This window comes from Mesoplodon bidens (genome assembly GCF_964165515.1).
Source record: "Mesoplodon bidens genome assembly, chromosome: X".
Classification (NCBI taxonomy): domain Eukaryota; kingdom Metazoa; phylum Chordata; class Mammalia; order Artiodactyla; family Ziphiidae; genus Mesoplodon; species Mesoplodon bidens.
In genome coordinates, this window is record NC_138163.1 from 120435080 (window position 1) to 120504629 (window position 69550).

A 69550-nucleotide genomic window follows, 5' to 3' on the forward strand; every position below is an offset into this window, starting at 1 on the left:
TGCCTAACTAGCAAAGTGATTTACTTTCCCTTCACAATAGTATTTGTGTGGGGGATGAGGTTGTTGTGGGCAAGATGTTTTTTCCCCCAATTTCCAGTATTTCAGAATCCCATTTCCACCTCTTTTACTGGTGTAACAAATGGGCTTTTTCATTGTGGGCCTTAGTTTCTAAGCTCTTGAAAATTCTGTTGGATTAAGTGTAGTGTCATCAATATAAAGTCATATTTTTATATGTTGCTACACATAAAACCTTGGGATTCAACTGGCTTCTTTCTAGACATTGGGAATACCAGCACAACACAGCTCCTGACCATAAGACACTTTAAACTGGGTCAAAAACTCTCTTTTTAAAAAACAGTCAAGTCATCGTGTTTCTTGGGCATTTTTACTTTGCACTCAACAGCAAGAAAAATGTCTAAGAAATAAAGGATCAGTAAAAATACTTACACCAAACAATTAAATCAAAGGGTAGTTTATTAAAAAAGAATCAAAACAGAAACTCTAAGTACCAGTGTGTACATTGTACACATTGAAATGACTCACAAGAGTGGAGTTTTTTTCATAGACATTATCATACCACCTTGCTCTTCATTAAAGATGTTCAACAGAAGTCTGACTCCAACGTGCATACAAGGATTGCCATCTTAAACAGACCTTACTTCAAACATGCAACAACGCCACTGGTAATAAAGCTTTGGAATGGGTGCTCATTCTATCATTTCACTACAAATAGGATAGAAAGCAAGGTAAATTGAGAATTTATTCTAAAATAGAATGGAAGCTGTCATTGTCTACACCAGCACTCCTCACTCCTCTGCTGCCATTTTTAGCAAGTACTCCTTGTCGATCTTGAAGAGCCTCCATCCCTCTTCGCTGGACAGATCAGAAGCACCTCTTCTTTTGTAGAAGTTGATAGATGGTTCATTCCACTCTGCTACCAAGAAGTGCATGCTGCTGCAGCGACACTTCATTGCAACCTGTTACGCAGGAGAGGAAAACACAAACTCAGTGACATTTCACCTGCTTTCCAAGACCCAATTTTGATTCAGCTGTTAAAATAATCCAGTGACCCTTACAAATTTGGAAACCAAACACCAAGACATACCTGGCTTAGATTCTTCAGAATTTCTGATCCTATGCCAAAGCCTAAAAAAGAAAGAGGAGTACCATTTAAAAGGTCATTTTAAGGACTTCAAGCCCTGATTTCTCTTTAGAGCAGCCCCCCTGAACTCAACCATACCTCTATAATCACTCATCACGAAGAAGTCCTCAAGATACAACAGTTTGCCAATCCATGGGTCATAGGTAAAATAGTACATGGCAAAACCAACAATGCTGTGTCCTGTAATAAGAGTATCACATGAGTTATGGATGAAAAACAATCCGTCAAAGTTGTAGCTGCAAAATCAGAAGTCTATCATAAGTTTTTAAAAAATATACATGCACGTATTACAGAAATAAGTAGCCAGTGGGCCAGACTGTCTCCTGACTTTTATGCTAGTGCAATCCAGGCCACTGTTGGATGATCTCACTGTTCTTAGAACATGTATTTGCAAAAAGCACACATTAGAGCTAGCTGAAACCAGGCTAAAACTGTGGACTGGCCACTCTGCAATCTGCTGGATCTCACACTCAGGAAGTGAGAATGCTTTCATTACTTGCCAGAATGAAAGTGCTATGGTCTTAAAACTAAACACACACATTATTCACATCTTATTGATATACCGGTATCTTGACTTGGGAATAAGTCAGGTTTACACGGCAGTTCAGAATAGTTAAGTATTTGTAGTTTAGAAACTCTGCTTCCTTAAGGTCAGGACATCAGGCTAAAAGAGCAACGTTTAATTTCAGAACTTGCCTTCCAATTCACACATTTTCGATTTGGTCTCCCCAGTGTTTAAGCCGGAAGAAGTAGAGGTACCCAGGTGTGATGTAACATCCATATACCTCTGGAAAGTACCTCCTCCTGTTTTCTGCTCATTTTTTCTAGTATGAGGAAATGACCTCAGAAAAAACCGTAAGCACCCCCCACCGCCCCTGCCCAACAACTTCCCTCTTTAGCTCTGTCTTCTGCCCATTCAACAAGGACCAGAAAGGAAAAAACGACGAAGAAAAAACAAAGAAAAAAAGGAAAAAAGCATCTGACTCCTTCTTTACGGGTGTCTGTAATTCCAATTGGAGGCAAAGATTTCAAATTAAACTTTCTAGCCATTTTATAGTCCTTTGCAAACAGGAAGTGAGTACAATGGAGCTTCTGATCTACCGTGTTTTAAGTGTGTGATAATAGGGCCTTACCTCATTTATCATGATCATCTACTTTATTGTGTAAAGGATCTTTTAGTTACCTCCCCGCCCATCCATGTACACGGAAGGGCCATGTACATGGCGAAGCTAGAGACTGTAACCTGAAGATTGGGACAAATTAAAGAAAAAAATGTAATTTAACACAAATACAAAAACGGTTACGTTAGGGTCAAACAAGAACCATTTATGAAACTGAATTACAACAAACGACTTTATACCTAACTTTTCCGGGTCTCCACAGCACTGATACTTAAACAGCTCTTCTAACCCGCCCTATTATTAAGTGCAGCAATCTATTTTTTTTCTCAGTAGTTTGAACACCGGCTGGCTAGTATTTCTGGCCAACTTCTCAGTAAGTAACTTCAGCCTGTGTTGTTAGTGCTTCTACAGAGCAGCCACTACGTCTTCCACAACACTCGATCTCTCCGGCTTCTGGAAGGAGAGGGCGATTACCTTCTGGAGTCATGTGCTCCTTGGGCACTTCTGCAACCAGGCAGTGGTAGAAGGGGTGCTCTCCAAAACCATCCTCTAGCAGATCTGCAAGAAAAGGCAGCAGGGACAGTGTTGGCCTAGATGAAGGTGGCAGGCACCGGACGCTCGTCCCCCGCCCCGCCACTGATGCGTTACCTTTTTCAGTTAATATTACTTGCTCTTCCATGTATTCGTATTTAGCCAGTTCCTGGGTTGATGTACACAGGAGAAAGGAAGAGAAACGGAAAATTAAGTGAGACCCCGGCCCGGCCAGCTGGGGAGAATGGGGTGGGCTGGGCGGGGATTCATTCCCAGAGCCTCGCCCGGAGCGGCGCGGCCGGGCCGGGGCTGGGGGAGGCAGGCGGAGAGAGGGGGACCTACCGGGGACAAGGACCCCACCGCCCGCCGCAGGAAGAGCCCATGCCTCCCGCTACCTTGATCAGCCGCAGAATGTCACTGCAGTCGGCGGCGGTGGCCGGGCGGATCACGAATTTAGCCATTTTCTTCTTTTGCTTTTCTTCCCTTTGCGGACCAAGCCCCTGTACTTGAACAGCAAGAGGAGGTGGTTCCTCATTCGTCTCCCGGGAGCGTCCTCTTCCCAGTCAGGATGGCACCATGACCCGGCGAACCTCGGCAAACGAAGCAAGAACACCAGCTAACTAAGACAACACCCGCTCGCTTCAGCCGCCCGGCTCCGCTTTTTAGCGCGAAGAAGCCCCGCCCCGGGCCGTGAGGCGGAGGCACCTCGTCCAATGAGGCACCTCGTCCAATGAGGCCGCGGCGCCTCGTCCAATGAGACCGCGACCGTCCCCCTCTTCCGGGCACCTCCCTCTCTTCCGGCCGCCCGTGTGAACCCGGCCCGCGCGGGCGGGGGCGCGGGCGGTGAGGCGCCAGGTGCGGCTCTCTAGCGGCGCTCTCTAGCGGCGCCCTCTAGCGGCGCCTGGCGGAGCCTTCCCGAAAGCTCGACCTCGGAGCCTAAGCGTCCCCTAGTAACCTTCGCAAAAAGGAAGAGAGGGGTTCCCCTTTTGGCCCTGGACCAGTGACTTTGCTGTTTCTTCCTTGGAGAGAACTGGCTTTGGGCGATGGGGGGATAAGGGGATTAGAGCAGTGGCTCTCATCGGGTACATTTTCGCAAGTGTTTTTCTTACGTTTTATCAGGGACCCGTTTGGGGCCGTACCATCCTCTCAGGGCAGAGCGTGCGTTTTCCCGCTCGGCTGTGCACGCAGCCTGCATCCGCCTGAGCTTGCTGCGTTTAAAAACGGCCGCCTAGGGAAGAGGACGGAGCCTCCGCGGTGGCCCCTGACGGGGCTTCAGCACTGGGCGCAGCGTCTGGCTGAGAGCGAACAGGCTGTCCCCGCCCTCGGTGGGGGTCGCGGTTGAGCTGGGGTGGCACCGGGTCTAGTGGCCCAGGTGGCCTGGTGTCAGGGGAACATGACGGGTGACGAGGCCTCCAGGCCCTGTCGCAGCCCCTGCACAGACCAAATATAGAGTTAAACCTTAAAAAAAAAAAAGGGGGCCTTGTGGGTCCCTTCTTTTTGAGGGGCCCTGTGGGTCTGAAGATCCTATCAAAACTAGTTTCATAGTAGTGGTAGGATTTCGTTTCCTTTTCTTACTCTCGCTGAAATTTTCCAGAGAACTGATGTGTGATGACGTCATTGCTCTCATGACTAAAGGAATGTGTGCTTGTATTGTGTTTTCTAGAATTTCCTAAGGTAAGCTACTTCGATTCCTCAATGATTTTTCCCCCCTCTGCTGGTAATTTTTAGAGTTAACAGAATATTTTCTTTCTTACTTTTTTCCTTATTTTTTCTTAAATTTCTGACCTTCCTTGTGGAAACACTTTCCTTCTGCCTGAGGTACACTCCTTCATACTTGCATTTAGTGAAGGTCTGCTCTTGTAAAATTTTTGTTTTGCTTGTCTAAATATGTCTTTAAATTCATCTTAAAGTTCTTGAAGGATTTATTTCACTGTTAGCGAGTTTGAGGTTGGAAGTTCTTTTCTTTCAGCATGTTGATGATATCTGACTATCTCCTGGCTTGCATTGCTGTGGAAAATTGTTATATATTTACAGATGTGTGATGACATCATTGCTCTGGTGACTAAAGGAATGTGTGCTTGTGTGTTCTCATGTTTTCTAGAATTTTTGAAGGCAAGCTTTTTGGATTTTTCAATTATTTTTAAATGTCCTGAGAGTAAAATGTTTGAGAACAGCTGGATAAGAGTATAGCTCTTCCTGGATTATACCCAATGGGACAAGTACTCGGGCCTCTTGCAGATAGAGGGTTTTTCTGTTTGTTTGGGTTTTTTTTGGCTTTTTACAAACCACCTTCCCAGACAGGTCCTCTGAGGGCCCTGCTTTGGCTGCCCTGCCTGGGTTCTGGAATGAGTCAAAGAGAAAGCATAAAAGGGGCCTGCCGTGTTTTCAGTCTATAGGTTGGATTATCACGAAATGACGCCCCCAACATTCAACAAGTAATTCTCTGCCTTTGCTCGCAATATCCTGTATGTAGAAAAGAAAGCAAAAGTAGCTCCTCTGTTAGCCTTCCCACCCTCTGGGGATATCATGCATAGTGAGTCATTGGGAGAATTTATGAAATGTGTTTCTCAAAGATCTTTAAAAATAGCATTGATTCTTGTCTGCCTAAAGCCACTTCAGGTAGTGTCTTTCCTGACACCATTGCACACGGATGACCATACATAGGCCCTTCCTGCCTCTGCTTTGTTCTCTTTTGTGGGAGGACTCAGGAGAGCTTGTTACAGAGTTACTGCTAACAGTAAGTAAGAACTAGGTGACTAAGCACTAATAATAGCTGCCTCCTTGAAGCAAAAACAAGGTCGTTTTCAGTGTGGGCTGGTTAGGTTTTTAGAATAATGATTGTTTCATTAAAACACACTATACACAGGGAGATCAGCTCGGTGCTTTGTGACCACCTAGAGGGGTGGGATAGGGAGGGTGGGAGGGAGGGAGACTCAAGAGGGAAGAGATATGGGGATATATGTATATGTATAACTGATTCACTTTGTTATAAAGCAGAAACTAATGCACCATTGTAAAGCAATTACACTCCAATAAAGATGTTTAAAAAAAAACACACTATAATTGTTTTCTGTTTATTCTGTTTTTCCAGTTTAAGTTTCATGCTCTTATGCTTCACTTTGCCATTATGACAAGGAGAGCCCATTCTGAAAAACAGGTGGCTAAAAAAAGCTCATTGTGATTGTGTTTTTTGCACACGTAAAAGCTTAGAACCCTAAGAAATGTGAATTTTCTTTATGAATCAAGTTAGGTTTTTTATTGTCAGGAATAGATAGATGCCATGGAGGACCAACATTACCCCTCTTGATACTGGAATTTAAATTTAAAACTGCATAAAAAGGGGTTAACTCCCTAGCATTTGGAAAACTTTTATTTGGCTAATGAGTCAACAAATCAACAACTATTTATTGACTCTTACGCTAGGTACTTGGGGGTTATAAAGGAGGACTAAGTTTTGAAACGAGCCCTCAGAGCATACAGTTTACTTTGCAGGTATGTTTGTAGTTTACTACAACAGAATTTAATCTTTTTGAGAAAGATAATTCCTATAACTGAAGAGGTCTGAGTAGGGGGAGAGTAGGAGGAAAGGAAACAGCCAAGGGACATCGTGGGTGTTTTACATTCATTGACTTGTTTAATATCAACTGTCTTGTGAAATAGCTAATGTTAGCTCTATCTTTGCAACAGAGAGAACCAGAGGCTCAGAGGGCTACAAAATTGCAACAGCCAGGAAGTGGTAGAGCCAGGAAAGAAGGAATTCTGTTGATTTCCCTGCCAAAGTGAAGCTGTCCAACTTGCCCTATTAAACTATTATGGAAGGTGTCAGTTTTTTTTTTCTGTTTATAAAAATAATGCATATTGATTAAGAAAATATAAGTGCAGAAATACAAAAAGGGACCTTCCCTGGTGGTGCAGTGGTTAAGAATCCTCCTGCCAATGCAGGGGACGCGGGTTCGAGCCCTGGCCCGGGAAGATCCCACATGCCGCGGAGCGGCTGGGCCCATGAGCCATGGCCGCTGAGCCTGCGCGTCCGGAGCCTGTGCTCCGCAACGGGAGAGGCCACAACAGTGAGAGGCCCGCCTACCGCAAAAAAAAAAAAATAAATTTAAACATCACCTGTGTGGGTTGTGTGTATGTAATAACAAAAAATTGGTATCATGTATCTATAATGTCTATCCTGCAGCATAGTGTAGTGGCTTCTTATCTACTACAGCTTTGGACTTAGATACTCCCCATCTGTGTGACTGTGTCAATACTTAACCTTGTTAAGTCACCATTTCTTCATCTGTAATTAGTAAATAATAATAGTACCCTTCATATGGTTAATTGTTGTGAGTATTAAATGAAGTAATACATATAAAGTACCCAGTGGAAATTCCCTGGTGGTCCAGTGGTTAGGACTCTGCACTCTCACTGCTGAGGGCCTGGGTTCAATCCCTGGTTGGGGAACTAAGATCCCACAAGCCTCGCAGTGTGGCAAAAAAAAAAAAATACCCAGCATAGCACCTGGCATAATTGTTAACATTATTACTATTAATAGTATAGAGTATTTCCCCATGTCACTGGGTATATTTAAATTAAAAAATATATATAATGGCTCCTTAGAGTTCCATTGTGAAATTTATTTTACCATTCTGTCGTTGAAGATGCAGGGCTTTTTCCCAATGATAAATAATACTTTGTTTTGTTTTGTTAATAAATTTATTTATTTATTTATTTATTTATTTATGGCTGTGTTGGGTCTTCGTTGCTGCGTGCGAGCTTTCTCTAGTTGTGGCAAGCGGGGGCTACTCTTTGTTGTGGTGTGCGGGCTTCTCATTGTGGTGGCTTCTGTTGTTGTGGGGCACAGGCTCTAGGCACGTGGGCTTCGGTAGTTATGGCTCGCGGGCTCAGTAGTTGTGGTGCACGGACTTAGTTGCTCCACAGCATGTGGGATCTTCCCGGTCCAGGGATTGAACCCGTGTACCCTGCATTGGCAGGTGGATTCTTAACCACTGCACCACCAGGGAAGTCCCTAATACTTTGATAACCATCTTTTAACTCAAATTTTAGCCCAGGTTTCTGATTGTTTCCTTAGGTAGATTCCTAGAAGTGAAATTACTAGGTGAGCAGAGATGTAATTTTGTTGATCTGGAGCTAAAGAAACACTCTAAAACTTCAGGTCCTCACTACATGAAAGTGTAATTTGAGATGACTCTCTAGATGTGCTTGCTCTAGCTTGAATTATCTAAATTTTGATAACATCTGGGTTCCACAGTTGTAATAGAAGTTGAGTCTTTCTCAGAGGATGGTTTTCTTGCTACATATCACAGATGGGTGATAACCTGTGAGAATGATCAATAAATAAATACAACCACCCCCAAGAAAACACCTTATTTTGGGCCAAGATTTCCTTTTTTTTAAATTTATTGTTTATTGAAGTATAGTTGAATTATGGGCCAAGATATTCTTTTCTTTTCTTTTCTTCTCTTTTCCTTACCTTACCTTACTTTACCTTACCTTACCTTACATTTCTTTTTGAGAAATTATAATTTAGGACATGGAAAGCTGTTTCATATTTGGGGTAGACCATCAAAAGTGTAAGACTTCTGGGGCTTCCCTGGTGGCGCAGTGGTTGGGAGTCCGCCTGCCGATGCAGGGGACATGGGTTCGTGCCCCGGTCCGGGAGGATCCCACATGCCGCGGAGCGGCTGGGCCCGTGAGCCATGACCGCTGAGCCTACGCGTCCGGAGCCTGTGCTCCGCAACGGGAGAGGCCACGGCAGCGAGAGGCCTGCGTACCACAAAAAAAAAAAAAAAAAAAAAAAGTGTAAGACTTCTGTTTATAAATGTAAAGTATTACATGACTTTAGGCCACAGTTAAAAGAGCCGGGTCAGCAATAAGAGGTGTTAATCAGGCCTCTTGTTTGCAAATGATTGCCACATCTTACTCTTCCACCATCTTGAAGGTCTCCATAGTCTTTATTTTAAAGTCTATTTTGTCTGATATGAGAATTGCTACTCCAGCTTTCTTTTGATTTCCATTTGTGTGGAATATCTTTTTCTATCCCCTCACTTTCAGTCTGTATGTGTCCCTAGGTCTGAAGTGGGTCTCTTGTAGACAACATATATACAGGTCTTCTTTTTGTATCCATTCAGCCAGTCTGTGTCTTTTGGATGGGGCATTTAATCCATTGACATTCAAGGTAATTATTGATATGTATGTTCCTATTACCATTTTCTTAATTGTTTTGGGTTTGTTATTGTAGGTCTTTTCCTTCTCTTGTATTTCCTGCCTAGAGAAGTTCCTTTAGCATTTGTTGTAAAGCTGGTTTGGTGGTGCTGAATTCTCTTAGCTTTTGCTTGTCTGTAAAGGTTTTAATTTCTCCATCGAATCTGAATGAGATCCTTGCTGGGTACAGTAATCTTTGCTGTAGGTTTTTCCCTTTCATCACTTTAAATGTGTCCTGCCACTCCCTTCTGGCTTGCAGAGTTTCTGCTGAAAGATCAGCTGTTTCCCTTATGGGGATTCCCTTGTATCTTAATTGTTGCTTTTCTCTTGCTGCTTTTAATATGTTTTCTTTGTGTTTAATTTTTGACAGTTTGATTAATATGTGTCTTGGCATATTTCTCCTTGGATTTATTCTGTATGGGACTCTCTGTGCCTCCTGGACTTGATTAGCTATTTCCTTTCCCATATTAGGGAAGTTTTCTTTCTTTCTTTCTTTTTTTTTTTTTTGCGGTACGCGGGGCTCTCACTGTTGTGGCCTCTCCCGTTGCGGAGCACAGGCTCTGGACACACAGGCTCAGCGACCATGGCTCACAGGCCTAGCCGCTCCGCAGCATGTGGGATCTTCCCGGACCGGGGCATGAACCCGTGTCCCCTGCATCAGCAGGCGGACTCTCAACCACTGCGCCACCAGGGAAGCCCGGGAAGTTTTCAACTATAATCTCTTCAAATATTTTCTCAGTCCCTTTCTTTTTCTCTTCTTCTTCTGGGACCCCTATAATTCGAATGTTGGTGCGTTAAATGTTGTCCCAGAGGTCTCTGAGACTGTCCTCAATTCCTTTCATTCTTTTTTCTTATTCTGCTCTGCCGTAGTTATTTCCAATATTTTATCTTCCAGGTCACTTATCTGTTCTTCTGCCTCAGTTGTTCTGCTATTGATTCCTTCTAGAGAATTTTTAATTTCATTTATTGTGTTGTTCATCATTGCTTGTTTGCTCTTTAGTTCTTCTAGGTCCTTGTTAAACATTTCTTATATCTCCTCCATTCTACTTCCAAGATTTTGGATCATTTTTACTATCATTACTCTGAATCCTTTTTTAAGTAGACTGCCTATTTCCTCTTCATTTGTTTGGTCTGGTGGGTTTTTACGTTGATTCTTCATCTGCTGTGTGTTTGTGTGTCTTCTCATTTTGCTTAACCTGTTGTGTTTGGGGTCTCCTTTTCGCAGGCTGCAGGTTGGTAGTTCCCGTTGTTTTTAGTGTCTGCCCCCAGTGGCTAAGGTTGGTTCAGTGGGTTGTGTAGGCTTTCTGGTGGAGGGGACTAGTGCCTGTGTTCTGGTGGATGAGGCTTGATTTTGTCTCTCTGGTGGGCAGGTCCACGTCTGGTGGTGTGTTTTGGGGTGTCTGTGGCCTTATTATGGTTTTAGGCAGCCTCTCTGCTAATGGGTGGGGTTGTGTTCCTGTCTTGCTAGTTGTTTGGCATGGGGTGTACAGCACTGTAGCTTGATGGCCGTTGAGTGGAGCTGGGTCTTAACATTGAGACAGAGGTCTCTGGGAGAGCTCTCGCTGCTTGATATTACGTGGAGCTGGGAGGTCTCTGGTGGACCAGTGTCCTGAACTCAGCTCTCCCACCTCAGAGGCACAGGCCTGGCACCCGGCCGGAGCACCAAGACCCTGTCAGCCACACGGCTGCTAGTGTTGGAGGGTCTCCTGTGGAGGCAGGGGGTGGCTGTGGCTCACCGTGGGGACAAGGTCACTGGCAGCAGAAGTTCTGGGAAGTGCTGATTGGCGTGAGCCTTCCCAGAGTCTGCCATTAGCCCCACCAAAGAGCAGGGTCGGCTCCAGCTGTGTGATTTTGGACAAGGTTCTTGCATCTCAGTGTGCTTACCTGTCAAATGGAGTTAATAAGAATAATTTCCTCCTCCTAAGGTTGTGAATATTAAATGCTGCTGTAAAGCCCTTTGTAAAGTACTTAGAATACAACACTTACCCTCTAAATGTTTATTCCTTTCTGTCTACTTGGTAAAATAAAGACTGTAACAATTTTTGGATTAGGAAGAATAATTGTGAATGGTCCAATGCAGAGAGAGAAGGATTTGTCCCTAAATCGGTTTTCTTCCTGCCTTTACACAGGGATCATTCTCTTATTCATTGACCTCTGTCATGAAGCTTCACCCTCCTCATGAATAATAAATGTGCAATGATTCTGTTAACATTTGCCAACCAATGAGGGAATATTGCTCCAATGATCATAGAATCAGGAATCATCACAGAGGCTGGTAATCACAGAGGCTGGGTAATCAGTATTGTAATCCCTATTGTACTCTTCCTGGAGTTTTTCATCTGCCTAGCCAGACAGCATGTGGACAAGGTCAAATCCAGAACACATTATGCAGGATAAATTATTTACAATCCTGTCTCTAAAAGTGGACCTCATCTGTGACCTAATTAACACTCCAACTCTAAACCACATGTGGAGATCTTTTTTAAAGAGGTAGGCTTAGTGAAAATAGGAGAAAATATTGAAAAAGCATTAGGCAGAACATACTGATTCATACAACTTTTTTTTTCGCTTCTCCTTTTTACAGATATTTTAAGGTTATACCAAACAGAGGGAAGTTATGCAGTTACAATGCTTAGAATCTGGGCAAGACAGCAGATAGAGCAATGTCCCAAACTTTCTTTCAGTATCTAGTCTCTGAATCCATGGTTAAAAACAAAAAGCTGTTAAAGAGCTGTGAATAGTGGTTAAGTACTCTTCATTTACCTTCAGCATTCTATAACAATGAAACTCAATTTACAATTTTATAATTCTCTTACTCAGCTTCCAGAATGTTCCACATTTGTTGAAAACTACAAACAAACATATCCAAGAATCCCAGTGAATGCGAAGCAGCATAAACACAGAGAAAACCACATCAAGGCACTGCAGAATCAAATTTCTCAAAACTAGTGATACAGAGAAAATCTTAAGTTAAGACTAATCACTGGTTTCTCATCAAAAACAATGCAAACCAGAAGATGGTGGAACAACATCTTTAAAGCATTGGAAGAATGCTTTCAACCCAGAATTTTATATCCAGTGAAAATGTCCTTCAAAGGTGAAGGCAAAATAAAGACATTTCAGATAAGCTAAAGCCAAGAGCATTCATCACTAGTGAACTTGTACCACAAGGAGTGCTAAAAGTTCTTCAGGTTAAAGGAAAATGATACCAGATGGACACAAGAATCTATGCGAAGGAATGAAGAGTACCAGAAATGGTAAATGTGTGCGTCGTATAAAAGACATTTTTCTTGTTTTTAATGTCTTTATTTTATTTTTATTTTTTTAAACATCTTCATTGGAGTGTAATTGCTTTACAATGGTGTGTTAGTTTCTGCTTTATAACAAAGTGAATCAGTTATACATATACATATGTTCCCATATCTCTTCCCTCTTGCATCTCCCTCCCTCCTACCCTCCCTATCCCACCCCCTAGGTGGTCACAAACCACCGAGCTGATCTCCCTGTGCTTTGTGGCTGCTTCCGACTAGCTATCTATTTTACATTTGGAAGTGTATATATGTCCATGCCACTCTCTCACTTTGTCACAGCTTACCCTTCCCCCCACCCATATCCTCAAGTCCATTCTCTAGTAGGTCTGTGTCTTTGTTCCTGTCTTTACCCTAGGTTCTTCAGGACCTTTTTTTTTTTTTTTTTTTTTTTAGATTCCATATATATGTGTTAGGATACGGTATTTGTTTTTCTCTTTCTGACTTAACTTCACTCTGTATGACAGACTCTAGGTCCATCCACCTCATTACAAATAACTCAATTTTGTTCCTTTTTATGGCTGAATAATATTCCATTGTATATATGTGCCACATCTTCTTTATCCATTCATCTGTCGATGGACACTTAGGTTGCTTCCATGTCCTGGCTATTGTAAATAGAGCTGCAATGAACATTTTGGTACATGACTCTTTTTGAATTATGGTTTTCTCAGGGTACATGCCCAGTAGTGGGATTGCTGGGTCGTATGGTAGTTCTATTTGTAGTTTTTTAAGGAACCTCCATACTGTTCTCCATATGGCCCTCTCCAGCATTTATTGTTTGTAGATTTTTTGATGATGGCCATTCTGCCTGGGGTGAGATGATACCTCATTGTAGTTTTGATTTGCATTTCTCTAATGATTAATGATGTTGAGCATTCTTTCATGTGTTTGTTGGCAGTCTGTATATCTTCTTTGGAGAAATGTCTATTTAGGTCTTCTCCCCATTTTTAGATTGGGTTGTTTGTTTTTTTGCTATTGAGCTGCATGAGCTGCTTGTGAATTTTGGAGATTAATCCTTTGTCAGTTGCTTCATTTGCAAATACTTTCTCCCATTCTGAGGGTTGTCTTTTGGTCTTGTTTTTGGTTTCCTTTGCTGTGCAAAAGCTTTGAAGTTTCATTAGGTCCCATTTGTTTATTTTTGTTTTTATTTCCATTACTCTAGGAGGTGGGTCAGAAAGGATCTTGCTGTGGTGTATGTCATAGAGTGTTCTGCCAATGTTTTCCTCTCAGAGTTTGTTAGTGTCTGGCCTTACATTTAGGTCTTTAATCCATTTTGAGTTTATTTTTGTGTATGGTGTTAGGGAGTGTTCTAAGTTCATACTTTTATTTGTAGCTGTCCAGTTTTCCCAGCATCACTTATTGAAGAGGCTGTCTTTTCTCCATTGTATATTCTTGCCTCCTTTATCAAAGATAAGGTGACCATATGTGTGTGGGTTTATCTCTGGGCTTTCTATCCTGTTCCATTGATCTATATTTCTGTTTTTGTGCCAGTACCATACTGTCTTGATTACTGTAGCTTTGTAGTATACTTTGAAGTCAAGGAGCCTGATTCCTCCAGCTCCGTTTTTCTTTCTCAAGATTGCTTTGGCTATTCGGGGTCTTTTGTGTTTCCATACAAATTGTGAAATTTTTTGTTCTAGTTCTGTGAAAAATGCCAGTGGTAGTTTGATAGTAGGGTAGTAGAGTCATTTTCACAATGTTGATTCTTCCAATCCAAGAACATGGTATATCTCTCCATCTATTTGTATCATCTTTTAATGTCTTTAAAAGATCCTTAACTACTTAAAGTAAGAATAACAACAGTATATTATGGGATTTATAACATTTGTAGAAGTAGAATGTATGAGCACAAGAGCACAAAGAATGGGGGAGATGGGATGGACGTATATTGTTATATGATTCTTACATTATATGTTAAATGCTATAACCTATAAAGTAAACTGTGATAAGTTAAAGTTGTATATTGTAAAGCTCAGAGCAACGACTAAATTTCTTAAAAAGGTATAACTAATAAGTCAATAGAGGAGATAAAATGGGTTCATAAAAAATAATGCAAGGGAAGACAGGAAAAGAGGAAAAAAGGAATAAAGAACAGACGGGACAAACAGGAAGTGTGGGACTGCTGTTGTTTCTGATATCTTATACCTATCAGGTAAGAAATCACCAAAGGAGTAGGGAGGGGAATTAAAGCAATTTATTCAAATTGTATATTTGAACACTAAGAACTTTTTTTTTTCTCCTAAAGGTAACTTAAGTTTGGAATCCTTTAAAAATATGAACGATAGGTCTTCACTTGCTTTTAAGGACAAGGAGTATATTTGTTAAGTTGAAGGAGAGTGAAAATGAAAATGGGAAAGAATATTAATAAACCACTTAAGTAAGAAATGAAAAAAAAAAGAAATCACCAAAGGAAACACCTAAAACATCTTATATTTACCTCTCAAAAATGGAATGAAATAAAGAATAAGTAAGTAAGCATGATATCCAGATTCCCACAAATGGAATTCAGTAGCTTTTGTTGATAACATCAACTATATTCTGATTCATTCAGCACTGAAATCAGTTTCTGTTTATCATGATAAAAGAGATTATTTTGGTTCAGAAGTGCCAGAAACCTTGCACAACTTGGATAGATTTGAAAGAAGGAACAGATCAGGCAAAGGAGTGTTGGGAAAAGGAGACCTGAGGTGCTCAGTGCTGTCACATTGGGTAGTGGCATTAGAAATCAGTGAGATTAGGATAGGCTCTGAAAGTGAAATTTAAAATCGAGCAGAGATATTCAAATTGTATCCTAGGCCAGTTAATATTTGACTATAAACTGACTGACTGTATTAACATACCGAAAGAGAAAAGGTATATCTTATAACAGCCTTAATCATTGTATCAGTTAGGAATGCTTTTGACTACAACTAACAGAATAACCTACTTACAGTAGCTTAAGCCATGAAAACTTAAAAAACTCAATTAGAAGACTGGAGGTAGCCAGTTTCAGGGCTAGTTCAGCAATTAACCATGTTACAGAGCAACTGGGCTTTTAAAACCCTTCCACTCTGCCAATTATTCTCGATTCATCTCTTGAACATAAAAGGGCTGCAGTAGCTCCAAGCATCATTTCCTCACATCTGCATCCTAAACAGGGAGGAAGGGTCAGGAGCTAAAATCTTTCTCTGGCTGAGGCTCTGTCTTTTTATCTGGAAAGCAACATCTTTACTAGAATACTCCAGAAGTCTTCCCTTTATGTCTTATTGGACAGTACTGGGTAATATGGCTACCCATGGCTGCAAGGGAGGCTGGGACAGTGAGTATTTGGCACAGGGGAAGAGAGATGCTATGTTTGGCCAAGATGACTTGTGATTCGTTCTTTGAGGTTGAGCACGTTGGTGCCCCAAACAAAATTGGGATGCTCTTAGCAAGGAATTAGAAGGGAATGGCTGTAGTCTAGGCAACTAAATGTATCTACTAGGATCAGTCCTGGAAGCGTAGGAAAAGAATCTCAGATGCCAAAATTGGTGCCTCCTGCTCTGGCACTGTACTGGAACCGGAATACCCTGATGCAAGAACTCCAGTAGCTGAATCTTGAGATCAGTCTTTGCATATTGTGGAGATGGATACTTAAGTTTCTCCTTATTCATTCATTTAATAGATTTTTATTGAATCAGATGTTGTTATAGACGCTGGAATTTTAGTAGTGGAAAAATCAGACAAAAATGTCCTTATGGCGTTTACATTCTAGTGAATGTGTCTTAGCTGAATGCAACTGATTCCTTGCTTATCAGTAAATTTTCTGATTACAACCGGTTTCTCATGGCCCCCAAGCAGTCTCACATTTCATTATGAATTAAGAAATTGATATTCTTATTTCATTTATCAGTCTCTTGGTTGATGTGAGTCTTCCTAAGGACATAGATTCACCTTTAGTGAAGTGACAACTCAAGTTTCTGACTTGCACAACTCAGGGCTAGTACCTGAACCATGGTAAATTCAGCAAGGCATTTCAACCCTGTGAGCCATTGTGGAAGACAGAGAGCTACACAGCTTTCTCCAGTTAATAATCCAATAGTGCATGTTTTCCCTATTTGGAATGTTTAGGCTTATTCATATGTGTGAAAGGGATACAAGAAGGAAATATTAAATTATAAACATTGAAATCTATCAAAAAAAAAAAGAAGTCCTGACCTTGAAACTGTGATTTGTGCAATGTATTATGAATGAATTGGATTCAGATTCATCCTCAGGGGCTTCCCTAGTGGCGCAGTGGTTGAGAATCCGCCTGCCAATGCAGGGGATACCAGTTCGAGCCCTGGTCCGGGAAGATCCCATATGCCGCGGAGCAACTAGGCCTGTGTGCCACAACTACTGAGCCTGTGTTCTAGAGCCCGCGAGCCACAACTACTGAGCCCATGTGCCATAACCACTGAAGCCTGCGTGCTTAAAGCCCATGCTCTGTAACAAGAGAAGCCACTGCAATGAGAAGCCCGTGTGCAGCTACGAAGACCCAACACAGACAAAAAAAAAAAAAAATCATCCTCAGAGGATTCAAGGTTAAAAAAATTTCCTATTCATGGACATTTAGATTGTTTCCTTTTTTCCCTCCCTGCCATTTCAAACAATGCTATTGTGAACATTCTTTTTTTTTTTTTTTTAATTTTATTTATTTATTTATTTATGGCTGTGTTGGCTCTTCGTTTCTGTGCGAGGGCTTTCTCTAGTTGCGGCAAATGGGGGCCACTCCTCATCGCGGTGCACGGGCCTCTCACTATCGCGGCCTCTCGTTGCGGAGCACAGGCTCCAGACGCACAGGCTCAGTATTTGTGGCTCACGGGGCTAGTTGCTCCGCGGCATGTGGGATCTTCCCAGACCAGGGCTCGAACCCCTGTCCCCTGCATTGGCAGGCAGATTCTCAACCACTGCGCCACCAGGGAAGCCCCTGTTGTGAACATTCTTGTATATGTCCTTGAGTACAGGAGCAGTAATTTATAGGGTACTTGCCAAGGACTGGAATGCTGGGTCAAAGCATGTAATATTTGGGTTCAACTTTATGAAATAGAGCCAAATTGTTCTCCAAAGTGATTCTGCCATTCACAACTTCTACTAGCAGTGAATGAGAGTTCTTAGCGCTCTCCATCCTCACCAACAGTTGGTAATTTCACTTCATGGTTTTTGCTTATCTGATGGGTATAAAATGGTATCTTATTGTGGTTTGAATTTTATTAATGTGATATTGATCTTTTCATATGTTTATTGGCCATATATTTTTTTCTTCTATTGAATTGCCAATTCAAGCAAGTTCAGAATTTTTATATTTTCATGGTGAATTTTTCCTATTCTCACATTTGTGCCTCTTTATTTTTATAGTGGTTTTTTATTTAAAGTACATTTTTATGAAATAAATACAGCTAATACAGCTTTTTTTTTGGTATTTACCTGATATGTCTTTTCTCCCAATCTTGACTTTAACGTTACTGTATTATACCAAGAACAGGCAAGTAGGAATGGTCCACCCCAGTTACAGAAAATAAGGGCCCTGAGCCCCAGTACCAGGTTGCATCTGGTTTTGAATTTCATGCTTGTTTCTGTCCCCTTATCACTTACTGTTTCCATGGTGGACAGGACCAAGGGGTGGGTAAGAATGATATGTATGTAAGGATCTAGCCAATAAATGAGACAGACTCAGATCCACCTGAAAGGATCAAATTAAGTAGTAATAAGTTCTGAATCTATTTTTGCCAAAACACAGTGGAAAGGAAAGAAGTAGAAATAGAGTTTCCTTATTTACTGGCTTGAGATAGAAGAGAGTCCTAGATTAGGAAAATTAACATTCAGATATAGGATTCTGAAATGACAAATTTTCAAAACATTTTGTTTACAGTATGTTGGGGAGCCATTTGATGATAACACATCCATTAAGTTAGAACCATGTGTCATTACTTTATAATTTACTAAAGTAAAAATTAGATGTAGAATACATTTGTCCACATGGGGAAACAAACCAGAAAGGGAGAAATATTGACTGAAGGCTTAGAAAATGCTGAATATGTACATGAGAGGGGAACTTGAGGATTATGATTTGAGGCCTTGTGATCATCTCGTTTTCGAGATGCCTTCTCATTTCCCAGTTTGGTTCCTCTGACTGTGCAGAATCCCCTGATTCCAGCAGCGATTGGTGTTATACATGGCTGGGATCATGAGTCTACTTCCCCAGATCTACCGCATCATCAATTTTTCAGGGCAAGTCTGAGGTATAAGACTGTGCCCTCTGGTGAAGGACACCATTCACTGCACTTCTGGTAATAGCTATTTGGGAAGTCCTTGCTAGCCCTTTTGATTTTTGGGAAAGGTACTGAATGCCTGTAAACCCTGATTTTTCCTTATCTGTAAAATGGGAATAATGGGGATACTGATCTCCTATGGTTGTTGTGAGGATTAAACAAGATAATTGAGCAATAAGTTCTCAATAAATAATATTATCCTTACTGCTATTCCCTCTTTGTTCAACTAATATTTATTATAGATTTTCAACATGTTAGGCACTGAGGTAAGTACTCAATACCTGGTAGCTATCATACTGCTATTTAGCCATTTCATCAATCCATATTATTATATAATTACAGGGTATCAGGCACCGTGCCAAGTTTAGGAGCCAGTAAATAAAGACAGAACCTTCAAGACTCTGGATAAGCTTTTCTGGTTCTACCAATGGGAATCCTCTTCTCCCTTATGAGTTCTTTGGAATTCTTCAATGATATCTTCTCTTCAGTGAAAGAGATCACTGTCAGATGCCTTCCTACAATGTGCCAGGTTCTGGCTGACTATAGGATGGAAGAGGGGTATAAAGGATGTGAAAAGCCTTTGCTCCACATAGACAGGTGGCAGATAACCTGCTCCTGATGGGGCTTTTGCTTTTGCTTCTCCTTTCCTTTCCTTTTCCTATCCCTATCTCTTTCCTTTTCCCTTTCCTCTCCCAGAACCTAGTGTACTAGGGAAAAAGTTCTGCCGAAGTACCAGGGGAAAAACTCTACTGTAACAGGAGAAAAGAATATAGACACAGAGCAACACAGACCAGAAGAAAGTAGTGGACTTGCCTTTTTACAGCCCACAGGGGAAACGCAGCCCTTCAGACTTCTTCCACTCCATAGCCTTCAGCTGGGTGTCAGTCATCCAGTTCCTTCTGGATGAGACAGGCCAGGGGTTAGAAAAGGATTGAGGACTTCCTTGGGCTTGAATCCTGCAAGTAAGTAGAAGAGGGGAGAAAAGAAAGAGGCCCTTACCATGGTTACAAAAAATCAGACCTTTCCCACTGCCAACATTCATGTGCTTTCATGTTGTAATGTTACAAAGAGTTGCTGTTTCTTTCCCTACTAAATGCCTACTTCTGTTAATCAAGCTTTCCTAGAAGGTGCCAGACCCCAAGAATAGGGATGAGAGAGGGAGGAAAAAACAATCCTTTATGGCAATAAGAAAAAAAGTTATTTTTAATTTAAAAACATCTCAAAGGGTTTAGATTAATGCATGGATAATAGATTGGTTAAATTAAATTTAGGATGCTGGGAGGCTAGCTTTTGAGGTTGACATTTACATGGTTCTCCCATATAATAAATCATCCCTTTTTTTTTAACTCTGATGGACTCAGTCTTTAATTGGATGGATTGTGAATATGATCTGTAATGTGGACCCTTTTGTTTTGATGTTATGCTCTTATGGAAGGTTCTTTAAACGCAGTGCAGCTGGTTTTTGAAGGCTGGGTTAGGACTAAACCAGCCTTTGAAGGTGGGAGCATTGCTTACCATTCCTCTCCTTCCATTACTGCTTGAGAGCTGCTTTCCATCATCCAATCAGTTAAATCTTAACTAAATATTGAGAATTAACTTTGTGCCCAGACTCGAAATTTAAAAGATGACTCCTGCCTTCAAGAAGCTTACAATATCATTGGAGTTCCGTGATGGACACTTTAAATAATTAAAGAAATAATACAAAGCAAAGTATAATTAAGTGATAAATTGTCAGATTACAGACTTAGTGAAATAGAAATGTAGAGAAAGTAAAAGTTAATGATTACAGGAGTCAGAAAATCCTCTTAGAAGAAGTTGGACTTCAGTTGGGCTCTGCGAATCTAGGAAGGGAGGAAAGTACTCAATGAAGAGAGTACGACATGAACAGACCAGAGAAAGAAACCAGAAAGTTCAGAGCCTCAGCTTCCTCATCTGGAAAATGAGTCAGGAAGCCAGACATGAGCCCCTCTGTGGCAGACTATCGTTTTCAGTCTCGTGGCTCCAGCATCAAAGCAGAGTTTCTCTCATAGAGTAGGCACTTGATAGGTGTGTCTTGACTTGAACAAACATGACATATGACGGGGATGGTTTGGAGATTTGTCTACCCAGGGCCAAAGTTCATGTTAGCAAGCAATGAATCTCCCTCAGGAATCTGGGGCTTGCCTCTGAACCATCCTGAGAGAGTCACATTACTTCTCCCTGGGCGTGGAACTAAGTCCTCTGAGAATGCAGCGAAAGGATGTCTTGCTTATGCAACTCATTTCCTCTGAGGACACATAGCCCTGGTTGCCTCCAGCATAAGTTTCATCTGGGTTGGGGATGATAGTGACATTGGTAGGTTACTCAGGGAACTTGCTTGCCAGGAAATGAGCAGCTGGGCCATCGGTACATTGATACCTGGCCACCTTCCATGGATGCCTTTAATTAAAATGACATTTTATTTTTTTTAATGACTTATTTATTATTATTATTATTATTTTACGATTTTATTTTATTTTTGGCTGCGTTGGGTCTTAGTTGTGACATGCGGGCTCTTCGTTGCGGCATGTGGGCTTCTCTCTAGTTGCAGCATGCAGGTTTTCTCTCTCCAGTTGTGGCGTGGGCTCCAGGGCGAGTGGGCTCTGTAGTTTGTGGCACACGGGCTCTCTCGTTGAGGTGCGCGAGCTCAGTAGTTGTGGTGCATGGGCTTAGTTGCCCCGTGGCATGTGGGATCTTAGTTCACTTAAGATCCAGGGATCGAGTCCACGTCCCCTGCATTGGAAGGCGGACTCTTTACCACTGGACCACCAGGAAGTCCCTAAAATGACATATTTTAATTAGCCAGGTATGTGTGATAATGTGAGACAGAAGAACGAACAAACACGTTCCCATTTAATTATTTGGGAAGCGTTCTTAGCCTCTTTATAAAAAGTGTATTTATGAAACTGGAGAATTCAATTTAGGTTATTTAGTCTCTTTTTCTCTAAGGGAAGAACTCTGAAGTGTCACCTTCTCTTGTGGCTCTACAGGTCACTATCCTGTCTCCTCACCAAGACTCCTCCAACACTGCATACCAGCAGAATGCATTACTTATATTGCTTCCTCTGAGATCTTATGGCACATTATTCACTGAAGCAGTTATCACAGTGCATTTGATCACATTTCTGTTTTTTCCTCTCTGGGTGGTGGATTCCTGGAGGTCAGGAACTCTCTCTGTTTGATCTTTGTAGCCTTAGCACCCAGCAAAGCATGTGCCATATAGTAGGTGCTTAATAAATGGATTAAATTAATATATTGGCTCTATTGATTTTTAAAATTTATTTATTTATTATATTTATTTTTGCCTGGGTTGGGTCTTCATTGCTGTGTGCGGGCTTTCTCTAGTTGCGGTGAGTGGGGGCTACACTTCGTTGTGGCGCGCGGGCTTCTCATTGCGGTGGCCTCTTGCTGCAGAGCACAGGCTCTAGGCGCGTGGGCTTCAGTAGTTGTGGCACGCAGGCTTAGTTGCTCCATGGCATGTGGGATCTTCCTGGACCAGGGCTCAAACCTGTGTCTCCTGCATTGGCTGGCAGATTCTTAACCACTGCGCCAGCAGGGAAGCCCTCTATTGATTATTTTTTAAGAATTTAAGGTAGAATTCATCAGAAAAATTCCTCCTATTCATTATCTTGACTTTCTCTGAGACTGTAAGAGCCTCTTGGCCAAGTAAAAGCCATGCCCAGAACTGGTTTGCAGGGGATTCTGAAATGATTTCTCTCCAAGAGCCTCCAGGAAAGAAAACAGCCCTGCCAACACACGTTGATTGTAGCCCACTGAGTCATGTGTCAGACATTTGACCTCCAGGACTGTAAGATAATCAATCTGTGCTGTTTTAACCCACTAAGTTTGTGGTAATTTGTTACAGCAGCAATAGGAAGCTAATATAGTGGGTGAGGAAAATACTGTCCAAATCACATTGTTCAGGAATAATTCACTATTGCTGTATCAGGAGTATTTTGCATATTCCTCAGTTAATGTCATATTATATTGATTTGTTTCCGTGTTCTCGCTCTCGTAGGCTGTGTGCCTCTCCTGGTGCAAGACTGTGCTTTTTTCATCTCTGTATTCTTAGTCCCTCAAACGTCATTGAATCTCTGTGTGTTTCTATGGTGACAAAGGATGAAGTGGGGAGGCACATGGGGCGGAGACCTGTTGATGGTGGCGCCAGCATTAGGGAGGGGAAGTGCGAGAACTGGCGGGGACCGGATTGGCTGACGTTAGTTCTCAGTGGTGTGGGCTGGCGGGGCTGGAAGGCAGAGAATCTGCAGGTTCACTGCGTGCATGACGTGCATGACGGCGCATGACGAGGAAGTGGTCAAAGCAGCTTGATTTCCCTGGGGCTCTCAGTCCCGGAATGATTGAACAGACTTCTGAGTCTCCCGCATATGCCTCATCAGTAGTGAACCCCTCTCTGATTCCCTCCCACCCACTCCCTCACCCAGAGTGTTTCTCAACACTTATAGTCCTAGACAGGAAGGCACAGCACAGACTTCAGTTAGAATTGGAGCAGCTCCAATCACTAAAGTATTCAATTTGGGCTTCCTGCGAGTGACACTGTTTCCCTAGTTTCCCAACACTAGATTTCAGTACCTTGAGGGGCCCTGAATGTGCCCTTTAATAGCAAAACCAAACTCTGGCAGGCTTGGCCTGAGACATTTATTCTAGTACATTAAAGCAAATTGCTCTTTGTGTGTGTGTGTGTGTGTGTGTGTGTGTGTGTGTGTGTGTGTGTGGTTAAAATTAAATACAAAATGGAGACTGGACTTGAGAATTCCCTGAGCAGACAAAACCATTTAAGCCAGTAAGCTCAACTAAATCTAGCTTATTTCATGAACATAAATGAAACTTAACCCAGGTTATTTCTTGTAAATGCCTCTGACAGTCATTAAAAAAAAAAACAACCTTAAGTCATGGTCTTTAAAATGGTATGAGATAATCACTTTTAACCAATCCCCTGCCATCTGGAACCCCCCATTGTAATAACCAGTCATTGTAAACGTTAATAACTTTCTCATTTTCACTTTATAAGCCTTGCTGTAATTTAATGCCTGTGACCTTCATATCCATCTTTGACTCTGGAAGCTCTCAGTTCCTGTTTTTATATACACAACAAACTCTTACTAAATACTATTTATTGATTTGGTGGTTTTGATTGTGTTATTTCTGGATTTTTGACAGTTTTCTGACATCAGAAGTGGGATCCAAAGAAGACCCTCAACAACTCTGAGGCCAGTGAGCAACCACGTGCTGGTACCCACTGGGCCCATTGAGCTCACCACTTTCTTGCCAACCTTGCAGTCAGCCTGAATGCTGCTCTCTTTGCATGTTGAGCTCTCGGAATTTATTGTGCATACCTGTATTTTGTTTGTTGAAGCTTCTTGGTAAGTCACCCTTCTGTCTGAAAGGGGAGAAACTTGTGATTCCCTGGGATTTAGGCAATGGTAGGATTACTGAGCTCCTCACAGATTGTTTCAGGGAATCTAGAGGAAGAGATAGGTTCCACCTCATCTAAATCTCATTCTCCTCCTCCCTTAAAAACTCTTGCTTCTTGTATGTATACCTACTATGGACCAGGATCCTGTGCCTTTCTGGCAAAGTGGGTGAACTTTACAAAGGATAATTTGGAATTGTAGTGGCCACTTCGGGGAAACTTTAACGTAGATAAGATAGTCCACTTTACGGGGTGCCCTTGAAAAGAGGATTGCAAACCTCTCAGAGACGATGGAAGATACTCTTTGATTGGTATGCAGAAGTTTCTAAGAGACACAATGACTCTAAAAATAGCTTTTCTAAAAGAATCCTTACAGTGCATGTGTGCGTGTGTGCACATGCACACATGCACACACACACACAAAATCTTCATTAAAAAACTTTGGCCATCTGAGCAGGTAACCTTAACTTAGTCTGTCGGCCAGAAACACAATTTGGATCCAGATTCTTTTGAGTTTTGTATTATTATACTTGAGATATGGCTAAAATTAAAAAATGAAAACTATAAGACCTTTGTGTCTGTCTACATGTTTATGTATATCCATGTATGTATGTATATTATATATATACCTATATGATATTTTTTTTGGCCGCCCCGTGCAGCCTGTGGGATCTTAGTTCCCCAACCAGGGGTTGGACCTGGGCCCTCGGCAGTAAAAGCCCCGAGTCCTAACCACTGGACTGCCAGGGAATTCCCATATATATATATAATATATATATATATATATATTTTTTGTGGTACGTGGGCCTCTCACTGTTGTGGCCTCTCCCGATGTGGAGCACAGACTCTGGACGCGCAGGCTCAGCAGCCATGGCTCACGGACCCAGCTGCTTCATGGCATGTGGGATCTTCCTGGACCGGGGCACGAACCCGTGTCCCCTGCATCAGCAGGCGGACTCTCAACCACTGCGCCACCAGGGAAGCCCCTTTTCTAAATGTTTGATAGAATTTGCCTGTGAAGCCATCTAGTCCTGGACTTTTGTTTGTTGGAAGATTTTTAATTACGGTTTCAATTTCATTACTTGTGATAGGCCTGTTTATATTTTCTAATTCTTCCCGATTCAGTCTTGGAAAATTGTACCTTTCCAAGAATTTGTCCATTTCTTCGTGGTTGTCCACTTTACTGGCATATAGTTGCTTGTGGTAGTATCTTACAATCCTTCGTATTTCTGCAGTGTCGGTTGTGATTTCTCCTTTTTCATTTCTAATTTTATTGATTTGCGTCCTCTCCCTCTTTTTCTTGATGAGTCTGGCTAAGGGTTTATCGATTTTGTTTATCTGCTCAAAGAACCAGCTTTTAGTTTTATTGATCTTTCCTGTTGTTTTATTTGTTTCTATTTCATTTATTTCTGCTCTGATCTTTATGATTTCTTTCCTTCTACTGACTTTGGGTTTTCTTTGTTCTTCTTTCTCTAGTTGTTTTAAGTGTAGGGTTAGATTGTTTATTTGAGATTTTTCTTGTTTCTTGAGGTGAGATTGTATTGCTATAAACTTCCCTCTTAGGACTGCTTTTGCTGCATCACATAGGTTTTGGGTCATTGTGTTTTCATTGTCATTTGTTTCTGTGTATTTTTTTATTCTTTGATTTCTTCAGTGATCTCTTGGTTATTTAGTAGTGCACTGTTTAGCCTCTGTGTATTTGTGTTTTTTACAGTTTTTTTCCTGTAATTGATTTCCAATCTAATAGTGTTGTGGTCAGAAAAGATGCTTGATATGATTTCAATATTCTTAAATTTTCCAAGACTTGATTTGTGACCCAAGATGTGATCTATCCTGGAGAATGTTCTGTGTGCACTTGAGAGGAAAGTGTATTCTGCCACTTTTGGGTGGAATGTTCTATAAATATCAGTTAGATCTATCTGGTCTATTGTATCATTTAAAGCTTGTGTTTCCTTATTTATTTTCTGTTTGGATGATCTGTCCATTGGTGTAAGTGGGTTGTTAAAGTACCCTACTATTACTGTGTTACTGTTGATTTCTCCTTTCATGGTTGTTAGCACTTGCCTTATGTATTGAGGTGCTCCTATGTTGGGTGCATAAACATTTATAATTGTTATATCTTCTTCTTGGATTGATCTTTTGATCATTAGGTAGTGTCCCTCCTTGTCTCTTGTAGCAGACTTTATTTTAAAAATTTATTTTTTATTTTTTATTTTTTTGCAGTACGCGGGCCTCTCACTGCTGTGGCCTCTCCCGTTGCAGAGCACAGGCTCCGGATGCGCAGGCTCAGCGGCCATGGCCCACGGGCCCAGACACTCCGTGGCACGTGGGATCTTCCCGGACCGGGGCACGAACCCGCGTCCCCTGCGTCGGCAGGCGGACTCTCAACCACTGCGCCACCAGGGAAGCCCAGTCTTGTAGGTTTTTACCTTGCTCCTTCATCTGTGATATATTTTTTTGCCGTCTCTCTCTTTTTTTTTTTTTATGAGTGGGATTGTGTTCCTGTCTTACTGGTTGTTTGGCCTGAGGTTTCCAACTCTGGGGTTTGTAGGCTATTGGGTAGAGATGGGTCTTGGTGCTGAGATGAGGAACTCCGTGAGACCTCACTCTGATGAATATTCCCTAGGGTCTGAGGTTCTCTGTTAGTCCAGTGGTTTGGACTCGGAGCTCCCACCGCAGGAGCTTAGGCCCAACTCTGGGCTCATGAACCAAGATCCCACAAGCCACCTGGGGCGGCAAAAAAAAAAAAAACCCCAAAAACCAATAACAAAGTAAAATATAAAATTAGACTAGGAAACTAACAGATATGTTATGAAGAATATAAAAATAAAAATATAGATGAATCAACAACCGGAAAGTACTACAGTACCACAATAGTAAAAAAGAGGAGGAGGGGAAAAAAAAAGTGGGGGGAGGCCTTGGCTGTGGAGGGCAGGGCCTAAGCAAGGGTGAGGTTTGGGTCGTGGGCAGGGCCAATGCTCAGGACCCACAGGGCTGGAAAAGGCCCTGGGGGCTGTGGGGATTGGGGCTTAGGATCAAGGAACAGAAGGGGCCCAGGTGTGCCCCCCACCCCTGGTCTCAGAGGGCAGGGGACCTCACCTCGGAGCCCAGCAGGCTTCCTGGGCTCGAGTGGGTGGGGTAAACACCCTCCTCTCCTGCTTCTCCAGTCTGGGATGGCCCCTACCGCCTGCTTCTCCTGATCTCCCTGGCCTCCCTCCTATGCCCTCAAGAACCCACGTGGTCTGGAGGGGGCTTTGGAGGGCAGGGGATCGGCCTGGGAGCTCAGCAGGCTCCCTGGCCTGAGTGGATGGGGCAGTCGCCCTCTGCTCCTCTCCCGCTCTTCCTGGAGAGTCCCTCCCACCTGCCTCTCCTGATCTCCCTGGCCTCAGGGGCACTGATCCTTTCTGGCCTCCACTTTCCCTCCCCCCTCAGTACCCCTACGTCCTACTGGTTCACTTTGGGGTTCCTCCTGTCTCCTTGGGGGTCTCCCCACCAGTGGCGGGCAGGCGCCCTAGTCGTGGGGAGACACTAATGCTACATCTTCCCACACTGCCGTCTTGACTCTGCCCCTGATATTTTTAAAAGAATTTTACTTAGTTGGCTTAAAGAGAAATAAGTGCATGTATAAATTAAATATTCCTAAAACTCTCAGAAATGGAAACTCTAATCCAACTGTTTTCAATTTCACATGATCAGGATAATCTTTGTTAAATAAAAGTTAGTTTAAGTTTGTTGGTTTAATAAAAACAGACTTGTCTTTGGAATTGTCAATATTAAATGTAATGCAAACATATAACTTTTTCTACCTTGTTTTATTTGTCGAATAAGCTCATGCTATTTCTATGTTACAAAATAACTTAAGGGCTTCCCTGGTGGCGCAGTGGTTGAGAGTCCGCCTGCCGATGCAGGGGACATGGGTTCGTGCCCCGGTCTGGGATGATCCCACACGCCGTGGAGCAGCTGGGCCCGTGAGCCATGGCCGCTGAGCCTGCGCGTCCGGAGCCTGTGCTCCGCAACGGGAGAGGCCACAACAGTGAGAGGCCCGCGTACCGCAAAACAAAAACAAACAGACAAACAAACAAAACTTAAGATGATGGCTAGCTGTTTGATGGCTAATCTAAGCATAATTGTTAAAAACAAGTAATTTAAATAAATGTAAATAAAATAAAAGTTTATACTAAGCTAAACTAAATAATGAACATTTATTATCTAGATCATTTCCAAATAAGATAATTTACTGAGACATTGATCACTAAACATAAATTTAAATTTATTTTTCTTAATTTTTACAGAGACAAAGATATTTGGGTCTATTAATAAATATGTCTTTTGCCACATTAAAACCACATTAAATATTGTACTATGAAAAATGTGTTTCTAAAAAGTATAAGTTTTTATAATTATATATTTATAAATTTGCTAATTTACTATGGGGTGCTAATATATGATAGATAGTTCACTATTGCCTGCTTTGTAACTTTCACTGGAAAATAAAGATTACTCATAGTTAAAATTTATAATCAATGTGTAAAAATAGAGCTACTAGAGGGCCTCCCTGGTGGCGCAGTGGTTGAGAGTCCGCCTGCCGATGCAGGGGATGCGGGTTCGTGCCCCGGTCTGGGGGGATCCCATGTGCCGCGGAGCGGCTGGGCCCGTGGGCCATGGCCGCTGGGCCTGCGCGTCCGGAGCCTGTGCTCCGCAACGGGAGAGGCCACAACAGTGAGAGGCCCGCATACCGCAAAAAGAAAAAAAAAAAAAAAAAAAATAGAGCTACTAGAAACAATAAAGAGTGAAGGAAAACAACTTTGTATACAAAGAAAGGGAAGAAAATTGAATTTAAAAATATCAGTACAGATTTATTTCATTTCTTCATAATAAACAACTCCATAAAATATTTGAATAAAAAAAGAACAAACAGTTTTCAGTAAGTGTTTGCATATTTTTTCTACATACTTTCTTCTCCCTTCAGATTCCAAAAACAGAGTAGAACTGAGACATTCTTAATTTTGTCACAGCTACATAGCCTTTAATTCTGTCAACAGAACTTGTATCCATTCTCCATAAAGCCCCTGAATATCTAGCATTAGGAAATTAATAAACTCATTGGTCTAAACCCGAGGATACAAACCCCTAACAAGTGCCAAAGCACTCATTCATTATGAAACTGGGTCTTCCGTTTCCTTGCTAAGGATGTAGAGGTGTGTTCTACATCCTGAAAATAATAGACTGAGTTTACATGGCATGGATATGAGCAATAGTTACTGCACAAGTGAATAGGACACAAAACCACCTGAACTGGTTGTTTAGTGTACTGTAGGGAGAGGAGCTGATGTCTGGTTTTCTCTTTCCCTCTAACTCTTCTCTTTGACAACCAACAGCACATGAACATTATTTGTTAGACTATTCTGCCGTGCAGTTTTTCACTTTGATTCAAAGAAATGAAAACTGACATTGCTCTCCCTCACATTGATTGGAAGAAATCAATATAATAGTGAAAATACTGCTGATTCTAGGGATATGGAACATCAAAGTGATCCTTATTATGAGGTTTGAACTTGTAATTTTAAAAAATTGAAGTATAGTTGATTTACAATAAAATGTATTTTCATATGAGGAGTATGCAAGGAATATAGGATGTGTTAAGGAGAAAGAGAATAATGTGTAAAATAAAATGACTTTTTTTTTCAGAAGAAGAAAGGAAAAAGAAGAAGGCAAAACCTAAATGGATATAGAAAGATGCAAAAGGTTTGTGGAAGAGAAATTTTATGTTGTGAGGTCACAGCTGGCTAAAATTGAATAGATTTATTTACAAGAATTTTTAAGATGAGCTCAGTAATGTACTGATACAAAACTAGAGTTTAATTTTCTCTCTGTTAAAATCACAAAATTTCTTAGATTATTGGTCTGTTCTTAATAAAATATTATAAAAGGTTTTTCTTTACCTTTAATGTAATCTGCCTAGGAAACAAGGATTCCGTGTCATGGGAAGTATTTCCTGTGTTCCACATTGTCTTTATCAGATCTTTAATTAGGAAAACTGAGTTTTTTCAATTTTAAGAGCTAAGGTTTTTTACAACTATATAACTTTCTATATTTGCCTTTGAAATCTTTCAGTTATCACTTTGGTGAACAGATAACTAAGTATTATGTCATAGTGACTTACACTCCTAATTGATCAAGGGTTTCAAATCTTTTGACTTTTTTTTTGTTTTGTTTTTGTTTTTGTTTTTGTTTTTGTTTTTTGCGGTACGCGGGCCTCTCACTGCCGTGGCCTCTCCCGTTGCGGAGCATAGGCTCCGGACGCGCAGGCCCAGCGGCCACGGCTCACGGGCCCAGCCGCTCCTCAGTATGTGGGATCCTCCCGGACCTGGGCACGAACCCACGTCCCCTGCATCGACACGCGGACTCTCAACCATTGCGCCACCAGGGAAGCCCTCTTTTGACATTTTTAACAAACTTCCCCAAATCAAATTCTGAATGAAGTCTTTTTGACCTCAAACTAACTTTGGAATTTTCCAGAGGGCCCCTGGAAGTTCTGAAAAAAATTTGCTCTTTCTCCTTATAAAAGAGAAATCTCAGTTTATTTAGGCTTATTTGATATTAAATTGCATGGCAAACATTGTCAAATAAAAAGTAATGTTTGGGGGCTTCCCTGGTGGCGCAGTGGTTGAGAGTCCGCCTGCCAATGCAGAGGACACGGGTTCGTGCCCCGTCTGGGAAGATCCCACATGCTGCGGAGCGGCTGGGCCCGTGAGCCATGGCCGCTGAGCCTGCGCGTCCAGAGCCTGTGTGCCGCAACGGGAGAGGCCACAACAAGTGAGAGGCCTGCGTACCGCAAAAAAAAAAAAAAAAAAAAAAAAAAAAAAAGTAATGTTTGGGGTTTCCCTGGTGGCGCAGTGGTTGACAGTCCGCCTGCCGATGCAGGGGAGACGGGTTTTGTGCCCTGGTCCGGGAAGATCCCACATGCCACAGAGCGGCTGGGCCCGTGAGCCATGGCCGCTGAGCCTGCGCGTCCGGAGCCTGTGCTCCGCAACGGGAGAGGCCACAACAGTGACAGGCCCGTGTACCGCAAAAAAAAAAAAAAAAGTAATGTTTGACCTTCTTAGATTATATTTACATAGTATATATTATTAATATGCGTTCTAGAAATTATATGAAATTCCTAAAAACCTGATATGTCCTTGTATAATGTTATCAGTCAAGATTCCAGTTATTATTTTATAATATTGTATGTCACAAAATAATAATTTGGGCATCATTTTTTGGTGAATTCTCACTAGATCTTTAACCATGGATGTTTTTAAGTCTTTTGTCACAGTTATTGTTTTACTCTTGATTCCTCTCTGAAAGCATTTGTAATCATCTACAGGCAAAATGCTTCATCTTCAACGAGATTTATGGAAAAGCTATTAACAAGTACTCTAGAATACAAGTTTCGGATAACTTTAAGATCATAACACTGAACTGGGTAAGAATTTCTAAGACTCTACTGGAAAAGTGATTGATTCATAAAGCTACTAACCCAAGATGAAGCAAAAGAAAAATTAATTACAGGGGACTGAATGAACTGATGAAGATGATTATAACTTTTATGACTTCATTTTAAATATTGCTGGTTGTTTAATGTTTTGTTTTCCAGATTTAAAAGACTCCTTTTGCCCCTCTCTTTTTTTTTTTTTGCGGTACGCAGGCCTCTCACTGTTGTGGCCTCTCCCACTGCAGAGCACAGGCTCCGGACGCACAGGCTCAGCGGCCATGGCTCACGGGCCCAGCCGCTCCGCGGCCTGTGGGATCTTCCCGGACCGGGGCACGAACCCGTGTCCCCTGCATCGGCAGGTGGACTCTCAACCACTGTGCCACCAGGGAAGCCCGGACCCCCCCCCCATTGAAAGAGACATCTTTATTGAAGAGGACACCCTGATATGAAGATGTCCTATCCTAAAGAGACATCTATATTGAAGAGAACACCCTGAAATGAAGATGTCCTATCCTAAAGAGACCCTCTGATCCCATGTCACTAATAGTGTGACATGTTTTACATGTTTGCCATTTTTAAGCAAGAGGAAATTGTTAGAGGAAAAAGAGCATTGCTAAAGATATAAAACCTTTCAACACTCGGATTTGATGAGCAGTCATAAAGGTGGAGCTGAGGAAAGGTAAGGAAAGTGATAAAAAATTACCACTGTTTTGAAATTTCCTAGCCTGGGTTTTACTTCTGTTGGAACAAGTGGGTATAATACTAAGCAGTTTCATGTAACAGCTCACTAGTCTTTCAGGTTTAGGGGGAAAATCACCTTTCCATTGTTTCCTCCTCCCCCTCACAACTTTATTCTAGATCCTTTTGTATAATCTCTAGTCTGGGAAATAAGCTATTTTTTAAAAAGTGGTTTCTCTATCCTAATGAAATAATAGCATGAATCAATTTGTTTGAAAGTTGATGACAGTTTTCCAACAACATTTTCTACCTGAATTTGATATCCAAAAATATCTATGGTTTAGCATCCCAAGGATGCTTACTAGATACTTTTCACTCTTAATACTAGGTTGAACTGATACTGTATTGTTAGGTTTTGTTATTTGATATTATTCTTCTACTTGTAATAATAATGACATTGATAATGTCTTATATATCTGTCAGTGTATGATGAGGTGTCTTTCATTTTAATGATACATTTGATACCATTTCTGTTACCCTGAGACCATTTCAGAATAGAACTAACGGAGAATAACAACAAACAGGTGGGGTGGACAATCTATTATTCAGGACAGTGATTCTCACCACCATACAACTGTGGCATGTTTCTTGGCCTGATTTTGTGACCACTTTCCTTTCTATCCCTGCTGTCCAAAATTTGGTATAGCATATACCACACTTACAACCCCACTACCACCACACACACAGAAATCAGGGTTGCTAAGCTGTTTTAAGAATTTTATTCATGCTGCCAATTGAGATAATTGTAGACATGTGGTTGAATGCTGGGCTGGCTGGGTTTTAGCAGGGATTCCCTGAGGTTAGAACTAAGGTAAGTGGGCTAAGTGATGAGATCATTTTTTTTCTCTTTAAATAACATCTGGGACTTCCCTGGTGGTGCAGTGGTTAAGAATCGCCCGCCAATGCAGGGTACACGGGTTCGAGCCCTGGTCTGGGAAGATCCCACGTGCCGCAGAGCAACTAAGCCCGTGCATCACAACTACTGAACCTGCGCTCTAGAGCCCGCGTGCCACAACTGCTGAAGCCCGTGCACCTAGAGCCCGTGCTCCGCAACAAGAGAAGCCACCGCAATGAGAAGTCTGCGCACCGCAATGACGAAGAGTAGCCCCTGCTCGCCACAACTAGAGAAAGCCCGCGTGCAGCAACGAAGACCCAACAAAGCCAATAACATCTGCACTGGGACATCTGTGGGGTTGGTTGCTCTGTACTCCTTTTCTAAGGAGTGCTCCATATCCCCCTCTGAGAGGCTACTTATGGAAATAGCCATACCAGTAGATCGTGACCTGTCCATGGCCCTGGGTAAGGAGGTTCCTGATAAGTCAAATGGGCCAATCACATCACCTTGCCCTGCTGCCACAGTTGACCAGTCCAGGGGTGTGTACCCGATCCCACCTGGGCCAATGAACCTCTTTTCAGGACTTTTTGTATTTGGGATACAGATTTTTGGGTCAGTCTCCAAGCATGTGGATGTGTCCGTGATTGTAAAATATAAAGTTCAGGAGCTGCTTTGGCCACGTGGAGGAAGCCATTATTCACAGAAAAAAGAATGAAGCCAGTATGCAAAGTAAAGCAAAGATAAGTGATGGAGAAGAGGCATCTTCATGGCATTGAGTCCCTGGTTCTAGCTGTTCCAGCCCACATTGACACTGTTTATACCCTGATTATACACTGATGAGAATGTGTCTGGCTGGAAGGTGACTTCATTGCACAAAATTACAAGCTACCCCTACCTATCATTACACCAGCTATGTAACCTAAAAAATTCTCTTGAACTTAATTTTTTTCCCTGAACCTACTATTGGCTCAACCGAAAGTTCAAGTAAAAACCAACCAAAAAGTATAATTCGATAAAATATTTATTGCACTGTGTTAGGTGTGGTAGAGTATAAGGAAGTATTGTTACCAAACCAAACCTGGGTCTGCTCACCTGACTCATGGTAAAGCCAATCTAATGACACCGGGTTGTGGTGAAGGAAAGTATAATGTTTATTGCAAGGCACCCAAAGTGGGGTCAAGCAACGAGATAGGGCAGCTCATGCTCAAAAGGCCCAAACTCCCTGACGGCTTTCAGGGAAGGGCTTTTAAAGGCCACATTACAGGTGAGGATTGTAGGGGGCCTGATCAGCTTGGGGACATTCTTCTGATTGGTTGGCGGTGAGGTAACAGGGTGGTATTTTGGGAGTTAAACGTCATCAACCTTCTGGTTCTAGCTGGTCTGGGGTCTATGTGCTTATGGGCAGCATGCAGTAAACTTCTTCCACCTGGTGTGAGTTTCAATATCTGCCAAACAAATCAAGGACGTGGCTCAGGATATTATCTATAGCTCTTGAGGAGGAGCTAAAGGTCCTTGACTTTGCTTTATGGCTAAATTATTATTATTTTGTCTTGCTTGACTGTTTTTCCTTTGTTTCTGTATCTTCTCACTTCTCTGATTAAATTTGCTTCATAGAACTTGGGGAAGGCCTAGGAGGTTAAAGCTTTCCTATAAACGAGAGGCAGGAGATATGGTGGGGGAGGGGGGAATCTGTACCTGGGAAGGCCCTGTGGGGTCCTGCTCGGTTTCAGTATAGCTGCCACAAAACAAAACAAAACCGTCACTTATAAGGTATGGACAACATGAATAAAAAGGAAGGCGAGATCCCTGCAGGCCAAAAGGAGACTCTTCTGGATGTGGGACTGATAAAAGCAGGGAAAGTTAGGTGGAGAGGAAAGAGGAAGCCAAAGACCGTGGTCCATTTGTAATTCATAAAGTGATTTTTTAGAAAAGCCAGCTTAATTAAAATTGACAAATTTTTAGTAAGCATGGGGTATCAGAAAAAACATACAATATCAACCCTGCCTTTTAGGAAATAACCATCTTCAAGGACAAAGCAAAACGGGCATGTATTCTGGAAAGATCCCCCCCTCATTACCTTATTTTATTTCCTCCTTAGACCGCTTTATCACGTTTGAAACGATATAATTTTCTAACTTGCTTGGTGACTTGTTTTCCTTCCCTATAAGGTAAGCCCCCTAAGGGCAGGGAGTTTTGTCTGTTTTGTTGCATCTCCAGAATCTACAGCGTCTTGCGCACTGCAAACAGCTGAATAAGAATTCGTTGAATGAAATGGAGAATCAGATCCTAGGGTAAAAATGATCTTAACTTTTTGGCCTTGAATCTCTCTGGGCGGGCCAAGAACTCCAACTGTCAAACACTAGGGGGCAGACCGAGATTAGGAGAGGAACAATTTTCCCCCCTTCGGGTAAAGGTTTTCAACCTTTGCTTACGTTAGCATCATCTGGGGCGCCTTTAGACATCCTGAAGACCAGGCTGCACCCCTAATTTAGAATCTCCATAGGGTGGGGCCCAGGCATCGGTATTTTGGAAAGCTGCCCAGAAGATTCCAACGTGCAGCTAAAGGCCGACCGGGAGCCGGAGCTTGGGGGTGAAGGTCGCGCAGCCTTCAGCGAAGCGGGATAACGGAGACAAGCTCCAAGGACGCGGCTACCTAGCCTCTATCACACCCCAGCGGTGCCGCCTGATGCATTTAATCAACAATGGAGGAGAGAGACTAACTCCAGCTTCTCGCCAAAGAGTGGGCCTTCAAGCGCAGCGTGGCCCCGCCCCCGGGCAACGAGGCCCCGCCCCCGCCCACGGCCGTGCTGCCAGGGTGCGGTCCTGGGGAGCAAGGTCTAGTCCGGCATCCGCGATCGCTCTCCCTCTCCCGCCTTCCATTGCCTCAACTTCCCTCCGCCTACCGGCGCGCCGGGCCCGGGTCTGTGGTCACGTGCACGGCGGCGGGCAAGCGCCATGAGGCGGGCGGCGCTGCGGTAGGTAGCCGGGGGCCTGGCGGGGCGCGGACCGGGGGGCGCCCACGCCCGCCCTCCGCGCCGCTTGCTGGTCCGGGCGGAAGGAGCGGGCTGCGGAGGGCGGAACTAGTGCCGGGGCTTTTGGGCAGAAAATAGGGCCGGGTGGGGAAGGGCGGCCGCCTACCGCGACCCCGCCGGCCTAGGGTGGGGCCCCGCGCCCCCCACCCCTCACCTTCGCGTATTCCGGCCCGGAGTTTGATGTTAAAAGCGAAGCGGCACTTTAAGGGAGGAAGTTGGGCGTTCCCTGAAATTCCTATCTCTTTGCTCATCAGGGGGGTGGTTTGGAGTTAGCCCCTTGTCAGAAAGCTAGTACTTAGGGTTGCACGTTCCTTTTCCGGTCCTCTGCCCTCCTTTGCAGAGCGTTTTAAAGGTTGAGTGCTTGACTGACTTGGACTCTGACTTAAGTGTGGGTAGAGATTGCAGGGCACCTTTTGGGCTTGCTGGACCTCAGGACTGTGTGACCAGGGCCCCTGGTGCTGATTGCACTTTACTTTTACTGAGCGGCAAGGCCGGTAAGGCTAGGAGGGGGAGTGGCTTTGATTGGGCCCCTTTGACAAGGAGGATGCCTTTTTGTGTAAGTCATCATCCCAGCTTGTCCAGTTAAGGCGTAGGGCTTTAGACTCCAGGGCATGTCTGGCTCTCCCCCAACCTCCTTCACCGGAGCACTCCGGCTGTTCCAAGTTCTTTCTGCCTGGTTGGGTCCCAGGGGGCTCACCCCTGTTGCAGCTTCTGAATTCATCCCGCTATAGGTATGCCAGCCCCCCCTGGTGTGGCCCACAGTGGTTCCGAGTGACAGTGATCCCCAGCAGTTCTCTTGGGGGCCCTGGATCTCTCTCATTGTCCCTGTGGACCTTGCTCTCAGTTGAAAAAGGTTCTCTGCGTCTCTCTGTCTCTCTTATTGTCTTATTTACTTCGTTATACTGTTTGAAGATGGGTTGAAGGTCATTACAAGAAGAGCCACAGTTGGCTTTAGCTTGCATTGGACATGATGTGACAGGCCTTCTACAAGCTCCAGGGTTTGGTTCATGTGTCTTCTCCCAGGAAACCTTCCTTGGTCTCTCCTCCCCCCCAGTTTGGAAGTCCTCTGTCTTTGCCCTGAACTCCTTATAAACCTGTGGCTCATTTCCTTTGAGTCCTGTTGAATCTTAAGCAGGTACTCCATTAGTGTCTAGAGAGAGAAAGAGTACATAAATGAATACAGACTGTCTGACATGATTAGGTTATTTGACTGGTGGGCAATCTTTGTACTTCTTTTTTCCCCCAACTCACAAAAGAGTCATCTGAATTTGTTTAGTCTCTAAATTGAGGCATTTCCCCAGAGTGGAGGGCATATGAGTGGCACTGCCTGTTTTTGTACTGAAAACTCTTCCCGGACACCCACCCTAAGCTTGGAACCCAGAACAGCCAAGACACTTACGTTCACACCTTCGTGCGACTTTTGTGACTCCCTTGGCTAGCCATGGAGAGGTTGGGCTCCGTGGTCTCCTTTTACTGGAAAGGTTGAAAATCATGGAGTCCTAGGGCCTGACTGTAGAGGCCTCTTGACAGTTTCTTCTAAAGGCCTAGGGATTTGCTGTAGGTAAAACTCCTGAGGGCTTCTCAGGGAATAAGCCATTAACCCTGAGGTACTGAGGTGTTAAGCAGTGATTGAACCATTCCCCTGCTCCCTCCACCTCAGTGTTGCATACATAAAGGGAAGTAGCCTGAGATTGTGAGAAGAGCAGTTTCCTTACATGTATGGTGTGTATGAGGTGGGGACGGATTAGAAGAGCTGGGCTCTATCCAGTGTGCCAGTTGACTGGCAGGGGAAAAGTCATCTAATTCCTTTCGGCCTCAAGTTTTTTCAGGAGGTTGGTCTGAATCACAATGTTTTAAGTCTAGGGGCCCATGGGGGTGTCAAAAGGGAGTGGTCTGTGAACCATCTGAAATAGTATATACCATTTTGTGTATCAATAAAAATGTATTCCCCCCCAACAACTACTGGGCACGAGGGTCCACAGGTTTCATTTGATTATCAGTAGGGATTATATCAAATTGTAGTGAAAAGTTACAATCAGCCGAATGTTCACAAGAGAATAGAAATTTATATACCAGTAATATATATATATTTTAAATAAATTTATGTATTTATTTTTGGCTGCATTGGGGCTTCGTTGCTGTGCGCGGGTTTTCTCTAGTTGCAGCGAGCAGGGGCTACTCTTCGTTGCGGTGCGCGGGCTTCTCATTGCGGTGGCTTCTCTTGTTGCGGAGCACTGGCTTTAGGCGTGCGGGCTTCAGTAGTTGTGGCTCGCGGGCCCAGTAGTTGCGGCTCACGGGCTTCAGTAGTTGTGGCATGCAGGCTCTAGAGCACAGGCTCAGTAGTTGTGGCGCACGGGCTTAGTTGCTCCGTGGCATTTGGGATCTTCCCGGACCAGGGCTCGAACCCGTGTCCCCTGCATTGGCAGGCGGATTCCCAACCACTGTGCCACCAGGGAAGCCCTAATCAATGATTTTTTTTTTTTTTTTTTTTTTTTTGCGGTACGTGGGGCTCTCACTGTTGTGGCCTCTCCCATTGCGGAGCACAGGCTCCGGACGCGCAGGCTCAGCGGCCATGGCTCACAGGCCCAACCGCTCCGCGGCATGTGGGATCTTCCCGGACCGGGGCACGAACCCGCGTCCCCTGCATTGGCAGGCGGACTCTCAACCACTGCGCCACCAGGGAAGCCCTAATCAATGATTTTTTAAAAAGCACTCACATTAGGCCTTTGCTGTGTTACAGGGATATGTTTTCAAATTTATTATGGCAGTACGCAACCAACAGGGCTGCAGGACCACAGTTTTCCAAATAATTTGGCCGAAGTGTTTCTCTGTATTCAGCAACTCCCTCTTTACTATCTCCGTTTGAGTCTCCATTCAGAGATGGTCCATTATAGTGCCTGGCTTATTTCCAAATTTCTGGTCATTTTTGACTTTTAGGGGAGGCTTTGGAGAAGCATGCCTTTCTGGAATAGAGTTTTTTAAGTATTTTTTTTTGGCTGCGTTGGGTCTTCATTGCTGCACACAGGCTTTCTTTAGTTGCTGTGAGAGGGGGCTACTCTTTGTTGCGGTGGGATCTTCCCGGACCAGGGCTCAAACCTGTGTGCCCTGCATTGGCAGGTGGATTCTTAACCACTGTGCCACCAGGGGAGTCCCCATGGTCAGGCTCTTAACCTCTGTATACTACACTGTTTTTCACTCAGGCAGGATGGGATGGTTTTCATCACTTTTCAGAAAATGCTGCTTCTTGAGGAACAAAACAGAAATGCTTGTATATATGTGTATTTACCCAAATAGGTGAGATCAGTTTTACAGCTCCTATTAGTTTGTGATGAGTATTCACAGTATTTAGCCATTCAGAGTCAGATCTCATTTCTTATATTGGGATCATCTACTGCAACTATTATTATTGCTAATTAATGTATCGAGGGCATGATTTTTTTGCTCTTTCAGCTAATAGTAGCAATGGAAGATTTTAGCTTTTTCCAGTGTGCTTTTTAAAACCTGATATATTCAGTTACACAACGATAGTTTCTGAGAAGGCAGAAGGAAGGACCACATGCTCTTGTTTCCTTCAGTGAGGGATTTGAACCTACAGAAAATACATAAAATGAAATAGTGAAAAAGAAAAAAGTTTAACTCATGTTCTGAGAAAATGCAAATTAGAAGGTCAAGAACAAGAAGACTGAAATATTAATTCACATATAAAAGTACATAAATGGAAAATTTATTGTGAAAAAATAAACCACAACTATGTAAGATAGAGGCTTGTTAGCTGTGTGATTGGAGAATAAACACAAAACCAAAACCCCAAACGCTTTAGGAAGCATTCCAGTCTAGTGAACCAGCAGGGATTGTATCAGGGCCAGTGTGATGAGTGGCTGGCTAAGGAGTTGAATTAGCCAGTGAGCATGTGCTGCTATTTTTGTGTTCTTTGCAGTTAGAGTAGTTGACTTGGTGAAAGGACCAGGATTTGTTCTAGTAGGACAAGTATCAAAACTACATGGAGATTTTACCAAATATTTTTACTCAGAGACTCTTCCTGTATGCTGTAATTCAGAAGAGAAATCTATAGTAAATTTGGGCTCTAAAGAAAATTTAAAATATGCTTTTTAAAAATAGGTTAGTCATCATTGGACCTGGCATTAGGTAGTAAGAATTTACTAGTCACTTGAGCTAGAATGAGTAAGAGTATCTGGGGTTCTCAACCTTTTCAATGCCTTGCCTTCTTCCACTGTGCTCTCAACAGATCAGTTTGTCAGTCCCTGATACTACACGTGTGTTATCCCTGATAGGATAGTGTGTGGTTAGGAGTCAACAGTTAAGCAATAGTGAGCCAGAATCAAGTTAAACAACTTATTTTGGGAGAACAGTTTTGGCACATTGGGGTAAATAGCTTTGACTTTATTCCATTGGGGAGTAGGAAATTTCTGCCTAGGTCCAATAAATACTCTCTGAGTAATCCTGGAAAGGGTTAATTCTGTTTTCAAAGTTGATTGACTTATAATTGGGTTTAGCTTATTTATTGAGGAAGTATGGTATGACAATAACAAAATAAATGTTCATAATTCGTTTACTCAGCTGTTTACCAACTTGATTCTGGCCTTCTGAACCTAATAAGAATAAATCCATTAAACCTGGTTGATATCTTTTATTTATTTTGTAGATCATTACCTAATTGGTCTCTGCTCTCAAGAAATGTTTACTATGATTGGAGAGATGATTTACGGAGTAGCCTCGTACGCAAATATACATACACTTGCGAAACATGTAAAGACCCTATAAGACAGTATTTACTAAGGGTGAGGGATGGCTGAGTGCTCTGGAGGAGGCACAGGTCTTTGGGGTTGCCAGGGAAGAAGTCATGGAACCTTCTTGAAGCGTGTTTCATCTTGTTTTGTAGGCTTTGTACCCTGAGCAAAGGGCTGCTTGCTCCCAGCAGAGGACTGACTCAAGGATCTCAGAATCCCGAGAAACAGAGAGTCTTCCACATTCATGAAGGCAAGCATGGGTGTTTACCTTTTAGGCCTATGTGGGGGGACAACCCTGCTTTATTTACGAAGCATGTAGATAGACAGTTTAGGGCAAATGAGGCATACTAAAGGTAGATCTTTCATAAACTTCTCACTTAGAAAATGACCAGGATAGCTTGGGGTAGAAATCACATACAGTACTTGAGCTTTGGTTCCTGGGAGCCTTGGGGATTGAGCTCTTTTAGTTAAATGATTTCTGCTTCCTTTGTGTAGGTACTGAAGTGGAAGGCATGGAAAAAAGAGATCTAATGCATAAGCAAGAGACAGGTCCTTCAGTTGTACCAACAAAACGCTCCTAGTCTATAATTTTGTTAGAGGGACCCTGTTAATTGAAGTTAATTTCAGTAACTAATCCATATGCAAACTATGGATGTCTTTGTCAATGTAGGAATATTCATTATAATGAAAACTGGGACTTGTTTAAAGGGTCCAAATAAATATATATGTATATATATAATTTAAAATTCTGCTTTGTTTCTTGGCCCTCAACACTTGCCTTTCTTCTTACACTGAATATAAACTAGTAATAATCATTTTATGTCACTGAGCATCAGTAGTCTGTGTACTACTTGGGATACTTTCTGTCCATTCTTTTATTCAAGGAACTCAGGAGGAAAAAAAATCAGAAGTAAGACTAATTTACTAATGGATATTTTTGGTACAGTACTACTCTATGATTTCATTGTAATTAGAGTTTGCACCTAATTTATGGTATATAACAATTGTGGGTGTTTTTTTTTTTTTCCTTTGGCCGTGGCTTGCAGGATCTAAGCTCCTTGACCAGGGATTGAACCCTGGCCCTGGCAGTGAAAGTGCCAAGTCCTAACCACTGGACCACCAGGGAATTCCCTATAACAATTGATAGAAAAATCAACCACTTTTTCATGAAAATTAAGATGTATGTTCATCTAACCATATTTGGTTTTGATCAAATATTTCGTTGTTGAAGGACCAAGGATTGCTATAGTTAATTTTCTGTAACCAGAATATGTATTTTAAAATGATAGGAAAAAAACACATGAACTCAAAACATTATTTAAAATCCTATAGATTTATTTTTTAGTATTGACTTACTACTGCTTATCTAATTTATTTCCCCTTTATCCATATAGCATGTTCACCAATACATGTGAATCATGGTGTGTGTGGTAATCAGTATCAATTTTTTTATAAGTGCTTAAATTTTTTTTCTCACTAATTCATTCTTGCACTTTTGGGCAATGGGCATTAACTAAACTTAAATTGCTTTTTTTTTGCCTTTCCTTTTTTGCTTCATTTTTCTTGCCTCAACTTTTCTAACATTTAGGGTAGTATACATATATGAGAAATCAATTAGAGTGAGACTCAAATTTTGATATTAGTCTTAGTCCCGCTGCCTATAAGAAGATAGGCAGGGATTCTGTTCATAATATCTCCATCATAAAGGGACTCCTACCAACACTGATACAGCCCCAGCAGATGAATAATTGGAGTTATCCTTTTTTGCTTGTTTGTATAAATCCCAGTGATTGACACAAGGATATTCTTTTCTGCACTAAGGAGACAATAGTTGTTTCAAGTTTTCGGGAAGCAGAGGCCTGATCCCTTCCCTGAGCTGTTTGCTTTGTGGCATTAAATGGAAATTCATGGATCTTTGAAGCTTTTGAGTGCATGAATCGCTTTTCATAGTTCTTGAGCTTGTTGCCATAATCCATTTCTCACTTTCTTTGTTTCATGGAATGACCTCTTTATTTTTGTTTCAGTTCGAGATAAGTTGCGGGAGATAGTAGGAGCATCCACAAACTGGAGGTATGTGCTCTGTGTTTATTCGTTCTTCTATCCCTAAGTGGTGTGCTAGGCAGTGTTTAGGCTCAGTTGATGGTCCCACTGTAGGAATGGGGGGAACCCTTTGTTCAGAAATGGGTTGAGAGGTTTTTTTACTTGGGGGAGAAGATCAACATTCCAACATACTCATCAGTTGATGCTTTGTTGTCATAAAATCATGTAATTTACACATACTCTGCATTTTTCAAAGTGCATTCCGCAGTATTACCTCACTGATTCTCAGTGAAACTTGTGATGTGTTTATGACATATGTTCCTGTTCTTTTTTTGCACGTGATGAGATTGAAACTCAGACATTGAGTGATTGAGTATCAGGTTTGGGACTTGAACCCAAGTTTCCTGGTTTTTCTATTTCATGCACCCTGATTACTGCTTATTGTCAGGTCACAATTAACCAGGCCTCCCATACAATCTTTCTCTTTTCTCTTAGTATTTCCCTGCTTAAAATAGGATAATATCCCTCTTGGTGCATAGAATTTTGAGGCTAAAATGAGATAAAAAGAAAAAGCATAATAACAATAATAATCTATTTGGTATAAAAATTATCTAATGACTTCTTCTTATCTCTTTATTTGAAAAATTTCAATTTTCTGAAAAGTAGAAGAAATAAATACCTTTGTTCCCACTATCTGAATTGGATACTTATGAATGTTTTTCCAGATTTGTCAATATACATATACTGGCTAAACTATAAAGGTATCGTGACACTTCAGCTCCAGTTATATTCCAACACATCTCTAATAAATAAATATATTTTCCTATGTAACAAAATCAGCAGTCGTGCATCTCCAACAAATAAGGTATTCTCTTACATAATGAAATTGACAGTAATTCCCTAATAGCATATTATTTACCCATATTCAGAATTCCTCAATTGTTCCCCACATATCTTTTATAGCTTTTTAAAAAAAAATCAAGATCCGGTAAACAATTGCATTACTGCATTTCGTGGTTATGACTCTTTAGTCTCCCCTAATCTAGAATAATAGTTATCCCTCCCTCCTTTTTTTTTCCCCATGAGCTTGATTTTAAAGAGACCAAGCCATGTGTCTTGTTAAATATTCCACATTCTGGATTTACCTGGTGCCATTTAACTTGTTTGTCAGTTCCCTCCCTATATTTTTGTAGGCTACACTTTTCTGGCAATAATACTTCATAAGTAAAGCTTAGAAAAAGTGATATTGTCAACATTTTAGTTCCCTATCCCCTTGTCTCTCTCTTTTCTTCCACCTTAATCGTCTCTTCTTTTTCTTCCCTGTCTCCTTTTCATATTCTGTTCCTCTTTACCTTTTGCTCTGCCTTCCAAACTTCTTTTGGATATACTCCATTTTCCCTCCTCTGTCTCTCCTTCCTGAAATTGAAGGCAGAGAGAGAGAGAGCTGGGGCACAGAGGATACGAGACTTGTCAAGGTGAGAAATGGGAATATGGAGTTCAGTGGCTATGTTGTTCTTTAGTGCAGATATATATATATTATATATATATATATATATATATATATATATATACGTACATATATTTACACTCTATTATGTCCATTTCTGTATTTTAAATTTCATTTCAAAGATTCTATTCTTGAATACACTTTTTTTTTTTTTTTTTGCCATACGCGGGCCTCTCACTGTTGCGGCCTCTCCCGCTGCGGAGCACAGGCTCCGGACACGCAGGCTCAGCGGCCATGGCTCACGGGCCCAGCCGCTCCGCGGCATGTGGGAGCCTCCTGGACCGGGGCATGAACCCGCATCCCCTGCATTGGCAGGCGGACTCTCAACCACTGCACCACCAGGGAAGCCCTGACTACACTTTTTTTTTTTTTTTTTTTTCTTTTTGCAGTATGCGGGCCTCTCACTGTTGTGGCCTCTCCCGTTGCGGAGCACAGGCTCCGGATGCGCAGGCCCAGCGGCCATGGCTCACGGGCCCAGCCGCTCCGCGGCATATGGGATCCTCCCAGACCGGGGCACGAACCCGTATCCCCTGCATCGGCAGGCGGACTCTCAACCACTGCGCCACCAGGGAGGCCCCCTGACTACACTTTTTGATGAGGGTGAATATATAGTTCGTTTGGATATATCTATATCACTTATAAGTGTATTTTTCTTATCTACTAGCCTGAGAAATTTTAACAGAAATTTTTGATTTCACCAAGTGGCAGGTAGGAAGGGAAGGAAGGAAAAGGAGATGAGGTAGGTCCAGACCTGCTATTTCCTCTTTTGGTGGTGTCTGACTGACCTGTATGTCACTGGAGTTGGGGGATAGCACTGTCCTATGTTTTATGAAGCTTGTGTCCTTTCTTTTCAGAGACCACGTGAAAGCAATGGAGGAAAGAAAATTACTTCATAGTTTTTTGGCTACGTCACAGAAAGGACTGCCACCTAGGAGAATGAAAGACAGTTACATTGAAGTTCTCTTACCTTTGGGCAGTCAGCCTGAATTACGAGAGAAATACTTGACTGTTCAAAACACTGTAAGGTAACACGGCACTATTTCTGTTTGTGTCATTTGTTTTTATTTTATTCCTTTCTTTATTACAACTTTGAGATATAATTCACACATCATACTGTTCACTTATTTAAAGTGTGTGATTCTCTGGTTTTTCATATATTTAGAGAGTTGTGCTACCATCACCATAATCAATTTTGGTAGATATTTATCACCCCATAGTGTTATTTTTTAAAGGGTGATCATTATGATTTTCATTTCATCACAGTTTTCTTTATTTCGCAGGTTTGGCAGGATTCTTGAGGATCTTGACAGCTTAGGAGGTACTGATATTTTAGTATTTTTAAACTGGTACTTACAGTAATACATTGAATCCTCTGGCTGGAAAGGGTCTTTTTTTTAACATCTTTATTGGAGTATAATTGCTTTACAATGGTGTGTTAGTTTCTGCTTTATAACAAAGTGAATCAGTTATACATATACATATGTTCCCATATCTCTTCCCTCTTGTGTCTCCCTCCCTCCCACCCTCCCTATCCCACCCCTCTAGATAGTCACAAAGCACGAAGCTGATCTCCCTGTGCTATGCGGCTGCTTCTCCCTAGCTATTTTACATTTGGTAGTGTATGTCCATGCCACTCTCTCACTTCGTCCCAGTTTACCTGGAAAGGGTCTTTTTATTCTTTAACTTGCACAGATGAAGATATTCTAAACGAGCAGAAAAAGAAGGGCATCTCCTACTTCTGAGTTGTTATAATTATTTAATTAAATTTACCGAAAAGTTGCAGAGTACAAGGAGTTGTTCTTCCCTGAATCGTGTGAGTATGTTGCTGACACGATGCACATCACCCCCAAATATTTTCACGTGTATTTCCTACAAACAAGGACATTCTCCTTCATAACCACAATATAACCCTCAAAATCAATAAATTAACACTGATATTTAGACAGTCTAATCCTCAGACCCTATTCAACTTTGGCCAGAGGTCCTTTATAGCAGAAGGATCCAGTTCTGGATCCAGTTCTGAATCACATGTTGCATTTAGTTGTTGTGTCAGGGATAGTTCCTCAGTCCTTCACTGACTTTAATGACCTTGATACTTTTGAAGGTTATGGGCCAGTTCTTTTGTGGAATTTCTCTCAATTCGGGTATGTTTGATGCTTCCCCAAAGTTAGATTTGGGACTTGCATCTTTGGCAGGAGTGTCCACAGAAGGAATGCTGTGTTTTTATTGCATCTTAGCAGGTAGTGCATAATTCTAATTTGTCCCATTACTGTGATGTTAACTTTGATTCCTTGATGAAGGTGGTGTCTGCCAGGCTTCTTTGCTGTAAAGTTACTCTTTTCCCCTTTGTAATTAATAAGTACCTTGAAGGGAGGTACTTTGAGACCTTGTAAATATCCCATTTTTCATTAGACTTTTATCAATTACTTTAAAATCAGTATGGACTCAGGGATTCCTATTTTACTGAATGGATTGTAATATATTACTATCATCAGTTTTGATGCTCAACTTGTCCCAGGACTGCCCTTTATTCTTCACGCTGGCTTCTGTGGATTTTTTTTTTGTCTGTGTCCCCATCATTCTTTGAGCACTTCCTCACTTTCTGGTGCATCATTTCTAGGCTCATTTGTACTTTCCCTGCCCTAGTCCTGGAATCAGCCAAATCTCTGAGGAGCCCTGATTCTTTTTAATGGAGAATGATATTTAGAAACCAAGATCTGGGTGCTGGGAGTTGTCATTGTTGCTGGGGTATCACTATTCCTCTGTGCTTTCAGTGGATGAGCTGGGGAATATATGCACGTACATGTACATTTACATCTATACCTGCCTGCCTGTATGTGTATTCCTTCCTTCCTTCCTCTCTCCCTCCCTCCCTTCCTTCCTCCCTCCCTGTCTCTCCCTCCTTACCTATCTACCTACCTGTCTGTCTGTCTGTCTATCTTTCGGAACCCTGGGTTCATACTGATAGTTCCAATTCTGATTCAACCACAGGTTCATTCTTAATTCCTCCCTTTTCATATTTGTAATTCCCTTCTCCAGCTGGCTCCATTATCTGTAGTACATTTACTTATTTGATCAGTTCCCCCGTATGTAGCCAATTTCATATCGCCGCCACCCGGAAACCCGCATGGATGCTCCCCTCACCTCAGTGGGATTCTGCTCCATCCCAGGTCCCCCTCCTCATTGTGCTCGGGCTGCGGCATGCTGGGCCATCGCTCTCGCTGCCTCCCTGCGTATCTTCCTGACCTCTCTTGGGCTTCAGCACCCGACTCTGGGCTGTCTGTCTTGCTTGCTCCTACGTAATGGCTTTTGGACTGAAATGTTGGGAAAGGGTTTAAAAAAAAAGGCTCTAATAATCTTTAAAATAGAGACACAATCCATTGTTAGGCTCACGGCTAGCTATATTTTTCTTCAGATTAAATAAACCTGCTTTAAAATTCTTACTGGCCTTTTAAAAAAGAATCACACACACACACACACAAACACACACACACACACTCACTTGACTTCGGTTTACTTAGGTGTCCCTATATATACAAACTCCCCTGCCACTACCCTGTTTTTCTTCATCACCTCCTGTTGATGGCCAGTCCCTTTCACCTGTTCACTTGATTCTATTCCTTCCGTTTCTTCAAGGAACTTGCCTTATCACGTACCCTGAAGATATCTCCCTTATATCTCAAGCCTTTTCTCAACCTCACTTTTCCCTTAACTTCTAAACATATTCAAGGCTCTTGCATCTTACAATGAAAAATAGATAAAATCTCCTTCCCGTATAACACTCTCCAGTTTTCTTTCTCTGTCACTTTAGAGCTAACTTTGTGTTCTGGCTTCTGCTCCTCCATGCCGTTGTCCCCTTTACTGTGTGATCTCATGGGTGCTTCTCAGGGTTTACCTGACGCCTTTGAAGCTCCTCGTGATGTCGAACTCACCCCTGGGCTTTGGTGACATTTCCTCCTGCCTCTCAGGCTGCTACTTCCCAGTCTCCTTTGTAGATTCCTCTTTCTCTGTTGATCCTTTAAATGTCGCTTATCTTCAGGGTTTTGTCTGCTGCCCTTTTTGTTGTTGGTGTCTGCACTTTCTCTGTAAATAATCTTCAATCCCAGTGCTTCAGTTGCTCTCAGCATGTGGAATACTTAAGAAGCTACATTTCCTGGCCTGCTTTGTGAGTTGCAGACCAGTTTGTCCTCCTGCCTACTGGCCATCTTCGTTTGGATGTGCCGTGGATGTCTCAAATTCAACTTGTTGAAAACAGTCCATTCTGCTGTTCCTGTGCTGTATTCTCTTTCTCAGTGAATGGTACACCATCTTCACTCGTGCAAGTTAGAAACCTGAGTTAATTCAAGGCTTGTCAAGCCTGCCTTCTTCTTAGCTCTTGGATCTTTTCTCTTGCCTTCACTTCCACTAATGCTGTGGAAGGTCAAACACTTAGGATATCTTTTCTGGGTACCACAAGTTTTTTGAATGGAGTTTCTTGCCTTTCGCCCCTCATCCCCCCAGTACATCCTTTAGCAGGTGCATGGATGAAAGGGTTTATTGTTACTCAACAAATATTTATTGAGCACAGACCCTGTCCTGAGGGTTGATGATAAAAAATTTGTTTTTAATAAATTTATTTATTCTTTTATTTTTGGCTGCATTGGGTCTTCGTTGCTGCACACGGGCTTCCTCTAGTTGCGGGGAGTGGGGGCTACTCTTTGTTGAGGTGTGCGGGCTTCCCATTGGGGTGGCTTGTCTTTGTTGAGGAGCATGGGCTCTAGGCGTGTGGGCTTCAGTAGTTGTGGCACGCAGGCTCAGTAGTTGTGGCTCACAGGCTCTAGAGCGCAGGCTCAGTAGTTGTGGCGCATGGGCTTAGTTGCTCCGTGGCATGTGGGATCTTCCCAGACCAGGGCTCGAACCCATGTCCCCTGCTTTGGCAGGAGGATGCTTAACCACTATGCCACCAGGGAAGTCCCGATGATACAAATTTGAATGAATCATAGGGCAAGCAGGGAGACCACTATAAAGAAGTACAGTACAATTTTAAATGAGTTGATATTTGTAAGATACATAGAACCAGCTTCGCACCTTTAAATGCTTGTTAAAGTATGGAAAGACAGGTAACGACAGGGTGGTGTAGGAGCTGAGGGTGATACAGGGAAGGAGGGAGAACTCTGAGCCAAATAATAGCTTCATGATTAAGAAAGAGTCAAGAGGAAAACAGGTAGCCGAGCCCTTGTGATTTGTTTCTCTTTTTTGAAGATGTCTGATGCTGTCAGACTCAAGTGCTGGGGTCTTTTTCTGATTTAGGCACCGTGTCTCTGTTGAGTGGTAATAAGCCACTTGGCAGGCCTGAGCTTTGGGCTTCAGTTTCCTCACCAAATCTAAAATTGAACAGTCAGAGTAGAGGATTCCCAGATCTCTTCAATGTATAAAAAAGTCTTTGGTTCTAGGAAAAGACCACTAGTGGAATATGGAGGATTGGGTCTTCAAAACCAGGTAAGACTTTTTATGGATTTCAGGGAGTAAATTGTGAATGTTAAAAAATAAATTTGCTTTTCCTTTATTTGGTTCTCTTCTATTTTCCTACAGTTCTTATTTGCTACATGCACAACAAAATTCATTCGGCTAGGATGTCTCCTTTATCGATAGTTACAGCCCTGGTGGACAGGATTGGTAAGTGATATTATTTTCTAGACATACTTAGAATTTTTAGTAATTACAAAATATTATTGAGATTAGAGGAAATGTTTTCCTTTTATGGGGGAATTTTTATGTATATATGTGCATATGAAAATGTCTTGATTGCAATATACCAAGATATTTATTATAATTATCTTTGGGTAGAAGAGTTTTGCATGATTCCAGTTTTATTTTTTATATTCTTTGCATTATCTAATTTCTCAAAAATTATTTTTGAAAAATTATTTTTAGTTTTGAAGACAAAAAGGAAATATAGTGGAATTTGCCAAAATTTCAAATGAAATTGTCCTTTTACAGTATAGAACATTGGAGTATGGTTTGGGCTCAGGTTGATTTTTCTGTTTTGTAGATATGTGTAAGAAGAGCTTAAGCCCAGAACAGGACATCAAGTTCAGTGGCCATGTTAGTTGGGTTGGGAAGACGTCCATGGAAGTGAAGATGCATATGTTCCAGGTGTGTCTGCGCCCGAAGACTGCCCCCTTGTTCCAATACAACCAGCTAGTCTCAGTGAAAGAAAAGCTTATTCACCTGTCTATCCATAGACAGATATATAGTTCACCCATTTATAGAAAAACAATTCAAGTTCACGTCATACAGATGGTGTGTTATTAATATCCTCCTCCTGGACAAAGACTGACATGTAATTTGGTGTTTATGCTTACTGTTTATTACTTTGAAATCATATGAGGCTCCATGTTAAGGTACTTGTTTCTAGTTTTGCCCCAGAGAATTTCCCTACAGTCTGAGTTCTGTTAAGCATGAATGGGATTGGTGACTGTTAGTTTCCTAGGGCAGCTGTAGCAAAGTACCACAAACCATGTGGCTTAAAACAACATAAATTAATTGTCTTAACAATTGGGAGGCTAGAAATCCAAAATCAAGGTCTCAGTAGGACCATGCTCTATCTAAAACTTGTAGGGGAGAAGTCTTCTGTGCTTTCTTCCTAGCTTCTAGTGGTTTGCTGGCCCTTTGGCATTCCTTGGCTTGTAGTTGTAACACTTCAATCTCTTCCTTCTTCATCACATAGCATTTTTCTCTTGTGTGTTCGTGTCTCTTCTCTTCTTTTATTTATTTATTGGCTGCGTTGGGTCTTTGTTGCTGCATGTGGGCTTTCTCTAGTTGGGGCGAGTGGGGAGCTACTCTTTGTTGCAGTGCGTGGGCTTCTCATTGTGGTGGCTTCTCTTGTTGCAGAGCATGGGCTCTAGGCGTGCGGGCTTCAGTAGTTGCAGCATGTGGACTCAGTAGGTGTGGCATGTGGGCCCCTAGAGTGCACGGGCTCAGTAGCTGTGGCTTGCGGGCTCTAGAGCACAGGCTCAGTAGTTGTGGCGCACAGGCTTAGTTGCTCTGCGGCATGTGGGATCTTCCTGAACCAGGAATCGAAACCACGTCCCCTGCATTGGCAGGCGGATTCTTAACCACTGCGCCACCAGGGGAGTCCTCTTCTCTTCTTATAAGGACATCAGTGATACTGGATTAAGAGCCCACCTACTCCAGTGTGACTTCATCTTACCTGATTACATCTGCAGCAACCCTATGTCCAAATAAAGTCACGTGCACAGGTACTGCGGGTTAGGACGTCAACATATCTTGTTGGGGGACACAGTTCAACCCATAACAGTCACTGAGATTACTACAGCAGTTAGGAACAGCCTCTCTAATGAGCAAAACTCAGAATAGCTATTATAAAGAAATGAAGAAATTTGTCAAGAAAAAGTACCTCAAAGAGGATAATAGTACAGAAATCAAATAATTCAGAGTATGTTCAAGATTTCATTGTGAAAACTTACTTAAGAGTGACTTATTCAGTTATGTCAGGGTATTCAGTGGATCTGTCATTCAGATACATTTTTTTCTATTATGGAATTATGAAGCATTTCATGTTTTGGAAAAAGCCTGAAGGTTGCTCTGCAGTAATTAAAGTTATTTGTCAAAATAGGTAAGTAGTTTTTTATTTGATGCTGTATGTAAACAGTTGAATTTTTTAACTTCCATGTTGCTGTAACTGACAGTAATACTGCTTTTAAAGCAAATATTGTAAAGTTGTTGGGGATGCTGCTCTGATTTGTTTGCACCTTTTTTTTTTTTTTTTTTTTTTGCGGTACGCGGGCCTCTCACTGTTGTGGCCTCTCCTGTTGTGGAACACAGGCTCCGGACACGCAGGCTCAGCAGCCACGGCTCACGGGCCCAGCCACTCCGTGGCATGTGGGATCTTCCCAGACCGGGGCACGAACCCGTGTCCCCTGCATTGGCAGGCGGACTCTCAACCGCTGTGCCACCAGGGAAACCCTGTTCGCACCCTTTTTTAATCTTCATGGTTGATGCACAGTGGATTCCTGGCATAAGACCTGCTTTCTAAGGAATCTTGGACAAATAGGTTGAAAAAGAGATACAGGAATTATTGGGAAGAGAGAGCCAGTGAAAATCAGTGCCAGAGAAGTACAGACATTTGTTTTAAATTTGCATTTCTCATTGGCCATTTTGATTAATAACTCACGGCTTGAGTGATCCTTTATTCCAGAGAGGGAGCTTGGCAATAGGTACCCTGCCTCTGGTTTGGCTGAAATGTAAGTTCAAATCCCAGCTCTGCTGCTTATTAGCCATGTGACTGTGGGCAAATTTCTTGCCTTCTCTGAGATCCTGTTTTGTTATCACAGAAACCACTAATCAAATGTTGGCAATTATATTACTTTATCGTCATTACTATGGAGGTGGTCCCAGATCTCTTCTAGGCTTGACCGTCAGACCTGCCTTTTGGGGTTCCTGTTAGATCTCTCTTCCGAGTGTGCTCTCGCTACCTCAAGTCCAGTGTGTTCCAAACTGAGTGCATCAGCTTCCTTTCCGATCCTGACCCTCCTCCGGTTTCCCCTTTGCCACCCTCCCATTTCTCCCAGCTCCAAACCTTTGTGAAAGCTTTAATTTTTTTTCCCTTTCCTGTGCAGCCTTTTGCCAAGTCTTGCGGAGTCATCACCCACAGCTACTCACCAGAGTCCTTTCTTCCCCTTCTCCTTGGCCTCTGTGTTTCATTCAAGCCCTCACTGCCTCTTGTGTGAGTACTTTAGCTATCTTTTAATTACTCTGCCTGCCTCTCATCTGTTCTCTCTCTGTTAATTTTACACATTTCTTCCAGATAGATCTTCCAAAGCCGATCTTCAATCACGTCTCTTCCCTTCTCAAAACCCTTCCGTGACCATTATCTGTGGATCAAAGTCTAAATTGCTTTGACTAGTTAGGATCGAAGGTGCTCCATAAACTAGCACCAACCTACCTTTGCAGCTGTATTCCCTCCAATTTACCGTTCACACACCTTCTTGGAGCGCACAGCTGGAGACCTTGAGCGTCCTAAGAGCAGAGAGTTATTCACCTTGCATCCCCGGTGCTCAGCACTAGTGGATGTTCATTGTAATACACTGGGACGTAAACAGTAGGTGAGCGGATGAGCCTCCTCGTGCACACTTCTCCCTTTGCCGGGATTCCTTGCGCTCTGGCTCTGCATATCCATATTCCACCTGTGCTTCTGGGTCACTTCATGCTCGAAACCTTCCCTGATCTTTTCAGCTCATAGTACCTGTTCCTTCCCCACGCCTCCTTCCCTCTGACCTCCTCTCCTGGTACCTGCTGTCCTCTGCCCTGCAGAGCTGTATGAACATCTTTCTTCCACTCGACTATGTGCGCCTCAACAACAGGATCCGGGTGTGAGTCACCTCGGCCACTTCCTGACGGCGTTCATTTAACGTTGACTTAGCAGTGATTTATGGAGTGCCCCATCTGTGCTCGGTGTACAGCAGTGAGCAAAGCAGAGAAAGTTCCATTCTCTTGGAGTTCACACTCTAGTAGTGCTCAGTAGTTAGCTGCCTCAGTTCATTCGTCGGCAGTTGGCAGCCATTGATCTGGTATCTGCTGTCTGCCAGTCTTTGTGTCAATTGCTGGGAAACAAATGAGAATAAAAATGGTCTTTGTTCTCAAGGAGCTCTTGGTGCAGTAGGGAGACAGACACATAAATAAATGATTATGATATAGTAAATTATTACGCACTATTTCTCAACAGGGGCACTATTGGCATTGTATGTGGGAAAATTCTTTGTTCTGCAGCACCGTCCCCTGCCTTGTGCGCTGTTTAGCTCTTTGGTTACCCCTCGCTGCGCTAGTAATGTCCCCCAGCTCATGTGACAGCCATCACTAGCGCTGCACATTTCCAGATGCCCTCCGGGGGGTGACATCTTCCTTGCTTATGTTGAGAACCACTGTCAGGAGAGGACTTTGTTTCCACTTAGGTGGCAAACAAAGGAGGCAGTGATGAACTCTGCCTGGGGAGTAGGGCTGGGGCCGGGGAGGGGAGGAGTGTCTTGAGGAATCCGGCCCTGAGGAAGGCATCTGGCAGAGGCCTGGAGGGGAGGTGGTCAGGTGACAAAATGGGACATTTCAGGACCTCCAAGTTGTTAGCTGTGGCTAGAGAAAGGAATGCAGGCATGCCAGGAGTGTTTGGTGAATACCTAGAGTGGAATCTGGGCTCTGTGGTGGAGGCTTTACATAGAATGCCAGCAGGCGTAGACCAGATGCCGGGGTAAAGGAAGACCTCTTGCAAGGTTTGAACAGGACAGGGAAATAGTAAGATTGGTGAGACTCTTCTGAAAGTCGAGGGGGAAGGCTCATAACGGCCTGAACAGGTAGTGGTGATGAGGACTAGTGTGGGTTTGTTGAGGATGGAACCAACTGTACCCTCAGGTTACGATATGACTTGATGATATGACTCTCCTGGAAGTACAGACTTCTGTACTTCTGTACTTCTGTACAGACTTCTGTACTGAAAAAAAATACCTTAAAATCTCAATGGCCTCTGCATCGTAAATATTTAGCTTAATCCACAGAATTCTCATTGATCTTACCCCTTCTTGGAAGCCCCTGTGCCAGGCTAAGGAAACAAACACATCCTGGTAGTTGGCACACTCAAGTTCCCTGAAAATAGAAATGTCTGGGAGAGCGATGGGAGGTCCGCCTGGTTGTGTGTGCCTTTGGGAGGACAGGTAGGCCTGGAGAAAGCCAGCGTTCTGCAAGATGCGGGACGCTTAAATGATGATGATGCACAAGGTCCCCCCCGTGACCCTTGCCCTTGGGTCCCAGTCACTCACAGCTCCAAGGCCCATAGTTTGTGCTCATCCCAGCACTTCTCACCCTGTGCACTGTTTGGGTTTTTGGGTGTCTCTCTCCTCCGCTAGACCACAGACTCTTTGCTCTTGCTGCCTTTTCCCCCCTAGAGCCCAGTTGTGTGCCTGGCATCTCAGCAGATGGTGGTTAGTGAAAGCACTCGTCCTCTTTTGCTAATTTCAGCCTCTCCCGAAGCCTGTGATATCAGTTAGGATTGTAGTAGGTTTTCCCAGTAAATGCATTTCTTTCTTTCTTTCTTTTTTTTTTTTTTTTTTTTTGGCAGTACGCGGGCCTCTCACTGTTGTGGCCTCTCCCATTGCGGAGCGCAGGCTCCGGATGCGCAGGCTCAGCGGCCATGGCTCACGGGCCCAGCCGCTCTGCGGCATGTGGGATCTTCCTGGACTGGGGCATGAACCCGTGTCCCCTGCATCGGCAGACGGACTCTCAACCACTGCGCCACCAGGGAAGCCCAGTAAATGCATTTCTTACATCTGCATTTTCTTTCCTTTGTTCTCTAGTTACACGACAATGAATTTTCCCCTGTTTTGGATGCGACATTTGTAATGGTGGCTCGTGATTCTGAAAACAAAGGGTAATTGCGGTTTTTTCCTAATTCTTTATTTTGAAAAATATCAAAGATACGTAAAATTGAAGAGAAGACTTTAATAAATTTCTAGGATACCATCACCTAGACTTAAGAGTTTTAAAATTTTGCCATATTTCTTCTTCTGTTTTTTTTAAAGTATATTATTTTCTTTATAATATTTTAAAGCAAATCCCAGACATAATGACATTTCACCTCTAAATACATCAGTGTAGGGCACTGCTTTAAAAATGAGGCTATTTCCTTAAATAACTACATTACCATTAGCACACCTAACAAAAATAATAGTAAGTCTTTAATATAGTCCAATAGTTCATATTCACTTTTTCCCAAATATCTTTAATGGCTTATTCAAATCAGGATCCAAACAAGGTCCACATATTATATTTGATTTGTATATCTTGTAAGTCTGTTTTTTTTGTTAACAGCTTTATTGAGATATAATTGACATACCATACAGTTCATCCATTGAAAGTATACAATTTAATGGCTTTTAGTATATTCATAGAATTGTGCAGTCTCTTCAGTCTGTTTTAATCTGGAATGGTTGTGTGTCCCCACTGTCCCCTTATCCTTTCATATCATTAACTGGTTGAAAGCCCAGATTGATTGTTCTTTACAGTGTCCCACTTTCTGGATTTGTCTCATTGCTTCCTTGTGGTATTTTGTTTTTTAACTTGTTTCACTTTCCCTAGTATTTTCTGTAAATTGAACTTAGGTCTAAACCTTGATTAGATTTGAGTTCAGCGTATTTGGTGAGAGCATTTCGTAGGTGATGATGTCTCTGTATCTCATATTGTATCATGTCAGAAGGTATAGATTGTCCCACTCATAGTAATGCTGAGATTAGTGTGTGGGTTCAAGTAGGGGCACACTGTAATTTTTGCCTTGTGTAGTTCAGTTTATCCTCTTACGATCAGCAATAATCTACAGGTGTAGTACAGTACAAGGTGTATCCAATGTATCCAATCTTATGAACAGCTAGTTTCCCATCAGTCTTCCTCCAGTGCTTTTAATGTCTTTTGCTGATCATTGCTTTTATCATTTTCATTAGGGGATGTAAAATGATTCTCAAATTCTGTCATTTCTTTCTATATTTATTAGCTGGAGATCTGTAAAGAAGAGTTTTCCCTTATCAACTAGGGCAATTTGATTTGTAAAGGAAAGTTAGGATCAGTGTTTCATTCTTGCTTTTATTTACACATTTACTAGCTAGTGATGACATAGTTTTTCTACTATTTTGCTTTTTAAAAAAGTATCATTGTGCGTTCATGGATTTTAATATAGTAAATGTGTTTTAATAAATTGCAGCCATTGTTCTTCCTGTTTCTCAGAGTGAACATCTTTGGTCAGTGGGAACTCCTTTAAGTTGGCTGCTGTGATAAGCTATTTTGACATTTCCTAGTTAGTCTTTGATAACTTCCTGCTCTCTGGTACAATGAGATGTCTTGGACTCATCCTGTATATTTCCTGCCCCAGGGCTGGAATCAGCCATTTTTCCAAGGAGTCCTCAGGTTCCTTTTAGTGGAAAACTGGTATTTAGACACCAAAATCTGGGTACTAGAACTATACGTTGTTAATAGTTTGTCATGTTTCTAGGCCTTTTCAGTAGACAGGGCTTGGATATATGTTGAAAAGCAAACAAAAAACCTCATAAATTTATAGTCATTTCCAAGTCCAGTTTAACTGTACAGACTTTAACACTTTATCTTTTTTCTCTTACATTGGATTCTTGGTTTCCTAATGCCAGTTACACCCAAGGCATTCAGACTGGGAAAAACTAATTATGTGTGTGGGAGTGGGGTGGGGGGGGAACGTTACAGGATTGCTGTTTGTACAGGATGGAGTCTAGAGGCCTATGGGAAGTCTAATTTGTTTTAGAAACTTGAGTTAGGAGTCTGCAGTGAGAAATCCCTTCTGCTGCATGGAAAGCTGACTTGGAAACCCGACTTAAGATTTAAAAAACCCCTTGGTGACTGATCCTAGCAAAGAATCCACCCATCTTCTCTAGCTCCTCTCAGCAGCTCCAGCTGACCTGCGGCTCCTAGGGGCTGCCCTGGGGCTCCTTTTCCAGCACTGAGGGCGTTATGTAAAGCTTCTCTCCCAGCTGATGCATTCTAATTTTCCAAACTGCCATTTCTGTACTTTTGTTTCCGTTTTTCTTTCATCCAACCTTTGGATTCTACCACAGTGAAGTACTGTCCCTTTCTCAGTGTTTTATTTTGGAAAATTTCACATCTACAGAAATGTAGAAAGAATAATGCAATGAGCACCCATATGCCCTTCACCTAAATTCTCGAATTAACATTTTACCACATTTGCCTTACTCTTGTCCTTTCTCAATAAATACAAACATATATACTTTTACCCCTGGAATTGTTTCAAAGTAAGTTTGAGATGACTTTACCCTAATTCAGCAGGCATCTCCTAAGAATAAGGCCATTCTCCTACATAACCTCAGTGCCTTTATTATATCCAAGAAATTTAATGGTGATACAATTATATTATCTAATATATGATTCATATTCAAACTTTGCCAGTTGTCCCTAAAATATTCTTTATAACCTTTTCCCCTGAGTCACGGTCTGATTAAGGACCATATATTATAGGCGGTAATCATGTTTCTTTAAATAATTCCCCTTAAAATAATCCCCCTGCCACTTTCTGTCTTTTAAGACATTGACTTCTTACAATTTTTTATTGAAGTATAGTTGATTTACAATGTTGTGTTAGTTTCAGGTGTACAGCAAAGTGATTCAGTTATATATCTATATCTGTATCTATATCTATACCTATATTCTTTTTCAGATTCTTTTCCCATATAGGTTATTACAAAATATTGAGTATAGTTCCTTGTGTTATACAGTAGGTCCTCATTAGTTATTTATTTTATATATAGCAGCATGTATATTTTAATCCCAAACTCCCAATTTATCCCCCTCCCCCAGTTTCCCCTGTGGTAACCAGAAGTTTGTATTCTATGTCTGTGAGTCTATTTCTGTTTTGTAAATAAGTTCATTTGTATCATTTTTTTTAGAGTCCACATATAAGTGATATCGTATGATATTTGTCTTTGTCTGGCTTACTTTACTTAGTATGATAATCTCTAGGTCCATCCATGTGGCTGCAAATGGCATTGTTTCATTCCTTTTTGAGTAGTATTCCATCGTATATATGTACCACATCTTCTTTATCCATTTATCTGCCGATGGACATTTAGGTCGCTTCCATGTCTTGGCTATTGTAAATAGTGCTGCCATGAACATTGGGGTGCATGTATCTTTTCAAATTATGGTTTTCTCCAGATATATGCCGAGTAGTGGGATTGCTGGATAATATGGTAGCTCTATTTTTAGTTTTTTAAGGAACTCCCATACTCTTTTCCATAGTGGCTGTACCAATTTACATTCCCACCAACAATGTAGGAGGGTTCCCTTTTCTCCACATCCTCTCCAGCATTTATTATTATTATTATTTTAAAATATTTATTTATTATTTACTTATCTTGGCTGCACCAGGTCTTAGTTGCAGCATGCGTGATCTTTAGTTGTGGCATGCGAACTTCTTAGTTGAAGCATGCATGCGGGCTCTAGTTCCCTGACCAGGATCGAAACTGGGTCCCCTGCATTGGGAGCTTGGAGTCTTACCCACGGGACCACCAAGGAAGTCCCTCCAGCATTTATTATTTGTAGACTTTTTGATGATGGCCATTCTGACTGGTGTGAGGTGATATCTCATTGTAGTTTTGATTTGCATTTCTCTAATAATTAGTGATGTGGAGCATCTTTTCATGTGCCTTTTGGCCATCTGTATGTCTTCTTTGGAGAAATGTCTATTTAGATCTTCTGCCCATTTTTTATTGGGTTGTTTGTTTTTTTGATATTGAGCTGTATGAGCTGTTTGTATATTTTGGAGATTAATGCCTTGTCAGTTGCATCGTTTGCAAATATTTTCTCCCATTCTGAGGGTTATCTTTTAATTTTGTTTATGGTTTCCCTTGCTGTGCAAAAGCTTTTAAGTTTAATTAGGTCCCATTTGTTTATTTTTGTGTTTATTTCCATTACTCTAGGAGACAGATCCAAAAAGATATTGCTGCAATTTATGTCAAAGAGTATCCTGCCTATGTTTTCCTCTAGGAGTTTTATAGTATTGGTTTTACATTTAGGTCTTTAATCCACTTTGAGTTTATTTTTGTGTATGGTGTTAGAGAATGTTCTAATTTCATTTTTTTACATGTAGCTGTCCAGTTTTCCCAGCACCACTTATTGAAGAGACTGTCTTTTCTCCATGTATATTCTTTGCCTCCTTTGTGATAGATTAATTGACCATAAGTGCATGGGTTTATTTTTGGGCCTTCTATCCTGTTCCATTGATCTATATTTCTGTTTTTGTGCCAGTACCATACTGTTTTGATGACTAGTTTTGTAGTATAGTCTGAAGTCAAGGAGCCTGATTCCTCCAGCTCTGTTTTTCTTTCTCAAGATTGCTTTGGCTATTTGGGATCTTTTGTGTTTCCATACAAGTTTAAGAATTTTTTGTTCTAGTTTTGTGAAAAATGCCATTGGTAGTTTGATAGGGATTGAACTGAATCTGAAGATTGCCTTGGGAAGGCATTGACATTTTTGAAGAGTCCAAGAGTCCAGGTTGTCTTACAGAATGTTCTACAACCTATATTTGACTGTTTCCTCATAATTAGAACCAGGTGAAACATTTTGGCAAGTAGCCATATCCTTTTACACTGTGAACTTTCTAGTGTGTAGATAAGTGTGTAACCAGAAGACTCCCCTAACTGTTCAGAGTTCTTATGTGAAGCAGTCAGTAAGTGTTACCCAAAATGAACACCTTCAGTTTTTATTAGGTAATGGCATGTCTTAAAATTTTTCTTTTCTTTTCTTCTCTTTAGGCCGGCATTTGTAAATCCACTCACCCTTGAAAGCCCAGAGGAAGAAGAGCTCTTTAGACAAGGAGAATGTATATTAATTTGTTCATAATAAGATACAATTTAAAAAGCACATTAACTGTACTGCAGAGGAGATTATTTAAGAGTATGTATGGACTCCTCATACCAGTAAAGTGTCCACAGAGTCCATACTTTGAACGGTTTTTATTGATGATACAATATTAAGTGAAGTAATTTGTTTTCTCACATTTAATGAAATGGGAAATGTATCTTAATGAGATAACTGCTGGTTGGGGCTGTAGGTCAAGGTGATTATAAGTGGTCTCACACTGAGCAGACATGATTTCCATCTGAAAGCAAAAAATCACTGAAAGTGTTATGTAGCCTCAGCAGGCTTCTCTGGGATAGATGTGAAATTTCCAGTGGGCTTTTCAAAATCTGGAAATACTGCGTTTATAGGATCTGAGGCAGCCCCGGTTGGCAACCCAGTGCTGTAGTGTGGCCCTCCTGATCATAGCTCCTTATTGTCTCCTGTTCCAGTGAACAAGGGGACAAGGGTCGCCTTCAGCTCCATGTCATTACTGAAAATGGCTCCCACTGCTGAGGAGAGGACAACCATACATGAGATGTTTCTTAACACGCTGGATCCAAAGTAAGTTCGGACGGTGAGATTCCTGCTTGGGAAAGCATGTAAACCTTGGCCTTCTCCAGAGCTACACTTGCTTGAACATTATTGGGCATTGTTTGCAAATATTTTACTTTTCAGCAGCAAAACCATGGTATTGACAGGGTTTACTCAATCTCCATTTGTACAGGACTATAAGTTTTCGAAGTCGAGTTTTGCCTCCTAATGGAGTGTGGATGGAGAATTCAAAACTGAAGAGCTTGGATATTTGCCACCCTCAGGTATTGGAATTTAGTGAAAAATCTTCTAAACAGGATAGCTTGGACTCATGACACTCATCTAAGAGTTGACATGCCTTCAAACTGACCTCTGTTCTATGGCATTGTGAATTCCTCTGTTCTACAGATTCAGATCATCACAGGGCTTGTATTTATTAATATTTATTTTATGTCCTGTAGGAGCGGAACATTTTCAATCGAATCTTTGGTGGTTTCCTTATGAGGAGAGCATATGAACTTGGATGGGCTACTGCTTGTAACTTCGGGTGAGTTGGATTTAAGGTAGTCTTAACTCCTGAGAAGCCGTTTATACTGCCTCACTCTGTGAAACATTTTGGACCCATCTGGATGTGTTTGGGAACATATTGTGTTTTTAAATAAATGCCACACTGGTACCAGGTGGGTTTGATCTTTATTTTAGAAGGCTCTCGCTCTGATGTTGTCACTTAGTACATTAAATGCCTGCTGAGAAAAAGGGGTGATGATACGCAGAAGGGAAAAGATGATTTAGGTACTGATCTGGTCACAGTGTCATCTCTTACCATCTGGTATGGTTATTCCCTCCTTCTCTAGGTTTATTCTTTGATCATTTAAAGTTTGTTTCAGCTGATTGTCAGGAAAAAACTAGAGATCATCTGAATTTTGCAGTTGACCCCAAGTACTGTGTTTTCCCAATAGTGGTTCCCGACCATTTATAGTCACCGTGGATGATATCATGTTTCAGAAACCTGTTGAGGTTGGATCATTGCTGTTTCTTTCTTCGCAGGTAGGTGTGTGATGAGAGATGAAATACAATTTTTATTATTTGGGCCTAGAAGAGAGGTTTTTATATTCTAAAGCCACTGTTTCTCTTATGACTGCTTTCTTCCCCCTTCCTAATGCAATTAACTAACTATGGTGTCCATAATCGCTTAGGTTTGCTTTACTCAGGGAAATTACATTCAAGTCAGAGTACACAGTGAGGTGGCCTCTCTACAGGATAAAGAGCATATGACCACCAATGTCTTTCATTTCACGTTCATGTCGGAAAAAGAAGTGCCCTTGGTTTTCCCCAGAACATATGGAGGTAAGTGGCAAATGACTGCTTGTCCCTAATGAGGGGAACTTTTAAAGACATTTCTCTCCTTTTAAATTGTTGTAGGAAGTACTCTGATGCCCATCAGCCCTAGAGCATATCTTTAGGGGATTGTACTTTTGAGATTCTGCAGCCCTGAAGGCCAGGATGCCTCATGGCATTCAGGTGGCCATTGCTGCTCTGCCTGCCTGGCTGTTGTCTGAAGGGCCAGTGTCAGCTGCAGGCAGCCACTGGTGGTCAGGACCGGTCCAGCCAAAGGGCCGGAGTCGAGGCACTCCCTGGCCCAGCAGCACACGCCTGGTGCCAGTTTTGAACTTTCATTGCTGTCCCAGTGTTCCCAAGTAGTTTTGTGTTTGTACAGTGATTTTCTTAGGTGCTGCACGTGTCTCCAGAGCTCTCTCTCTTATATTCCAGAGTCCATGTTGTATTTAGATGGGCAGCGGCATTTCAGCTCCATGAGTGCACCAGTGACCTTGAAAAAGGACTGCCTCATCGAGCCCTAGGAAGACTGCGTTTGTTAAAGGCCAGTGCCCCACAGTGACATGGTTCCTGATGAAGGCCTGAGCAAGTGTATTGCTCTTAGTGTTTATTCTCATCCTCCATAGAGAAGAAGGATGTATTCAGCTTTTAGGTTGATCAGAAAAGTAGAATGAGAGAATGGCTGGGTGGGGCAGAGGGGGAAAGAATTATTGAATAATAAATACTTTCAAGACAAATTGTGAACCTACCACGTTTCCTCCTGTCTAGTCAGGAAATGAGGGCCGAATGCCTTTTTATGTGACTGGACATATTCTTTTCTTACACATATTGCAACCATCAATCTACATGGTTTCGTGCCAGGGCATTTGGAGGGCATTCTTTAAACCTGACCTTTACTGCAATTCCCCTGTATTATTTAAATCCCATCAACCCTATGTGATTCCTTTGTATTTTTGCCTCCTTCTATTTCCCAGCTTTTGTTGTTAGCAGAGGTTAGATGAAAAGTTGTAGTAAAGGGATTCAACAAAAGACACAGCATTTGTAAGTATTTGTGGGAAGCTTTAGATCTGAAACCGTACCAAGGAAACACAAAAGACCCCGAATAGCCAAAGCAATCTTGAGAAAGAAAAATGGAGCTGGAGGAATCAGGCTCCCGGACTTCAAACTATACTACAAAGCTACAGTGATCAAGATGGTATGGTACTGGCACAAAAACACAAATGTAGATCAATGGAACAGGATAGAAAGCCCAGAGATAAACCCACGCACATATGGTCACCTAATTTATGACAAAGAAGGCAAGAACATACAATGAAGAAAAGACAGCCTCTTCAGTAAGTGGTGCTGGGAAAACTGGACAGCTACATGTAAAAGAATGAAATCAGAACACTCCCTAACGCCATACACAAAAACTCCAAATGGATTAAAGACCTAAATGTAAGACCAGACACTATAAAACTCTTAGAGGAAAACATAGGAAAACCACTCTGACATAAACAACAGCAAGTTCTTTTTTGACCCACCTCCTAGAGTAATGAAAATAAAAACAAAAATAAACAAATGGGACCTAATGAAACTTCAAAGCTTTTGCACAGCAAAGGAAACCGTAAACAAGACCAAAAGACAACACTCAGAATGGGAGAAAATATTTGCAAATGAAGCAACTGACAAAGGATTAATCTCCAAAATTTACAAGCAGCTCATGCAGCTTAATATCAAAAAAACAACCCAATCCAAAAATGGGCAGAAGACCTAAATAGACATTTCTCCAAAGAAGACATGCAGATTGCCAACAAACACATGAAAGAATGCTCAACATCATTAATCATTAGAGAAATGCAAATCAAAACTACAATGAGATATCATCTCACACTGGTCAGAATGGCCATCATCAAAAAATCTAGAAACAATAAATGCTGGAGAGGGTGTGGAGAAAAGGGAACACTCTTGCACTGCTGGTGGGAATGTGAATTGGTACAGCCACTATGGAGAACAGTATGCAGGTTCCTTAAAAAACTACAAATAGAACTACCATATGACCCAGCAATCCCACTACTGGGCATATACCCTGAGAAAACCATAATTCAGAAAGAGTCATGTACCACAATGTTCATTGCAGCTCTATTTACAATAGCCAGGACATGGAAGCAACCTAAGTGTCCATCATCGGATGAATGGATAAAGAAGATGTGGCACATAAATACAATGGATTATTACTCAGCCATAAAAAGAAATGAAATTGAGTTATTTATAGTGAGGTGGAGGGACCTAGAGACTCATACAGAGTGAAGTAAGTCAGAAATAGAGAAACAAATACTGCATGCTAACACATATATATGGAATCTAAAAACAAAAATGGTACTGATGAACCTAGTGGCAGGACAGGAATAAAGATGCTTTATAGAGAATGGACTTGAGGACACTGGCAGGTGGGGGGAAAGGGAAGCTGGGGCGTAGTGAGAGTAGCATTGACGCATATACACTAAATAGATAGCTAGTGGGAAGCAGCCGCATAGCACAGGGAGACCAGCTCGGTGCTTTGTGACCACCTAGAGGGGTGGGATAGGGAGGGTGGGAGGGAGGCTCAAGCGGGAGGGGATATGGGGATATATGTATGCATATGGCTGATTCACTTTGCTGTACAACAGAAAGTAACACTGCACTGTGAAGCAATTATACTCCAATAAAGATGTATCAAAAAAAAAAGGAACCATGCCAAGAGGAGGTGTTCACAGATGGTGAACACAGGAGACACAGGACCAAGTGTTCATTCTTCCATTCACCTGACAGCTCTTCAGCACACTCTGATGGCTGGGCAGCCCCTATATATCTGATTAAAAAACATGAACAGGGGCTTCCCTGGTGGCGCAGTGGTTGAGAGTCCGGCTGCCGATGCGGGGGACATGGGTTTGTGCCCCGGTCCGGGAAGATCCCACATGCCGCGGAGCGGCTGGGTCCGTGAGCCATGGCCGCTGAACCTGCACGTCTGGAGCCTGTGCTCCGCAGCGGGAAAGGCCACAGCAGTGAGAGGCCTGTGTACCGCAAAAAAAAAAAAAAAACAACCAACATGAACAATAATAATAATTACATATGCTCACAGAGCACTTGCCATGTGCTAGATAGTCACTCTTTTAAGCACTTGATGTGTTTACTTCTTCCACCAACACTATGAGGTAGGTTCTGTAACCCGCTCGTAGGGTTTGGCCACTCAGGAATCTGAAGCACAGAGAGGTTAATAATTTGCTCAGACTCCCCCAGCTAGTAGATGGTGGTGCTGGGATTCACACTACCTGGTTCTGAAGTAAACAGTAAAGCTGGGAATGTATTGATAACAAGGGAGGCCATACCCAATGTCACAGTGCCACCTAGGAACCCAAAGGGATGTATTTCCACGAGTCTGCAGCCAAGACCCAGTTTCTCCTTTGATGGGATGGGAAGTTGATCAAGTTCAGAAGAGAGAGAAACCAGGCTGCACAGAGGGAAAAAATTCATCTCTGAAAAGGTCCTCCCAGGAAAGAAATATTCTTGAGTGTGGGTTCTAGAACAGCGGTCACAAACTTGGCTCTGTCTCAGAATTGGCTGGAGTGTTTTTAAAAAAATTTGTATTAATTTAATGTTTATTGAAACCATAGTTAATATGAATGAGCACTTCTGGCATAAATAGTCATGGGAACAAACAACTACTCTGGAGGTGTGCAGTTGGACTCATGGCACCCAGTGTATGCTGCACCATAAGCTTGCTAGCATCAGTCCTCGCCCCCCTTGCTGTACTTAGTACCATCCTGAGCTTCACCTGGCCCTTCAGTACAGCATTTTGCAGATCTGCCTGTAACCCCGTGAGGTCCCTGAGCTGCCTTGCAGGAAGGGACGGCCCTGGGGAGTTGTGTGAATGTGTTAAGCGGAGTTCAGTTAAGAGACCTACTGCATGCTGGTGTATAGATTGTACGTTATGCATTTAACCACTTATTGCCGTACACGGAAGCTTTTGCAAGAACTTTTCTCGCTGTTGTAAGAAATGTTGCAGTAAATATCCTAAAACTAAAACATTTAATCCTTAAACTATTTCCTTTGGAAAATTGTTGATAAGTGATCTGTAGGTCAAAATTGTATGCACACATTCAAGGCTTTGAATAGTTCACGTAACCCTCCAGAGCAGTTGTACACATGCACTTAACTCATTAGCAGTTTCCCTGAACTTGGCTGAATTTTATCCTTTACTTTTTTTAAAAAATTTATTTAATTTATTTTTGGCTCTGTTGGGTGTTTGTTGCTGCACGCAGGCTTTTTCTGGTTGTGGTGAACAGAGGCTAATCTTGGTTGCGATGCGCAGGCTTCTCATCGCAGTGGCTTCTTGTTGCAGAGCACAGCTGGGCTCTAGGTGAGTGGGCTTCAGTAGTTGTGGCACGTGGGCTCAGTAGTTGTGGCACGTGGGCTCAGTAGTTGTGGCGCGTGGGCTCAGTAGTTGTGGCACACAGGCTTCAGTAGTTGTGGCACACGGGCTCAGTAGTTGTGGCTCACGGGCTCAGTAGTTGTGGCTCGCAGGCTCTAGAGTGCAGGCTCAGTAGTTGTGGCACATGGGCTTGGTTGCTCTGTGGCATGTGGGATCTTCCTGGACCAGGGCTTGGACCCGTGTCCCCTGCATTGGCAGGCGGATTCTTAACCACTGCACCACCAAGCAAGCCCTTATCCTTTACTTTTAAAAACATCTTTGCCATTTCAGTAGGTGAAAAATGACATTCATTAATTGCCTTTCTTTGAATTCTATTGAGACTGAACTCTTAAAAAATTGCTTATTGTCTTTTTAGTTAAATTACTTGTTCAAGTAATTTTGAATATCAGATTTTTAAATCAAAATATGTTTTCTACCAGTAAAAATTTTTATAAGAGCTAGAGATTTTTATTTTTAATACAGGACTTTAAGAAGATGAGATGAAGGAAACTCCAAGGGATATACAGTAGGTTGTCGATGTTTAGTGTTTTGTCCCTCTTCTTTAAGGAATAGTGGGCTTTTAACCAGTACCAGCACTGCTACTTGTCTAGCACAGAACTTCCTAATGTGGGTTGGACATAGTTTTGTACTGAATAGTCCATGCTGAGATACCCCATTTTACATCAGGCATTTATTACCAAGTTCTTAGTTTTTGCTTAGGTAGTTCTTCACTGGGCAGTCTTCGAGGATGGTGTCTTTATTTTTAGTTTCCTTAGAAGCGTTCACTTCACGCTAGTATGCTCTGCACTGTGTTCTGTGTGCCCATGTGGTGCTGTGGCTCCATTTCTCGTGGTAACCCGAGTATTCTACGTATCTGTGTGTTCCCTTTGCTACCGGCATTCTCTATACCGTCTGCTCTTTCTCCTCTCTTTGAATAGAGCCAGTAGCTTGAGTCCTGGAAAACTGAAGTTTGCCCTCCACCCCCGCCCCAGGGAGTTCAACATTTTATTTTTCTTTTCAATGAATTTGGGCAGAGAAAAAGGCCTTTCATCTTTCAAAAGACACATTTGATTCTGTGGGGTGGCTGGGCTCGTCTGGGAGGTTCTTCTGCTCTGTGTGGCATTGGCTGGGGTCACTCAGGCAGCTGTGCTCACCTGGGAGCTCATCAGGGGTTAGACCATCTGGCACATCAGCTGGGGAGGCTGTAACGGATGGGGGCCAGCCAGGACTCTCTTAAGAGGCTAGTTGGACTTCTTAAATGGTGGCACGTGGGCTCCATGAGCAAACAGCCAGATTCCCAGCTCCTAACTACGTCATCCTCCTGTTTCTCAAAGCCATTTTTGTGCAGAGTGATCAATGGTGTCATGGAAGTTCACAAAGATGAGCACTGGGGAGAGGCGACCGGTTGGATGATTGAGAGGTTGCTGGTAAGAAAGAACAGTTTCAAAAAGCAGTGGTGTCTAGGGCTGGATGGCAAGGGGCTGAGTAATTCCAAGCATCCAACTCTCTTTCCTTGGTGAAGTCCTTGGACACTGGTGAGATGTTCTTTCATAAACATTTTATATGTTTATATTATAAACAACTTAATACAATATATGATTTTATAAAATGTCTTAAACATTTTATTGACAAGTAACATTAGAAGATACTGCATCGGATACCTCTCCTCTGGTATTTTATAATGCGTATTAGCTTACAAAAGACTGAAAAGTAGGGCCATTAGAACACCTGTTTAACATTTTACATCAGCTTTTGTGAAACTTATTTGATCATGGACTTTGTTGTTGTTGTTAATACCTATGAATAAATGGAAAACACTAGGAGTTTTAATAACTTTTACAGAGCCAGGATTATACTCTGTATTCTGTTATCTAAGGGGTAAATCATTATGCCCTCTTTTGCTATGAAGAATCAAGTATTAGTATTATGTTTCTTACAAACAAATTTAAGGCAGCATTTTAGATCTGACTGACTTTCCTGCTTTCCAGGGTTGGCAGTCTTGCTTTTTAACAGGAGTGTAATTTCTTGCTGTCACTGCTGATGTTTTATAAAACGTTAACTTGTAACAATGCGTTTAACTTTACAACAAATTCTGAATAGTAATTTTTTAGCATTATGCTCCTTTATAGATTAGAAGAGGGAGGCGAAGGGAAGTGCATCAGGAAGATGGTGAAGGTTAGTTGATAAGATATTTGCCTCAATTTTGATACAGAGAATATAAGTTTGTGTTATTCTGTTTCTGTGTAAGAGCCTCAAGCTCAAATTCAGTGCTTTGTGCTTTAATATGAAAACATTTGGAAGTAATTACGGATTCTTTATTTGGTTATATAGAGCCCCATGGCAACTTGTATGTTAGTGCAGTGTAGGAAAAAAATCAGTCACAGTATGTAATCATCATAAAATAAG

General features: G+C 42.1%; 2 protein-coding genes and 1 long non-coding RNA gene across 6 annotated transcripts; 2 read left to right on the forward strand and 1 right to left on the reverse strand.

The window, feature by feature from the left end:
* Positions 1–456: 456 nt before the first annotated feature.
* On the reverse strand, positions 457–3464 carry SAT1 (spermidine/spermine N1-acetyltransferase 1). Its single transcript, XM_081221691.1, has 6 exons — positions 3210–3464; positions 2932–2983; positions 2758–2841; positions 1241–1342; positions 1106–1146; positions 457–977 (listed from the first exon to the last, which is right to left on the reverse strand). The coding sequence occupies exons 1-6, from the start codon at positions 3273–3275 to the stop codon at positions 807–809; spliced, it is 516 nt and encodes a 171-aa protein (XP_081077817.1). The 5' UTR covers positions 3276–3464; the 3' UTR covers positions 457–806.
* A 120-nt stretch (positions 3465–3584) lies between these two features.
* On the forward strand, positions 3585–31619 carry LOC308608718. The gene is made up of 5 exons (XR_014014217.1): positions 3585–4488; positions 11845–12281; positions 23801–24003; positions 29742–29798; positions 31423–31619. It is a non-coding gene; the product is annotated as an uncharacterized lncRNA (long non-coding RNA).
* A 4240-nt stretch (positions 31620–35859) lies between these two features.
* Positions 35860–63452, forward strand: ACOT9 (acyl-CoA thioesterase 9). 4 transcript variants are annotated; one of them, XM_081221631.1, is made up of 16 exons: positions 35860–36078; positions 41036–41133; positions 42278–42304; positions 42908–42953; positions 45285–45455; positions 45711–45748; positions 50002–50085; positions 50462–50565; positions 55773–55846; positions 60762–60829; positions 61299–61410; positions 61574–61664; positions 61842–61927; positions 62340–62427; positions 62577–62727; positions 63151–63452. In XM_081221631.1, exons 1-16 carry the CDS (start codon positions 36059–36061, stop codon positions 63237–63239), a joined length of 1347 nt encoding a protein of 448 aa, XP_081077757.1. In that variant the 5' UTR covers positions 35860–36058; the 3' UTR covers positions 63240–63452. The 4 variants fall into 4 exon arrangements, with proteins under 4 accessions (XP_081077757.1, XP_081077758.1, XP_081077759.1 ...); XM_081221634.1 differs by lacking the exon at positions 35860–36078 and adding an exon at positions 36846–36866; XM_081221632.1 differs by lacking the exon at positions 42278–42304 and having other exon boundaries at positions 35862–36078.
* Positions 63453–69550: the final 6098 nt, after the last annotated feature.

Bases quoted from the DNA above. Each gene is read 5' to 3' on its own strand.
- SAT1 (XM_081221691.1), bottom strand. From the start codon at position 3,275: ATGGCTAAATTCGTGATCCGCCCGGCCACCGCCGCCGACTGCAGTGAC. The intron at 2,984-3,209 runs GTAGCGGGAGGC...ACATCAACCCAG, and splicing joins ACATTCTGCGGCTGATCAAG to GAACTGGCTAAATACGAATA. The intron at 1,343-2,757 runs GTAATCGCCCTC...CTCTTATTACAG, and splicing joins GGAGCACATGACTCCAGAAG to GACACAGCATTGTTGGTTTT.
- ACOT9 (XM_081221631.1), top strand. From the start codon at position 36,059: ATGAGGCGGGCGGCGCTGCG. The intron at 55,847-60,761 runs GTAATTGCGGTT...TCTTCTCTTTAG, and splicing joins CGTGATTCTGAAAACAAAGG to GCCGGCATTTGTAAATCCAC. The intron at 62,428-62,576 runs GTAGGTGTGTGA...ATAATCGCTTAG, and splicing joins TGCTGTTTCTTTCTTCGCAG to GTTTGCTTTACTCAGGGAAA.